This window comes from Haliotis rufescens, unplaced genomic scaffold, assembly GCF_023055435.1.
Source record: "Haliotis rufescens isolate VD_foot unplaced genomic scaffold, xgHalRufe1.0.p SCAF_1, whole genome shotgun sequence".
In the NCBI taxonomy this organism is placed as follows: domain Eukaryota; kingdom Metazoa; phylum Mollusca; class Gastropoda; order Lepetellida; family Haliotidae; genus Haliotis; species Haliotis rufescens.
The window spans coordinates 39,994,279-40,066,367 of record NW_025963779.1 but is presented as its reverse complement, the minus strand read 5'-3'; the positions used below and the strand labels follow the sequence as shown (position 1 = coordinate 40,066,367).

Genomic DNA, 72,089 nt, shown 5'->3' with positions numbered 1-72,089 from the left:
CTCTGCCTCGCACAGTGTCATTAATTCTTGATTCAAATGATTTGAAAAAAGAACCAAGCTACGTTTCTTATTTTTTTCTTTCTTATATTTTTCTTATTCCATTTCCATCATATTTTACATTTCAATATCATACATAGAGTGTGCGTGGATTTATTGTGATATTATTGGCATGTTTGTAACATGGACAGATCAGATATCATAGTTATACAGAGTTTCTAAATGATACATATAGAGAAGACCAGAAGGCATGGAAACTTGCATAATTACAATTTGAATATGCAATACATTGTGTAATTTCAGAATATCGAAGTGTTTCTTTTTGAATTAGTAAAAATATTGGTTTTACTTTTTTTCTATTAAATGTGTACAGCATAGATTTTGTTACTATAATTACTGCTTTGAGTGAATTGTTATTCTCTTTATATCCAAACGGTATGTGTTCATTACTAAAATAAACACTGCATTCTGTATAGTTTCCAAGCCAATCTGAAGGTTTCATCCATATACCAGCAGCATAGTGACAATTGCATAGTACATGAGTAATTGTTTCAGATGAACGAACTGGCGACACCACATAGCCAATTTTGAATAAATTACAATTAGTATTTAGAGTATAATGTATAACTTTAAACTGAAACCATCTTAATTCAGAACTCTGTGTACATCTTTTTGCCATAAGGTTAAAGTTTGTCCACTCTGTATCTGTATACTGTTTTTCAAGAAAATCTTCCCATTTGCTGTAACACTTATGTTTTATAAATTTAGGGTTTATTAGGGCTTCATAAAATACCTTGCTTCCCTTTTTATTGTTTACTTTTGATACATTACATAAAAGAAAAAGAAAAGAAAGCTGTCAACGTGGAATTACCATGAACCCGTCTCTTAATCCAGCTTAAATTTTGTGCAGCGATAACCATTTCCACCACTGGGACACTGACGCCGCCATATTTTCGGACGTAATGACATAAGTTTCCTTTTAAATTTGTCAGGTTTAGATCTCCAGATGAAGTGAAAACATTTTGACTGAAACTTTTCTATTACAATTTTGGGTGAGCTTGATATACTGCAAAACAGGTGATTAAGTTTGGGTAACAAGAATGATTTTAGTACAACATTTCTCAGGGTTCTCTTTTCCCACATTTCCATTTCCGTTTCTATCTTATCAAACTTATTTATATAGTTTAAATTAACCATATTTTCCAAATCAACATCAAAATATTTGCCTAATAACTTAAACTGACTTTGTGACCAGTCAAAATTCCAGTCCTCACATAACTTAGATCTTGATTTTTTTTTACCCTATCCATATCAACTTGGTTTTTTCAGCATTCACTTTCGATCCCGAAAACCGGGCAAACATTTTTAACGTACTCATTGTGGTATAGAGGCTTTTATCAGATCCATTTAATCTTAATGTAGTATGATCAGCAAATTGTGCAAGCAGAGATTTGATATTACCCATCTGTATACCTTTTATTTTGTTATTATTTCTTATCATTATTGCTAAGATTTCGGCACAAAGAATAAAGATATTTGGTGATATGGGATCCCCCTGGCAACAACCCCTTGAAACCTTAAATAAAGGACTAGCATATCTATTGACCCAAACACTTGAATTCAATATTTTCGAAAAGGACTTTTACCCAATGTTGAATACTTGGTCCAAAATTAAAAAAAGGTTGTCCATTATGCATAATTTTTCTTTCCACAGAATCAAATGCATTTTCAAATACAATTAATATAAAAAAAACTGGTATTTGGTAAGAGTCCAATAAGGATTATCAGGTTTAGACAAACAGTCTACATCATTAGAACCAAGTTTGAAAAGATGTTTTAAAGGAAAGATTGTTGTAGAATCTTCATGCTTTTTTTATATTCTTTTGTAATGAAGATAGTTTGAGAGCATTAATAAAACATTCAATATCTATCATCCTTAGACCTCCATCTTCATAATTTCTACTAATAGTTGATCTCTTAATTTTGTCGTTTTTGTTATTCCAAAGGAATCTAAAAATTATAGTGTTTAGGTCGGTAATAAATGCTTTAGGTGGATTTGGTAAAGCAGAGAAGATGTGTACCAGAGTTGATATAGAGTTTTGATAACCGTAATTTTTCCAATAAGAGTTAAGGTTCTTCTACGCCAATTAGCTAGTAGTCTATTAATATGTTCTAATCTTTTTCTAGTATTGATTACCCAAAGGTCGTTCAATGGAACATTTAAAGTTATCCCTAAAATTTCAAAATCTCCCTTATACCAGTCAAGTTTAAAGTCATGTGTTAAAACTAGATTACTTTCGGACAATGATCCTATCCAAATTGCTTTTGTTTTTTCTACATTTATTTTAAGTCCTGACATTTGATAGAATTTGTTGAGAGTATCCATTGATGTATCAAGGCTTTTTCCATATCCATCTAAAAATAATTGAGCATCGTCCGCATACTGACCTAGATTGGGAGATTGGGGGACCGTTCTTTAACAATTTTCTGTCTTTGTTTGGTTTTTGGAAGACAGGTGATCACTCCCCTGTTCATTGTACATGATAAAGAGTTGTCATCAAAGGTTTCCGTTATAAATCTAAATATCCATTCTCCTAAATCATTCCAGAAAAATTTGAAAAACTCAATAGGATGACCGTCTATTCCTGGACTTTTATTATTTTTCATAGATAAGACCTTTTTTCTAGGTCGTGGTATTCTTTTGCATTAAGTGTTGGTGTGTTGATTTCTTCTAACAGGTTATTATTAACACTATTATTATTGTAGGTCTGTTTATATAGTTTGGAATAAAAATCCTTTAATTCATCTGAGATTGTTTTACCATCTGTAATAATTTCACCCTTTTCTGTTTTAATGCTATTAATTAGTTTAGTGGTATAATGTCTATTTTCAAGGTTTATCTCCTTCTTCATACCAGGTTATTCTTTTCCTAATTAGGGATCCTTTTACCTCCACTTCATGGTATTTTTCTAACTGTTTTTTCATTGTTGATAAATCGGAAAATATTTTTTCATCTACATTTTGGAAATCATTTCTTATTTTATCTTCCAAAACCCTAATATTTCTTTCAGGTCTTTTAGTTTCTTTTTCTTATCTTTCTTTAAAAAGGAAGAGAAAGAGATAGTTTTACCCCTTAGCTTCATTAAGAAAGTTTCCAGAAAAAGACAAGTTGCAATGTTGAATTTTCAATATGAGAATCAATTTCCTCTTCGGTATATTTGCTAACAGCATACTCATGTAATGTTTCTTTTAGAGTCTCATTGACTATCTTACTATACTCTTCTTTTCGCAATAGTGAGGTGTTAAATTTCCAATATCCTGGTAAGAGTCAGTATATTCCAAGCTACGTTTCTTGATCTCAACTTTTCATCTGGGACAGTGCCATGTACATAATACATGATAATGATTTTTTTTAGATTTGCAGTCTACCTACCAAATACTAAAGTTGCACGTACGTCACTTGCCCGTGCAACACAACGCCGGCAGAATTACTCCAACGAAGCACAAAGGAAGGGGCAATAACTCTGTAGCAATAAAACATGGCAATGAGGAAGTGGCGATGCCTGCAAATATAACGCACATACCTACATACAGGTAGCTCTGTAACTCTGTACACAGAATCAAGAAAGGACGTCAACTCTGTACATATACTATCGATGGAGGGGTGCGAATATCACGACAACAGCCTCAACTCAGCCCATTGGGGAGAGTCTTGCACCCCCATTTGGGACAGAGTGGTCATCCATTCTCCCCTGATCACAATGTTATCAATCATCGTTATCGTTGCACTTCCCATGAATGCCTGTGTGTTCCATGTGTACCATGTCAAGCTGCACCGAGGAGTCACTGGCCTGTTTGTCAAGTTCATGGCAATCTATAACATTACTCTCTGCACCACTATGTGTTCAATGATCATACTGTTTAAACTTATTCCCCAGTCCCTTAACCTTCTGTTGACATGCAGGGCCATTGCCTTCGGCATCCATTATAGCCTAGTTACAGGGGGGATAACTCTGATTGTAATTGCAGTTCAGCGACAGCGAAGTATCTGTGCTATTGGGTGTAAACAGGTCACCATTGCCCATGCAAAGATACTTTGTGCTGTCATACCTTTGCTTGGAGGGTTGCTGTCAATACCGATTACAGTTGGAGTGAACCACGCTAATGTTAATGTGTCTTTTCGTTCGCACCATATAAACATCCTGACAGCAACATGCCAATTACCGAAAATCAAAGAATCAGTTTTTCATCTTGTGGTGATTGTATTTATATTCGCGGAAATTATTTCAATATCCGTGTCTGTAACGGTATTATACTGGCAAATCTGGAGACGGATTAAATGTCAATTAGCGCTTGCTGGAGCAGATGCCCCGGCAGCACGTACAAAAGTGCTAGTGACTTCCAAAACGTCCACGAAGGTCTTCCTAGTACAATCTGTAGTCTACTGCATTATCCATGTGCCAGCTTCTCTCTTCCTCGTCGTCTCCGCACAGGTCGCTGACGACTACAGAAACCAGTCCTGGGAGTTCGAGATCAGAGCTCTCGTCGACATCGTTGCATACATGGAGCTGATCAACTGCGTGGCCTACCCCGTTGTCTATGGTATCTGGTGCGATGCATTCAGGGAGGGATGTTACACACTATTTCGATGTTGTCGATCTATAAAAAAGAGGCCTGTTCCCAAAGGAACTTTTGGAGTTTCCGACCTGACCGATACCGTGTGACTTCAGGGACCAGAGTCTTGGGATTTTTTGTATCCTGATGTGTTGTGGAGTTTGCGACCTGACCGATGCCGTGTGACTTCAGTGACCAGAGTCTTGGGATGTTTTGTATCCTGATGTGTTGTGGAGTTTCCGACCTGACCGATGCCGTGTGACTTCAGTGACCAGAGTCTTGGGATGTTTTGTATCTTGATGTGTTGTGGAGTTTGCGACCTGACCGATGCCGTGTGACTTCAGTGACCAGAGTCTTGGGATGTGTATCTTGCTGTGTTGTGGAGTTTCCGACCTGACCGATGCCGTGTGACTTCAGTGACCAGAGTCTTGGGATGTTTTGTATCCTGATGTGTTGTGGAGTTTGCGACCTGACCGATGCCGTGTGACTTCAGTGACCAGAGTCTTGGGATGTGTATCTTGCTGTGTTGTGGAGTTTGCGACCTGACCGATGCCGTGTGACTTCAGTGAACAGAGTCTCTGGATGTTTTGTGTCCTGCATATATATCGAGTACGGATCAGAGCAACGATGAAGGCCGACGGGGTAAAAAGACACAAAACAATTATAAGCAGGTCACCATATCTTCGTCGAATGTTGGGTAATGGGAACCTATTCCGTCACGGACGTACATGCATACGAGGGTAGATTTATAAGTTTTGTGCCTCACATAGAAGGAATTGCGTAACAGTGAAACCGTTTTTGTGCAATTAATTTCCATCTTTGTTACTATACTGTTGGAATATTGTTCGGCTTTGTGGGACACATATGCTAACCTGAAATGTATAGCAAAATGAAATACTTTCTAAATATCGATGGAGAATGTGGGATCTAAGTCCCACAGAGTATGAATACATCTCGCTACACCAATGTGGTCTAAATGCGCATATAAAGCATACAAAGGGAAAATGCTGCGTCAATTGGATGACATTAGATATATCACATGTGCGTCTAACATGAGAACATTTGTTCATCATGGTTATAGATATATACTGACGGTAAAAAGTATTTGTGCTTCAAATAAGATGGTGCAAATGTTGTTATTGAAGCTTACAACACAATATTTGGTCATTCGTTTGATCAATGTTTTATCACAACGGATCATCGACATGCCCTGAAAGAGGGGTGGTGTAACGACTTAATTAACAATGTCAGTATCTGGTGTGACCTCCATTTGCGTTAAGACAGGCGAGATAGCTCCGTCGCATTGAAGACACCAGATGATTAAAAACAGCCCCGGGGATGCTGTTCCAAATATCAACCAAAGATTGCGTACGGTTCTCTCAACTAAGGAACTGTTCGAGCTGTTAATATGTCAGTTTGGTATCGATTCCGTCGATGCACCAACCGAATATGGTTGTCTTGTTGACGTGACGTCAAACGTGGACGCTCGACCTGTAGCCCTGGTGTAGATAACGCCTCCAAAGAGATGATAGTGTGTTTCGATGAACTTCATGATGAACGTCATGTTGTGCAAAAAAGCCTCTTTATGGGCATCTGATAGCTGAATAATCATTATGTGCTGTTCACATTGGGAAACGACGCATCCAAATTGCTTGTTCATGTTATACACAGAGGCGACGGAAAAGCCTCTTGGTTAAATCGTTGGCTTGTAACACCGAATTCCGAGGTTGGATTCCCCACATGGGTACAACGTATGAACCCATTTGTGATGTCCCTGGCCATATTTGTTGGAATATTGTGAACAGAGGTGTAAAATCAAACTCACTTGCTAATAAAAGTCAAATCGACAGGATCTAAGAACTTGCCTTGGGTGTGGTAATCTGGTAACTAAGACCAGCGAGTCACTGACATTACTTTATTGTTTGTTCTGAATAAAGAGGATAAGAATATTGTTTTAACCTGTCCGGAAATAACCAATACCTGACCAATCCTTACCAATAATTGACTAATATTTTCCACTACCTGACCAATACCTTGACCAATACCTGTCCAATACTTACCAATATCTGACCAATAGTTACCAATGCCTGACCAATACTAACCAATACCTGACCAACACTTACAAATACCTGACCAATACTTACCAATACCTGATCAATACTTACCAATACCTGACCAATACTTACCAATACCTGGCCAACACTTACCAAGATCTGACCAATACTTACCAATACATGACCAATATTTAGCAATACCTGACCAACACATACCAATACCTGAGCAACACATACCAATACCTGACCAATACTTACCAATACCTGACCAATACTTACCAATACCTCACCAACACTTACCAAAACCTGATCAATATTTACCAATACCTGACCAATACTTACCAATACCTGACCAACACTTACCAATACCTTACCAATACTTACCAATACCCGACCAATACTAACCAATACCTGACCAACATTTACCAATACCTGACCAACACTTACCAATATCTGACCAATACTTACCAATACCTGACCAATACTTACCAATACCTGACCAACACTTACCAATACCTTACCAATACTAGCCAATACCCGACCAATACTAACCAATACCTGACCAACATTTACCAATACCTGACAAACACTTACCAATACCTTACCAATACTTACCAATACCCGACCAATACTAACCAATACCTGACCAACGTTTACCAATACCTGACCAACACTTACAAATACCTTACCAATACTATCCAATACTTGACCAATACTTACCAATACCTGACCAATAGTTACCAATACCTGACCAACACTTACAAATACCTGTCCAATACTAACCAATACCTGACCAACAATTACCAATACCTGACCAACGCTTACCAATACCTGACCAATACTTACCAAAACCTGCCCAAAAGTTACCAATACCTGACCAATACTAACCAATACCTGACCAATACTTACCAATACCTTACCAATACTATACAATACATGACCAACACATACAAATACCTGACCAATACTTACCAATACCTGACCAATACTTACCAATACCTGACCAACATTTACCTATACCTGATCAATACGTACCAATACCTGACCAACACATACCAATACCTGACCAACACTTACCAATACCTGTCCAATACTTACCAATACCTGACCAACACTTACCAATACCTTTCCAATACTTACCAATACCTGACCAATATACTGACCAATACCTGACCAACATTTACCAATACCTGACCAACACTTACCAATACTTTACCAATACTATCCAATACCTTACCAATACTTACCAGTACCTGACCAATAGTTACCAATACCTGACCAATACTAACCAATACCTGACCAACACTTACAAATACCTTACCAATACTAACCAATACCTGACCAACACTTACCAATACCTGTCCAATACTTACCAATACCTGGCCAACACTTACCAATACCTGTCCAATACTTACCAATACCTGACCAATATACTGACCAATACCTGACCAACATTTACCAATACCTGACCGACACTTACCAATACCTTACCAATACTATCCAATACCTGACCAATACTTACCAGTACCTGACCAATAGTTACCAATACCTGACCAATACTAACCAATACCTGACCAACACTTACAAATACCTTACCAATACTAACCAATACCTGACCAACAATTACCAATACCTGACCAACGCTTACCAATACCTGACCAATACTTACCAATACCTGACCAAAAGTTACCAATACCTGACCAATACTAACCAATACCTGACCAATACTTACCAATACCTTACCAATACTAACCAATACATGACCAACACATACAAATACCTGACCAATACTTACCAATACCTGACAAATACTTACCAATACCTGACCAACATTTACCTATACCTGATCAATACGTACCAATACCTGACCAACACATACCAATAGATGACCAACACTTACCAATACCTGTCCAATACTTACCAATATCTGACCAATAGTTACCAATGCCTGACCAATACTAACCAATACCTGACCAACACTTACAAATACCTGTCCAATACTAACCAATACCTGACCAACAATTACCAATACCTGACCAACGCTTACCAATACCTGACCAATACTTACCAATACCTGACCAAAAGTTACCAATACCTGACCAATACTAACCAATACCTGACCAATACTTACCAATACCTGACCAACACTTACCAATACCTGTCCAATACTTACCAATATCTAACCAATAGTTACCAATGCCTGACCAATACTAACCAATACCTGACCAACACTTACAAATACCTTACCAATACTAACCAATACTTGACCAACAATTACCAATACCTGACCAACGCTTACCAATACCTGACCAATACTTACCAATACCTGACCAAAAGTTCCCAACCAATACCTGACCAATACTTACCAATACCTTACCAATACTAACCAATACATGACCAACACATACAAATACCTGACCAATACTTACCAATACCTGACCAATACTTACCAATACCTGACCAACATTTACCTATACCTGATCAATACGTACCAATACCTGACCAACACATACCAATACCTGACCAACACTTACCAATACATGTCCAATACTTACCAATACCTGACCAACAATTACCAATATCTGACCAACAATTACCAATACCTGTCCAATACTTACCAATACCTGACCAACAATTACCAATATCTGACCAATACTTAGCAATACCTGACCAATACTTACTAAAACCTGACCAATACGAAACTATACCTGTCCAATTACGAAACAGAACCTGCCTTATACCAATTGGTAAGCATGTGGTTAAAACTGACCAATACATTTTTATCCTTTTTACAGCAAAAGATTATATATTTAGTTATTCATATATCACGCCTACATGTGAAGAAGTGGTGTACTGAATTATATATCTTATACAAGTAACATAAATGTAATGTACAATTTATAAGTTGTTAACCGATCTCGAGGTGTGCATCACACCATGACCCACGAGGGATCGGATGACATCGATTTCATTTCACCGAATTAATTCATTCAGACAAGGAATATATGTCCGAAAGTTCACTGAGTAAAACGCTTTGATTCAGACAATGTTACAGGTAGAGGACGTCGTGTTAAATGAAATGAGTTACTTCTCTTTACCCAATGCATTCGCAAAAATATTGGTTCATAACAGCTCAACGATACTTATACGAGATAAGCAAGTTCCCAAAGGTGTGTTCCAATTGAGTCCTCAGTTGGGTACATGAGCGGGCTACATGTAAATAATATTGCCCGCTCCTTAGCCAATCAGAAGCTTGTATCTTAGTGTAAGGTGTTTTTATATCCTCTTATTAATTGCTCGTGAAGAGATCACCCGTGTAATAAACATACAGCTGTATTACACATTGTGTAATACCAAAACGCGTGCTTATGTACTCTCGGAACACGTTTCTAGAACAAATATTGAACCTCTCAACATCCCTTGGCTTATTGAACGACATTGCGTGTGGAGATGATAGATCACTGGGAGGAGCTTATGCACACTCGATGACCCCAGCAACCATGTTCCTAGGCTGACGTCACATGGCATTGTTTCGCCGATGGATCTTGCAACAAAATTCCACAAATTACGTCATCGGGTATTGTGACGTGATTGTAAACTTTGAGGTGCAAGGCCCCGTTCCACAAGGCGATCGTTTTGTAGCGCAATGACAGTCGTTAGTCCAAGTTAAAGTATGTGAGTTGCGATAGCCTTAGCGCTACGATAATTATGTGGGACCGACGCCTGAGTTCTAAAGGTGGACCATTGTATGATATTAAATTCATACGTTTCAACTTTTGACGTGTTTGAAGTATTTTTCTGTTAAACTCAATTGGATTATGCCATGAATCGTGTAGGTGTCAGCCTATTCACACTCAACAGTATATTTCTAAAAAAACATTATAAATAGCAAGTAATAAGTAAAATACTAAACTCGCTCCCGTGTAAAACCAATTTTATGAAACTCGTGAATAGTTGTGGTATCGGACTCGCTTTCGCTCGTCAGATACCAGAATTATTCACTCGTTTCATAAAATTGGTTTTACACGGGAGCTCGTTTAGTATTCTATACGTATCTTACCTTGCATTAAGATCTCATTTCTGAATGGTTTCTTAATGGTCAAGTGCTATTACTGTATATCATGTTAATAATGTTCATGTTTGAAAGATGTTCTGTACATAGTTGGTTAAATGTAGGCATTGTTGAGTGAATGAGTGAGTAATTTTTCCTTAACACCGCATCAGCAATCTTGCAGCTATTCGGGGCGAGTGGCATGGTTAAAGAAGACTTAATACTTGGGACAGTGAATGTTGTATAGATTACTTCACAAGAGATAATGCATAGTATCCCACACAATAAACCTAAGAGAGTTAACTTAGCATCTATGTTATCTTGTTTAACATGGACCTAATCCGGCATCAGGTAATATTTAAGTTTCTCTATTCGCGATTGTCGAATAATACCTGTTGTGTTTGAAACGATATTGTAATTCAGTTTTCGGGACAATGGCTGCGAGCAGGATTTTACAATACAATCAATGTGTGAGCAGTGTCGGCCGCGCTATTCAGAGTTGTTTCCCTTTTCCCTTAAACTGTAGCTGCAAAAGTTGAGGTGCTGTATTAGAGGTGCTGTGTTGAGGTGATGTATTAAGGTGAGGTGAGGTGAAATGGGGTTTAACGTCGCGTCCAAGATTATTGCACTTATATAGCGACGTGCATGCACGTGTATGTGTGTGTTAGTGTGGCTGCTTGTACTAGTCCGGACCGATGCCGATTTATAGTGCTAGCTCACTGAGATACTATGCCGCAGTTTAACATGAATACCCCACTCAGACACAGTATACTGACTCAGAGCCGACCAGTCCTTGTTTCAGCCCCTTAATGCCGAGCCACAGACAGGGTAACAACAAGTACCATCTTTTATCGTCTTTTGGTATGACGCGGCTGGGGATCGAACCCCTGACTTTCCGCTCTCCGGGCGGACGCTCTACCATTAGACCACGGAGGCGGTCCTGTATTAAGGTGCTGTATTAAGGTGCTGTATTGAGGTGCTGTATTTAGGTGCTGTACTGAGGTACTGTATTGAGGTGCTCTATTGAGGTGCTGTATTGAGGTGCTGTGTTGATGTGCTGTATTTAGGTGCTGTATTGGAGGTGCTGTATTGGGGTGCTGTATTTAGGTGCTGTGTTGGGGTGCTGTATTTAGGTGCTGTATTAGAGGTGCTGTATTGAGGTGCTGTATTGAGGTGCTGTATTTAGGTGCTGTGTTGGGGTGCTGTATTGAGGTGCTGTATTGAGGTGCTGTATTAGAGGTGCTGTGTTGAAGTGATGTATTAGAGGTGCTGTATTGGGGTGCTGTATTAGAGGTGCTGCGTTGTGGTGCTGTATTAGAGGTGCTGTGTTGAGGTGTTGTATTAGAGGTGCTGTATTGAGGTGCTGTATTAGAGGTGCTGTGTTGAAGTGATGTATTAGAGGTGCTGTATTGGGGTGCTGTATTAGAGGTGCTGTGTTGAGGTGCTGTATTGAGGTGCTGTATTGAGGTGATGTAGTTGAGGTGCTGTGTTGAAGTGTTGTATTAGAGGTGCTGTATTGGGGTGCTGTATTAGAGGTGCTGTGTTGTGGTGCTGTATTAGAGGTGGTGTATTAGAGGTGTTGTATTGAGGTGTTGTATTTAGGTGCTGTGTTGGGGTGCTGTATTGAGGTGCTGTATTGAGGTGCTGTATTAGAGGTGCTGTTTTGAGGTGCTGTATTAGAGGTGCTGTATTGGGGTGCTGTATTTAGGTGCTGTGTTGGGGTGCTGTATTGAGGTGCTGTATTAGAGGTGCTGTATTGAGGTGCTGTATTGAGGTGCTGTATTTAGGTGCTGTGTTGGGGTGCTGTATTGAGGTGCTGTATTGAGGTGCTGTATTAGAGGTGCTGTTTTGAGGTGCTGTATTAGAGGTGCTGTATTGGGGTGCTGTATTAGAGGTGCTGCGTTGTGGTGCTGTATGAGAGGTGATGTGTTGAGGTGCTGTATTAGAGGTGCTGTATTGAGGTGCTGTATTAGAGGTTCCGTGTTGAAGTGTTGTATTAGAGGTGCTGTATTGAGGTGCTGTATTAGAGGTGCTGTGTTGAGGTGCTGTATTAGAGGTGCTGTATTGAGGTGCTGTATTAGAGGTTCCGTGTTGAATTGTTGTATTAGAGGTGCTGTATTGGGGTGCTGTATTAGAGGTGCTGTGTTGAGGTGCTGTATTAGAGGTGCTGTGTTGAGGTGCTGTATTAGAGGTGCTCTATTGAGGTGATGTAGTTGAGGTGCTGTGTTGTGGTGCTGTATTGAGGTGCTGTATTAGAGGTGCTGTATTGAGGTGCTGTATTGAGGTGCTGTATTTAGGTGCTGTGTTGGGGTGCTGTATTGAGGTGCTGTATTGAGGTGCTGTATTAGAGGTGCTGTTTTGAGGTGCTGTATTAGAGGTGCTGTATTGGGGTGCTGTATTAGAGGTGCTGCGTTGTGGTGCTGTATGAGAGGTGATGTGTTGAGGTGCTGTATTAGAGGTGCTGTATTGAGGTGCTGTATTAGAGGTGCTGTGTTTAAGTGTTGTATTAGAGGTGCTGTATTGGGGTGCTGTATTAGAGGTGCTGTGTTGTGGTGCTGTATTAGAGGTGGTGTATTAGGGTGCTGTATTAGAGGTGTTGTATTGAGGTGCTGTATTTAGGTGCTGTGTTGTGGTGCTGTATTGAGGTGCTGTATTAGAGGTGCTGTGTTGGGGTGCTGTATTGAGGTGCTGTATTGAGGTGCTGTATTTAGGTGCTGTGTTGGGGTGCTGTATTGAGGTGCTGTATTTAGGTGCTGTATTGAGGTGCTGTCTTAGAAGCTCTGTGTTGAGGTGCTGTATTGAGGTGCTGTAATGAGATGCTGTATTAGAGGTCCTGTATTGGGGTGCTGTATTAGAGGTGCTGCGTTGAGGTGCTGTGTTGAGGTGCTGTGTTGAGGTGCTGTGTTGAGGTGCTGTGTTGAGGTGCTGTATTAGAGGTGCTGTATTTAGGTGCTGCGTTGAGGTGCTGTATTGAGGTGTTCTGTTAAGGTGCTGTGTTGAGGTGTTGTGTTAAGGTGCTGTATTGAGGTGCTGTATTAGAGGTGCTGTATTGAGGTGCTGTATTAGAGGTGTTGTGTTGAGGTGCTGTATTAGAGGTGCTGTATTGAGGTGCTGTATTTAGGTGCTTTATTGAGGTGCTGTCTTAAGGTGCTGTATTTAGGTGCTGTATTTAGGTGTTGTGTTGTGGTGCTGTATTGAGGTGCTGTATTAGAGGTGCTGTGTTGGGGTGCTGTATTGAGGTGCTGTGTTGAGGTGCTGTGTTGAGGTGCTGTGTTGAGGTGCTGTGTTGAGGTGCTGTATTAGAGGTGCTGTATTTAGGTGCTGCGTTGAGGTGCTGTATTGAGGTGTTCTGTTAAGGTGCTGTGTTGAGGTGTTGTGTTAAGGTGCTGTATTGAGGTGCTGTATTAGAGGTGTTGTGTTGAGGTGCTGTGTTGAGGTGCTGTATTAGAGGTGCTGTATTGAGGTGCTGTATTAGAGGTGTTGTGTTGAGGTGCTGTATTAGAGGTGCTGTATTGAGGTGCTGTATTTAGATGCTTTATTGAGGTGCTGTCTTAAGGTGCTGTATTTAGGTGCTGTATTTAGGTGTTGTGTTGTGGTGCTGTATTGAGGTGCTGTATTAGAGGTGCTGTGTTGGGGTGCTGTATTGAGGTGCTGTATTGAGGTGCTGTATTGAGGTGCTGTGTTGGGGTGCTGTATTGAGGTGCTGTATTTAGGTGCTGTATTGAGGTGCTGTCTTAAGGTGCTGTATTTAGGTGCTGTATTTAGGTGCTGTGTTGGGGTGCTGTATTGAGGTGCTGTATTAGAGGTTCCGTGTTGAGGTGTTGTATTAGAAGCTCTGTGTTGAGGTGCTGTATTGAGGTGCTGTAATGCGATGCTGTATTAGAGGTGTTGTGTTAAGGTGCTGTGTTGAGGTGTTGTGTTAAGGTGCTGTATTGAGGTGCTGTATTAGAGGTGCTGTGTTGAGGTGCTGTATTAGAGGTGCTGTATTGAGGTGCTGTATTAGAGGTGATGTGTTGAAGTGTTGTATTAGAGGTGCTGTATTGGGGTGCTGTATTAGAGGTGCTGTGTTGTGGTGCTGTATTAGAGGTGGTGTATTAGGGTGCTGTATTAGAGGTGTTGTATTGAGGTGCTGTATTTAGGTGCTGTGTTGTGGTGCTGTATTGAGGTGCTGTATTAGAGGTGCTGTATTGAGGTGCTGTATTAGAGGTGCTGTATTGGGGTGCTGTATTTAGGTGCTGTGTTGGGGTGCTGTATTGAGGTGTTGTATTAGAGGTGCTGTATTGAGGTGCTGTATTGAGGTGCTGTATTGAGGTGCTGTGTTGGTGTGCTGTATTGAGGTGCTGTATTGAGGTGCTGTATTAGAGGTGCTGTTTTGAGGTGCTGTATTAGAGGTGCTGTATTGGGATGCTGTATTAGAGGTGCTGCGTTGTGGTGCTGTATGAGAGGTGATGTGTTGAGGTGCTGTATTAGAGGTGCTGTATTGAGGTGCTGTATTAGAGGTTCCGTGTTGAAGTGTTGTATTAGAGGTGCTGTATTGGGGTGCTGTATTAGAGGTGCTGTGTTGAGGTGCTGTATTAGAGGTGCTGTATTGAGCCGCTGTATTAGAGGTGCTGTGTTGAAGTGTTGTATTAGAGGTGCTGTATTGGGGTGCTGTATTAGAGGTGCTGTGTTGTGGTGCTGTATTAGAGGTGGTGTATTAGGGTGCTGTATTAGAGGTGTTGTATTGAGGTGCTGTATTGGGGTGCTGTATTAGAGGTGCTGTGTTGAGGTGCTGTATTAGAGGTGCTGTGTTGAAGTGTTGTATTAGATGTGGTGTATTGGGGTGCTGTATTAGAGGTGCTGTTTTGAGGTGCTGTATTAGAGGTGCTGTATTGGGGTGCTGTATTAGAGGTGCTGTGATGTGGTGCTGTATTAGAGGTGCTGTATTGGGGTGCTGTATTTAGGTGCTGTATTAGAGGTGCTGTGTTGGGGTGCTGTATTGAGGTGCTGTATTGAGGTGCTGTATTGAGGTGCTGTGTTGGGGTGCTGTATTGAGGTGCTGTATTTAGGTGCTGTATTGAGGTGCTGTCTTAAGGTGCTGTATTTAGGTGCTGTATTTAGGTGCTGTGTTGGGGTGCTGTATTGAGGGGCAGATTAGAGGTTCCGTGTTGAGGTGCTGTATTAGAAGCTCTGTGTTGAGGTGCTGTATTGAGGTGCTGTAATGAGATGCTGTATTAGAGGTCCTGTATTGGGGTGCTGTATTAGAGGTGCTGTGTTGAGGTGCTGTATTGGGGTGCTGTATTAGAGGTGCTGTGTTGTGGTGCTGTATTAGAGGTGGTGTATTAGGGTGCTGTATTAGAGGTGTTGTATTGAGGTGCTGTATTGGGGTGCTGTATTAGAGGTGCTGTGTTGAGGTGCTGTATTAGAGGTGCTGTGTTGAAGTGTTGTATTAGATGTGGTGTATTGGGGTGCTGTATTAGAGGTGCTGTTTTGAGGTGCTGTATTAGAGGTGCTGTATTGGGGTGCTGTATTAGAGGTGCTGTGATGTGGTGCTGTATTAGAGGTGGTGTATTGGGGTGCTGTATTTAGGTGCTGTATTAGAGGTGCTGTGTTGGGGTGCTGTATTGAGGTGCTGTATTGAGGTGCTGTATTGAGGTGCTGTGTTGGGGTGCTGTATTGAGGTGCTGTATTTAGGTGCTGTATTGAGGTGCTGTCTTAGAAGCTCTGTGTTGAGGTGCTGTATTGAGGTGCTGTAATGAGATGCTGTATTAGAGGTCCTGTATTGGGGTGCTGTATTAGAGGTGCTGTGTTGAGGTGCTGTGTTGAGGTGCTGTGTTGAGGTGCTGTGTTGAGGTGCTGTATTAGAGGTGCTGTATTTAGGTGCTGCGTTGAGGTGCTGTATTGAGGTGTTCTGTTAAGGTGCTGTGTTGAGGTGTTGTGTTAAGGTGCTGTATTGAGGTGCTGTATTAGAGGTGCTGTATTGAGGTGCTGTATTAGAGGTGTTGTGTTGAGGTGCTGTATTAGAGGTGCTGTATTGAGGTGCTGTATTTAGGTGCTTTATTGAGGTGCTGTCTTAAGGTGCTGTATTTAGGTGCTGTATTTAGGTGTTGTGTTGTGGTGCTGTATTGAGGTGCTGTATTAGAGGTGCTGTGTTGGGGTGCTGTATTGAGGTGCTGTGTTGAGGTGCTGTGTTGAGGTGCTGTGTTGAGGTGCTGTGTTGAGGTGCTGTATTAGAGGTGCTGTATTTAGGTGCTGCGTTGAGGTGCTGTATTGAGGTGTTCTGTTAAGGTGCTGTGTTGAGGTGTTGTGTTAAGGTGCTGTATTGAGGTGCTGTATTAGAGGTGTTGTGTTGAGGTGCTGTGTTGAGGTGCTGTATTAGAGGTGCTGTATTGAGGTGCTGTATTAGAGGTGTTGTGTTGAGGTGCTGTATTAGAGGTGCTGTATTGAGGTGCTGTATTTAGATGCTTTATTGAGGTGCTGTCTTAAGGTGCTGTATTTAGGTGCTGTATTTAGGTGTTGTGTTGTGGTGCTGTATTGAGGTGCTGTATTAGAGGTGCTGTGTTGGGGTGCTGTATTGAGGTGCTGTATTGAGGTGCTGTATTGAGGTGCTGTGTTGGGGTGCTGTATTGAGGTGCTGTATTTAGGTGCTGTATTGAGGTGCTGTCTTAAGGTGCTGTATTTAGGTGCTGTATTTAGGTGCTGTGTTGGGGTGCTGTATTGAGGTGCTGTATTAGAGGTTCCGTGTTGAGGTGTTGTATTAGAAGCTCTGTGTTGAGGTGCTGTATTGAGGTGCTGTAATGCGATGCTGTATTAGAGGTGTTGTGTTAAGGTGCTGTGTTGAGGTGTTGTGTTAAGGTGCTGTATTGAGGTGCTGTATTAGAGGTGCTGTGTTGAGGTGCTGTATTAGAGGTGCTGTATTGAGGTGCTGTATTAGAGGTGATGTGTTGAAGTGTTGTATTAGAGGTGCTGTATTGGGGTGCTGTATTAGAGGTGCTGTGTTGTGGTGCTGTATTAGAGGTGGTGTATTAGGGTGCTGTATTAGAGGTGTTGTATTGAGGTGCTGTATTTAGGTGCTGTGTTGTGGTGCTGTATTGAGGTGCTGTATTAGAGGTGCTGTATTGAGGTGCTGTATTAGAGGTGCTGTATTGGGGTGCTGTATTTAGGTGCTGTGTTGGGGTGCTGTATTGAGGTGTTGTATTAGAGGTGCTGTATTGAGGTGCTGTATTGAGGTGCTGTATTGAGGTGCTGTGTTGGTGTGCTGTATTGAGGTGCTGTATTGAGGTGCTGTATTAGAGGTGCTGTTTTGAGGTGCTGTATTAGAGGTGCTGTATTGGGATGCTGTATTAGAGGTGCTGCGTTGTGGTGCTGTATGAGAGGTGATGTGTTGAGGTGCTGTATTAGAGGTGCTGTATTGAGGTGCTGTATTAGAGGTTCCGTGTTGAAGTGTTGTATTAGAGGTGCTGTATTGGGGTGCTGTATTAGAGGTGCTGTGTTGAGGTGCTGTATTAGAGGTGCTGTATTGAGCCGCTGTATTAGAGGTGCTGTGTTGAAGTGTTGTATTAGAGGTGCTGTATTGGGGTGCTGTATTAGAGGTGCTGTGTTGTGGTGCTGTATTAGAGGTGGTGTATTAGGGTGCTGTATTAGAGGTGTTGTATTGAGGTGCTGTATTGGGGTGCTGTATTAGAGGTGCTGTGTTGAGGTGCTGTATTAGAGGTGCTGTGTTGAAGTGTTGTATTAGATGTGGTGTATTGGGGTGCTGTATTAGAGGTGCTGTTTTGAGGTGCTGTATTAGAGGTGCTGTATTGGGGTGCTGTATTAGAGGTGCTGTGATGTGGTGCTGTATTAGAGGTGCTGTATTGGGGTGCTGTATTTAGGTGCTGTATTAGAGGTGCTGTGTTGGGGTGCTGTATTGAGGTGCTGTATTGAGGTGCTGTATTGAGGTGCTGTGTTGGGGTGCTGTATTGAGGTGCTGTATTTAGGTGCTGTATTGAGGTGCTGTCTTAAGGTGCTGTATTTAGGTGCTGTATTTAGGTGCTGTGTTGGGGTGCTGTATTGAGGGGCAGATTAGAGGTTCCGTGTTGAGGTGCTGTATTAGAAGCTCTGTGTTGAGGTGCTGTATTGAGGTGCTGTAATGAGATGCTGTATTAGAGGTCCTGTATTGGGGTGCTGTATTAGAGGTGCTGTGTTGAGGTGCTGTATTGGGGTGCTGTATTAGAGGTGCTGTGTTGTGGTGCTGTATTAGAGGTGGTGTATTAGGGTGCTGTATTAGAGGTGTTGTATTGAGGTGCTGTATTGGGGTGCTGTATTAGAGGTGCTGTGTTGAGGTGCTGTATGAGAGGTGCTGTGTTGAAGTGTTGTATTAGATGTGGTGTATTGGGGTGCTGTATTAGAGGTGCTGTTTTGAGGTGCTGTATTAGAGGTGCTGTATTGGGGTGCTGTATTAGAGGTGCTGTGATGTGGTGCTGTATTAGAGGTGGTGTATTGGGGTGCTGTATTTAGGTGCTGTATTAGAGGTGCTGTGTTGGGGTGCTGTATTGAGGTGCTGTATTGAGGTGCTGTATTGAGGTGCTGTGTTGGGGTGCTGTATTGAGGTGCTGTATTTAGGTGCTGTATTGAGGTGCTGTCTTAAGGTGCTGTATTTAGGTGCTGTATTTAGGTGCTGTGTTGGGGTGCTGTATTGAGGGGCAGATTAGAGGTTCCGTGTTGAGGTGCTGTATTAGAAGCTCTGTGTTGAGGTGCTGTATTGAGGTGCTGTAATGAGATGCTGTATTAGAGGTCCTGTATTGGGGTGCTGTATTAGAGGTGCTGTGTTGAGGTGCTGTGTTGAGGTGCTGTGTTGAGGTGCTGTATTAGAGGTGCTGTATTTAGGTGCTGCGTTGAGGTGCTGTATTGAGGTGTTGTGTTAAGGTGCTGTGTTGAGGTGTTGTGTTAAGGTGCTGTATTGAGGTGCTGTATTAGAGGTGTTGTGTTGAGGTGCTGTGTTGAGGTGCTGTATTAGAGGTGCTGTATTGAGGTGCTGTATTAGAGGTGTTGTGTTGAGGTGCTGTATTAGAGGTGCTGTATTGAGGTGCTGTATTGGGGGGCTGTATTAGAGGTGCTGCGTTGTGGTGCTGTATTAGAGATGCTGTGTTGAGGTGCTGTATTAGAGGTGCTGTGTTGTGGTGCTGTATTAGAGGTGCTGTGTTGAGGTGCTGTATTAGAGGTGCTGTGTTGAAGTGTTGTATTAGATGTGGTGTATTGGGGTGCTGTATTAGAGATGCTGTTTTGAGGTGCTGTTTTAGAGGTGCTGTATTGGGGTGCTGTATTAGAGGTGCTGTGTTGAGGTGCTGTATTAGAGGTGCTGTGTTGAAGTGTTGTATTAGATGTGGTGTATTGGGGTGCTGTATTAGAGGTGCTGTATTGGGGTGCTGTATTAGAGGTGCTGTGTTGAGGTGCTGTATTAGAGGTGCTGTGTTGAAGTGTTGTATTAGATGTGGTGTATTGGGGTGCTGTATTAGAGGTGCTGTTTTGAGGTGCTGTATTAGAGGTGCTGTATTGGGGTGCTGTATTAGAGGTGCTGTGTTGTGGTGCTGTATTAGAGGTGGTGTATTGGGGTGCTGTATTAGAGGTGCTGTATTAGAGGTGTTGTGTTGAGGTGCTGTGTTGAGGTGCTGTATTAGAGGTGCTGTATTGAGGTGCTGTATTAGAGGTGTTGTGTTGAGGTGCTGTATTAGAGGTGCTGTATTGAGGTGCTGTATTGGGGTGCTGTATTAGAGGTGCTGCGTTGTGGTGCTGTATTAGAGGTGCTGTGTTGAGGTGCTGTATTAGAGGTGCTGTGTTGTGGTGCTGTATTAGAGGTGCTGTGTTGAGGTGCTGTATTAGAGGTGCTGTGTTGAAGTGTTGTATTAGATGTGGTGTATTGGGGTGCTGTATTAGAGATGCTGTTTTGAGGTGCTGTTTTAGAGGTGCTGTATTGGGGTGCTGTATTAGAGGTGCTGTGTTGAGGTGCTGTATTAGAGGTGCTGTGTTGAAGTGTTGTATTAGATGTGGTGTATTGGGGTGCTGTATTAGAGGTGCTGTATTGGGGTGCTGTATTAGAGGTGCTGTGTTGAGGTGCTGTATTAGAGGTGCTGTGTTGAAGTGTTGTATTAGATGTGGTGTATTGGGGTGCTGTATTAGAGGTGCTGTTTTGAGGTGCTGTATTAGAGGTGCTGTATTGGGGTGCTGTATTAGAGGTGCTGTGTTGTGGTGCTGTATTAGAGGTGGTGTATTAGAGGTGCTGTATTAGAGGTGCTGTATTAGAGGTGCGGTGTTGAGGTGCTGTATTAGAGGTGTTGTATTGAGGTGCTGTATTAGAGGTGCTGTGTTGGGGTGCTGTATTAGAGGTGGTGTATTTAGGTGCTGTATTAGAAGTACTGTATTGAGGTGCTGTATTAGAGGTGCTGTGTTGAGGTGCTGTATTTAGGTGCTGTTTTGAGGTGCTGTGTTGAGGTGCTGTGTTGAGGTGATGTATTGAGGTACTGTATTGATGTGATTGACAAATCTACATACCAAACGAATTTCAGTTCACTATATTTCTATAAACCATTTTCAAAATGTTTGTGGCCACCCACAAATACACCTGAACTAAAAATATAATGCGTCGTTCCTTAACTACAAATTTATTATATCTACACTCTGTACAATATCGACTTGGATCTAACACATACCGCGCCGCCCGCAGAGATAGAGAGGCTGTGCCAGATCCCAGGTGGTGCCCCCTAGAGCGCCAGGTACGTCCTGTGCCGCCAGGTGCTTGCTTCAGACACGGGAAGGAGTCTGTTCTGGCTAAATATTTGTATCAGGTTGAAAAGACAAGTCATGCATTACTGCTTTATCTTTATTAGCGCCTTTACATTGAAAAAATCGACTTCTCATGTACTTTTGTTACTGCAAATGGACGAACGAGAGTATATGAATGTTTTCATGTTACTTTAAGCAATATCCTAGCAACCTAATGGCGGACGCCAGTCCCCTTTAACACCCCATCCGAGTACTTTTTTACCCTATTAGTTTCTTGGAATATGTCCTTAAAACTTAACGATATCGTATAAAGACATATGGATTAAATAGCTCCTTCGAAACTAGCATGTTTTCTTTCCTTTACTTATAAGCAGATGTAATTCAAAATTAAGGTATCGTTTGTGGTTTGAACAAAATCAGTTAATGCACTATGGTGTGACTGGATTTCTGGTTCATCACTTGATTGTCTGGTTTCTTTACAGGCGCATGGCAGTACTGTTGTGCGATGTCAGGCAACACAAACTGTGTGAGTGGTCCATTCATGTACCTTTTACCGCTTATTTGCCATTTACGCCCAATGGAATCGGTTTCGCCGGATAATCGAGACTGGTGTTGACGTTTTACGTTGACGAACATCAGTTCGTGTGTTGGTATATACTTGGCAAATGATGTAGTAGACATTTATTTAGGGTCTGTCGTGAGTGAGTTGCGTTTTACACCTTTTAACAATATCCCAGCAGTATAGTGACGGGATACCCTAGAAATGAACTTCACACATTGTACCCCGGTGGGGAATCAAACCAGGGCATTCGGCATGACGAGTGGACGCTTTAACCACTAGGCTACCCAACAAACCAGACAATGTCTACAGTTTAATAGAGTTAGTGAGTGATATGTGTATCAGTGTTAATAGTAGTGTGACAAAGTCTGTAGTTACATCGAGTTGGTGGGTGGTTTGTGCCTCAATGTTTCAGAAGTGAAAGTGTCTGTAGCCAGTTATATCTAGTTAGTTGGTGGTTTGTGCCTCAATGTTAACAGAAGTGAAAGGGTATGTAGCTATATGAAGTTAGTTGGTGGTGTATGGCTCAATGTTAATAGCAGTGAAAGTGTCTCTAGTTACATCGAGTTAGTAGGTGGTTTGTGCCTCAATGTTAACAGAAGTGAAAGTGTCTGAAGCTTGTTATATCGAGTAAGTGGTGGTTTGTGCCGCAATGTTAATAGAAGTGAAAGTGTCCCTAGCTAGTTGCATCGAGTTAGTGGGTGGTGTGTGCTTCAATATTAATAGCAGTGAAAGTGTCCCGAGCTAATTGCATCGAGTTAGTGGCTGGTGTGTGCCTCAATGTTAATAGCAGTGAAAGTCTCTGAAGTTATATCGAGTTCGTGGGTGGTGTGTGCCTCAATGTTTACAGCAGTGAAAGTGTCTGTAGACATGTCAAGTTAGTGGGTGGTGTGTGCCTGAATGTTAACAGAAGTGAAAGTGTATGTAGATATATGAAGTTAGTGGGTGGTGTGTGCCTCAATGTTAATAGCAGTGAAAGTGTCTGTAGTATATGAAGCTATTGGATCGTGTGTGCCTCAATGTTAATGGCAGTGAACGTGTATGTAGCTAGTAACATCGAGTTAGTGGGTTGTATGTGCCTTATTGCTAATAGTAGTGACAGTGTCTGTAGCTATATCAAGTAAGTGGGTGGTGTGTGCCTCAATGTTAATAGCAGTGAAAGTGTCTGTAGTATATGAAGCTATTGGATCGTGTGTGCCTCAATGTTAATGGCAGTGAACGTGTATGTAGCTAGTTATATCGAGTTAGTGGGTGGTGTGAGCCTCAATGTTAATAGCAGTGAAATTGTCTGTAGCTCTATCGAGTCAGTGGGTGGTGTGTGCCTCAATGTTAATAGCAGTAAATGTCTCTGTAGCTATATCGAGTTAGTGGGTGGTGTGTGGCTCAATGTTGATAGCAATGCAAGTGTCTGTAGCTAGTTACATCCAGTTAGTGGGTGGTGTGTGCCTCAATGTTAATATCAGTGCAAGTGTCTGTAGCTAGTAACATCGAGTTAGTGGGTTGTATGTGCCTTATTGCTAATAGTAGTGAAAGTGTCTGTAACTATATCAAGTTAGTGGGTGTCGTGTGCCTCAATGTTAAAAGCAACGAAAGTGTCTGTAGCTAGTTACATCGAGTTTGTGGGCGATGTGCGCCTCAGTGTTAACAGAAAGGAAAGTGTCTGTAGTTATATCGAGTTAGTGGGTGGTGTGTGCCTTATTGTTAATAGCAGTGACAGTGTCTGTAGCTACATCAAGCTAGTGGGTGGTGTGTGCCTCAATGTTAATAGCAGTGAAAGTGTATGAAGTTATATCAAGGTAGTGGGTGGTGTGTGCACCAATATTAACAGCAGTGAAAGTGTCTGTTGGTATATCACGTTAGTGGGTGGTGGGTGCCTCAATACTAATAGAAGTGAAAGTGTCTGAAGTTTTATCGAGTTCGTGGGTGGTTTGTACCTCAATGTTAATAGCAGTGAAAGTGTCTGTAGCTATATCTAGTTAGTGGGTGGTGTGTGCCTCAATGTTAATAGCAGTGAAAGTGTCTGTAGTTACATGGAGTTAGTGGTAAGTGTGTGCCTCAATGTTAATGGGGTGAAAGTGTCTGTAGCTATATCAAGTTAGTGGGTGGTGTGTGCCTCAATACTAATAGAAGTGAAAGTGTCTGAAGTTATATCGAGTTCGTGGGTGGTTTGTACCTCAATGTTAATATCAGTGCAAGTGTCTGTAGCTAGTAACATCGAGTTAGTTGGTTGTATGTGCCTTATTGTTAATAGCAGTGACAGTGTCTGTAGCTACATCAAGCTAGTGGGTGGTGTGTGCCTCAATGTTAATAGCAGTGAAAGTGTATGAAGTTACATCAAGGTAGTGGGTGGTGTGTGCACCAATATTAACAGCAGTGAAAGTGTCTGTTGGTATATCACGTTAGTGGGTGGTGTGTGCCTCAATACTAATAGAAGTGAAAGTGTCTGAAGTTATATCGAGTTCGTGGGTGGTTTGTACCTCAATGTTAATAGCAGTGAAAGTGTCTGTAGCTATATCTAGTTAGTGGGTGGTGTGTGCCTAAATGTTAATGGCAGCGAAAGTGTCTGTAGTTACATGGAGTTAGTGGTAAGTGTGTGCCTCAATGTTAATAGAAGTGAAAGTGTCTGTAGCTATATCAAGTTAGTGGGTGGTGTGTGCCTCAATGTTAACAGAAGTGAAAGTGTATGTAGCTATATGAAGTGAGTGGGTGGTGTATGCCTCAATGTTAATAGCAGTGAAAGCGTCTATAGTTACATCGAGTTAGTGGGTGGTGTATGCCTCAATCTTAATAGCAGTGAAAGTGTCTATAGTTATATCGAGTTAGTGGGTGGTGTGTGCCTCAATGTTAATAGCAGTGACAGTGTCTTTAGCTATATCAAGTTAGAGGGTGGTGTGTGCTTCAATGTTAAAAGCAGTGAAAGTTTCTGTAGCTATATCGAGTTAGTGGGTAGTGTGTGCCTCAATGTTAATAGAAGTGAAAGTGTCTTTAGCTATATCAAGTTAGTGGGTGGTGTGTGCCTCAATGTTAATAGCACTGCAGGTGTCTGTACTTACATGGAGTTACTGGATAGTGTGTGCCTCAATTTTTATAGAAGTGAAAGTGTCTGAAGTTATATCGAGTTCGTTGGTGGTTTGTACCTCAATGGTAATAGCAGTGAAAGTGTCTGTAGTTATATCGAGTTCGTGGGTGGTGTGTGCCTCAATGTTAATAGCAATGGAAGTGTCTGTAGCTATATCGAGTTAGTGGGTGGTGTGTGCCTCAATGTTAAAAGCAGTGAAAGTGTCTGTAGTTATATCGAGTTTGTTGGTGGTGTGTGCCTCAATGTTAACAGCAATGAAAGTGTCTGTAACAATATCGAGTTAGTTGGTGGTGTGTACCTCAATGTTTATAGCAGTGAAAGTGTCTCTAGCTAGATACGTCGAGTTAGTGGGTGGTGTGTGTCTCAATGTTAAAAGCAGTGAAAGTGTCTGTTGTTATATCGAGTTCGTGGGTGGTGTGTGCCTCAATGTTAACAGCAATGAAAGTGCCTGAAGTTATATCGAGTTCGGGGGTGGTTTGTGCCTCAATGTTAATAGCAGTGAAAGTGTCTGTAGCTATATCGAGTTAGTTGGTGGTGTGTGCCTCAATGTTTATAGCAGTGAAAGTGTCTCTAGCTAGATACATCGAGTTAGTGGGTAGTGTGTGTCTTAATGCTAATAGCAGTGAAATTGTCTGTAGTTACATGGAGTTAATGGGTGGTGCGTTCCTCAGTGTTAACAGAGGTAAACGTGTCTGAAGTTATATCGAGTTAGTGGGTGGTATGTTCTTCAATGTTAATAGCAATGAAAGTGTTTGTAGATACATCGAGTAACTTGGTAGTATATTCCTCAGCGTTGGTAGCAATGACTTTCTTTCATAGTATATACGTAGGTGCTTGTAGTAGTGACACTGTCTTAGATATTGTAGGCATATGCTTTAGCCTAAACAGTTTGGTGTTGCTTGTAGTTATCTCTCGGTTCGTGTCTGGTATATGCCACAGCATAATAATTTGTTAAAATGTAGTCAGTATGTCAGTATGTCAGTTGGGTACAAGAGTATCGTACAAAAGTGTGTATCACAACGAGATGTGTACACTTTACTAAGCCAGGACGGTTGTTCCGCACCTCAGGCATCCATGCCAAAATCTCGGCATTGGCCGATCCCATCTCAATCCCTTCTGGTGCTTTTTCAACACCTTCACTTAACGTTTAACACTGCACATAATGGTTTTGTTGAAGGATGTGGTTGCTCTTGGTCTTTTGGCATTGGGGTTTCTATGTTTTCGTGGGTACAAGGGGAAAACGAGTGTGCAATGTTGGTTTTTTTAATCAATACCCCACGTCCAGCAGCATAGTTGGTGACAAAATGGAGAACTGAGTTGCCAGAGTTCTCAGACGTCCATGGTTGGAGGTTATGTATTCGTATCATGGTAAAAGTAAATAAGTTAAAAGTCAGAACTCATAATATATGCTATTAAATAGGCTAGAGGAGTACCAAGATAAAAATTAATGAAAAACAAGACACTTACCCAGAACAATAGTATTGCTTCATTTGTGACCACCTATAATCTCAGAAATTGCACATCTAATGCCAGTTGTGCGCGTTAACTTTCCAGGACCAGAGCAACACAAAGAGATGAAGGATTGTTGAAATAAGTTCAATAACTTCACAGTGCAAGACAGACAAAGAATCTTAAAAGATTGTTGTGTTTTGTCAAATTATAATTCTGTTCAATTAGAACAGACTGTATGAAGTGTGAAAGACAACTTTATAAAGGCTGTTATAAGACAGCAATTGTAGGGATGCGTTTTTATTTCACATGTAATTCGCTTTATCTCTTGAAAGTTCTATTTTGCATGACGCAGTTCTTGTGATATCCAAATATTACCTGTGAAAAAAGGAACAAAATGAAGTCAAGTTTTACATTTCAGCGTGCGAAGAACAGATTGACTTCACGATGTCATTAGATCTTTCGCCAAACATTGCGCAGGGTGAATTTGATAGTGCGAAGTGTGTTTTAACTCAGATCATCACAGGGCTAGATGTCGGACCAAGTTCAATCCAAGTTGGTCTCATGACTTTCCACAAGTCGGGAACCATCCAGTTCCATCTGGACGAGTATACTGACACTGCCCAGGTGATCAGTAAGATCCAGGCCGTAATTTAGATCCAATGAGATGAGCTTACTGGCACAGACACTATGATCCGCATCGGACTGAGGGACAGTAGATGTCTGATACTGATCAGCGCCTCAAGAGACAGACCATGCAACTGCCAGGAATGTCGTCCTGCTGATCACGGACGGAAAGGCAAACGGGACATCATTCCTAATAACACAGACCAACAAGTTTACAGACCCATCACAAGCCGAGGTTTATGTAATATGGATGGGCAACAACCCCTATATCGCTTTGCTGTCGTCCATACCGTCCTAGTAGAACCTTCTCTGACTATATCATAAATTTACTGCAAGGCCACTTGCTTGCATAAGGCAGCAGTGTTTGCATCGAATATGGGCCAATGACTGAAAACATGAACAACGATGCACGCCATCTGCTCACGATAGGATGACACGTATTTAGCCCTATTGCAGAGCCTGAACCCATTTTAGTCAACTCTTCCGACAGGCATTGATTACGGAGGACCAGTTTGTTTTTTAATGGCTAGATTTAAAAAAACACTTTTTAAAATATTTACTATGCAATCCTAGAGGGACATTGCTGCGTTGCCGCAATGTCGCGCTTTGGTTAATTTCGACACTTTTTGCTTGTTTTTGTACCACGCGTAATTCCTGTTAAGGAATCTACTATCCATCTATCTACTACGGCACATGCACCTGCAGCGATGGGTTGAAGAGGATGCTTGTGATATATAGATGATTGATTCGGTGAGTAAGTGTTGTTTATGTAGCAGTCACCAATATTTCACCTATATCAAGGCGGCCTTGAAATAATCGAGCCTGGACCAGGCACAACAGTGACTAAAACATGAACAACGATCAACACCATCTGGCCAAGATGACACGCAATTAACAATACAGCAGAACCTGAACACCCAATTCATTTTAGTTGACTCTCTCCACAGGCAATGGTTACGAAGGAATAGTACTTCACAGGAATGCTCAGCTAGCCACACGTGGTTTACAAATGGTTAGATCGATACAAAAACAGATTGTTCTATCATTGTTTTCTTTCCAGGAATATTAAACTATTCACATATGTTTTCTTAAATGGATTGATTAATAAGAAAGACGAGTAGTTTCATAATTGTTGAATGATCAAGTCTCGGCCAGGCAAACCAGCAAATGAAAACGTGAGATACGATTCACACCATCTGGGCACGATGACATGCAGTTAGTCAAGGCACATATAGCCTGGTGGACAAGGCACAATATAGGCACACATAACCAGGTGGACAAGGATATTTGCGAATGTTAATCCAGGCACATATAGCCTGGTGGCCATGGATATTGAGAAATGTCATTAGAGGCATTTGTAGCCTGGTGGACAAGGATAATGAGGAATTCCAATACAGGCACATGTAGCCTGGTGGACAAGGATATTGAGAAATGTCAATATAGGCACATATAACCTGGTGGACAAGGGTAATTGGGAATGTTAATGCAGGCACATATAGCCCGGTGGACAAGGATAATGAGGAATTCCAATGCAGGCACATATAGCCTGGTGGACAAGGATATTGGGGAATATCAATGCAGGCACATATAGCCTGGTGGACAAGGATATTGGGGAATATCAATGCAGGCACATATAGCCTGGTGGACAAGGATATTGAGGAATATCAATGCAGGCACATATAGCCTGGTGGACAAGGATATTTGGGAATGTTAATGCAGGCACATATAGCCCGATGGACAAGGATATTTGGGAATGTTAATGCAGGCATACATAGCCTGGTGGACGTGGATATTAAGGAATGTCAGTAGAGGCATATATAGCCCGGTGCACATAGATATTGTGGAATGTTACTATAGGCACATATAGCCTGGTGGCCAAGGATATAGAGCAATGTCAATATAGGCACATATAGCCCGGTGGACAAGGATATTGAGAAATGTCAATAGAAGCACATTTTACCTGGTGGACAAGGGTATTTGGGAATGTTAATGTAGGCACATATAGCCTGGTGGCCAAGGATATTGAGGAATGTCAATATAGGCACTTATAGCTTGGTGGACAAGGATATTTGGGAATGTTAATGCAGGCACATATAGCCTGGTGGACATGGATATTGAGCAATGTCAATATAGGCACATATAACCTGGTGGACAAGGGTAATTGGGAATGTTAATGTAGGCACATATAGCCTGGTGGCCAAGGATATTGAGGAATGTCAATATAGGCACTTATAGCTTGGTGGACAAGGGTAATTGGGAATGTTAATGCAGGCACATATAGCCTGGTTGACATGGATATTGAGGAATGTCAATAGAGGCACATATAGCCCAGTGGACAAGGATATTAAGAAATGTCAATATAGGCATTTATAGCTTGGTGGACAAGGACATTTGGGAATATCAATATAGGCACATATAGCATGGCGGACAAGGATAATGAGGAATATCAATGCAGGCACATATAGCCTGTTGGTCAAGGATATTTGGGAATGTCAATGCAGGCATATATAGCCCGGTGGACAAGGATATTGAGGAATGTCAATGCGGGCACATATAGCCCGGTGGACATGGATATTGAGGAATGTCAATGCAGACACATGCAGCCTTGTGGTCAATGATATTGAGGAGTGTCAATATAGGCACATATAACCTGGTGGACAAGGATATTTGCGAATGTTAATACAGGCACATATAGCCTGGTTGACATGGATATTTGGGAATGTCAATATAGGCACATATAGCCTGGTGGACAAGGATATTGAGCAATGTCAATATAGGTGCATATAGCCCGGTGAACATGGATATTGAGGACTGTCAATATAGGCACTTATAGCTTAAAGGACAAGGATATTTGGGAATGTTAATGCAGGCACATTCAGCCTTGTGGACAAGGATATTGAGGAATGCAATAGAGGCAAATATAGCTTGGTGGACAAGGATAATCAGGAATACCAATGCAGGAACATATAGCCTGTTGGTCAAGGATATTGGGAAATGTCAATGCAGGCATATATAGCCCGCTGGACAAGGATATCGAGGAATGTCAATGCAGGCACATATAGCCTGGTGGACAAAGATATTGAGGAATGTCAATATAGGCACATATAGCCTGGTGGACAAGGATATTGAGGAATGTCAATGCAGGCACATATAGCCCAGTGGACGAGGGTATTTGGGAATGTTAATGCAGGCACATATAGACTGGTGGACAAGGATATTGAGGAATGTTAATATAGGCACATATAGCCTGGTGGACAAGGATACTGGGGAATGTCAAAATAGGCACATATAGCCTGGCGGACAAGGATATTGAGGAATGTCAATATAGGCACATATTGCCTTGTTGACAAGGATATTTGGGAATGTTAATGCAGGCCCATATAGCCTGGAGAAAAGAGGTAGGAGGGAATGTCAATTTAGGCACAGGGTTATGAAGATCCAGGTCACCCAAACGTGCATATGAAATTCTGCAGAAACATATCATGTACACACGAATCCGTTGATCATAATCTATGCTTTTTTCTTTCTCCCTCCCTGACTCAATTCGGGAAGTTTTGTTTGTTTGTAACGCCGCATTTAGCAATATTCCAGCTATATGACGGCGATCTGTAAACAATCGAGTCTGGACCAGACAATCCAGTGATTGATATCATAAGCATCGATCCACGCAATTGGAATACGATGACATGCATCGCCTCTTACGACAAGTTCTTTAGGACATCAACACTAGTGGTTATATGTTCAGAACATCAACACTCGTGGTTATATGTTGACTGAAATGAAATAATTTACTTTTAAGTAATTTACATGCTCACTTTATTAGTGACCGTGGACACTTTACACGTTACTATGTGACATGATATTGTGACAGTGTTGTTAGACGTACGTAATGTGATGTTAATACCAAGCTGCTAAAGACGTATTGCTTTATATGAAGATGACTTATTGACAATAATCACCATATTCGAGAGAGTCATAACTAAACTATCCAGATGACTTTATGGATACTAACATTTCAGTTGTACAATTGTTGAAATGGTTAAACAACAAAATCTAAATTTTAGTAAAACCCAGTAGAAACCGTACGTTCAATGTAACCCCAAACTGTAAACATATCCTAAAACAATTAATCTATGCCTACCCAGGGTCATCCTTGTGGCTTATCTATCCTCTCTATTTTACTTTATACAAAGTACCAATATCACGCTTCCAAACAAACTACCACTACCCATTACAATCATCGAAGTATTAACATTCATCCAAAACAAATACATAATCTCGTCCATGCCCCAACACAGAAATTATAGATAATGGTATTAAGATGATATGCACTAATTGCCAAAGGCTTAATACTAAGACAAAGCTAGACGTTTTCTAAAAAATTAAAAGGAAGAAGACAAATATACTGAGTCAAATTAAAAACTTCACATTTTTAAACGTAATCCCATATATGATATACAACGGACAAATGTATCAGAGAAGGTAATTTTAATCATTAATGTCCAAAGAAGGATTTTAATTAACGGTGGTAACCATAATTTGTTCCAAGCACCTACGGTATTCGGTAATAACATCAACAGTTTAAATCATAAGTCCCAAGCACGAGAATCTGATGGCACACAAGTTCAGTAGCGTGTATGAACACCATGTGCGTTGACAACTGCCACACAACGCCTCCGCATGGACCTTGTGATGCTTGTGAACACATGCTTGTGAACACATGCGAAGACGACGCCATTGTTGCTGCAAAATGGTGCCAAGATCTTGCAAATTCTGTGGTTGGTTCTGGAGAGTGCGCAGACTTCTGCCAAGAGCATCCCAGACGTGTTATAGTTTGCCACTATAATGCTGTGCACATGATTTTGATCGATTCACCTGCCCAAAAACGGGTGTTATCTGAAGACAATACGTGGCCATTACTGTTTAAATACACAATAAGAGCCCACAATGATAACTGGTCAAAATGTTAAAATTTCAGGATTGTGAAGTTTTTAATTTGGTTCAGTATATATTCTGTTTAAAAGGCATTAATTTTATCCCGAAACTAGAATCAAAGGTAAATATTAGCTCATATAAATGCAATGCTGTGTAAAAGAAATAAATGATATTGACTCTGAAAACTGCTATGTTTTAAGATTACTGACACAATACGGCCCAAGGCATGGTGACCATCTTTCTTCGTAAATATCATGAATATTGTTTAAACACTAGAATCGGACTGCTTTACTATATGTGGTGACTGGAACTTGAAAAAGACATAATTACTAACTCATAAGAAATTCAAAATCTAGAGACACAGTGTTAGAGTTTATGGAGGAATATAATTATTCCATGGTGATAATTAAACTTAACTTCAAAGAGATGGAGACAACCAAATCCAATAAAGCAATCCAGGTTTAGCTTCATTTTAGTATTCTAAAAGTCTCTCGAAAATGCTGGTATTGATACAGAATAAAGATCTCATCAATCGATATATTGTTGTTGTTGTTTTTCTATCTCTTTGAGATATAGATATGCTAAATGCACTGAAAAAAATGAAACATGGCAATAGTCCGGGTTCATCGAGGATTTACAGTAAAATTATACAAGTTCTTCAGGCTAGATTAAAACAAGTTCTTATAAGATGATTAAAACTAGGTTATTTGAAAGGATAATTATTAATAATAGTCCAGGCAAAGTAAGGTTTCACATGGAACAAATTTCAACATAATTTATTTCATTACAATGTATTTCCAAAGAACAGCATACTAAAAGTCTCAAGCAAACCCAGTTTTTTTAAATATGTCTTATTTGCATAATCCAATATGGCAACCAATTATCAATATATACTGGTGGAAACGAATAAGAGAAACATGAAAAATATAGGGAAATAATGTTTATTGTCCGTACATTTGATGTAGCGCATACATACAAATTCAACACATGCCAGAATCAAATGTTGATATGTGTTTGTGTGTATTGTTTCCAACGCATATTTGGTAGACAAGGCTGGGAGCTCATGACAGCATATTAGTTTACCTTGTCTAAAACTAAGTGTTCCCTTATTCATTTCCATCAGTATACCTGTCATATTTCAGATGAGGTTCAATCTTTGATGAAAAAGCATGTGTTGTATTGCAAAATAGCTGTACTATGTTTCTCAAAAGATATTCACAACTACTGAACGATTTCGACAATTGACAAATCAATTGTTTGATAGGCATTACTTAGAAGTTGACCGATGACAAGGTAGACACAATTTTATGGATAACAACTCCTTTAATACTGTGAAGAGCGACGTTTCGGTATAGGTCCTTATACCGTTGTCAAGCACGACTGAATGAGGGACATAGTACAGAATATATATAGTAGGTGGAGGATTAACAGTAACAACAATTGCATACATGAGTGGGATAACATTGGTAGGTGTTGGTAACAAAGGGATACTGCTGTCACAACACGAATGACAGAGAACACATAGGTGGAAGCCAATAGTCCCAAACCATCCCTGTTTTGATCAACTAATCCCATCCTCCAAACTGTGGACACAATACCTTCATTTTTGTTCTCATTCGAGGCAAAACTTGTAATGTTGTTGTAGTTCATGTCTTTTCATAATACAATAGTTATTATATTTAGTTCTTATCATTATATTGGTCCCGTTCTATTCTATGTATATATTTTCACACAAACTTATGAAATCAAAATATCCCCCTCCCCTACCTGATGTAAGGTAAGACTATTCTGCCCCACCAGTACACAATACACAGGAAGGTCAATTGTTCATCTGAAAAAAAAACAAGCAAAGGAAAAGCTTTGATAATAGGGAATTGCATAATTATTGTTATTGATGCATCACCCTTGGACATGTCTTCCACACGTGTAAGATTAACATTATGGAAGCTTTACTAATGTTTCAACCCTGATCAAACAAATTTTGAACAAGAGTCAATATGGCAATATGTCAAAATTCAAAAGTGTCAAGCATGTCTAAGAAAATGAATTTGGAAATTCATCCACATGTCTACCGTAAAACCTTTTCAAAGATTTACTGGGGCCTTTAAATTTGATTATTGGGACATTCAAGTTAGCTCTTGTCATATAGTGTTGTGGACAGCTTTTTTTAATTCTGAATGTTAATGTAAGACCGGTTTGCCTATCCAAGCTGTTTTCTGAATGAAGAAACAGATCAGCAATGACCATGGGGATGCTTACTTCTTGCCTCATGTTCTATCCTCACATTTCACGTACATGTTATCTGTGAGGAAGAGCAGCATTTCTCAGTAAACTTCAGATGACATGCAATGCACTTTCATTTTTGAAAAAGTGTCCTGATTCTTTGAAAATTGAGATGTAACTCTGGATAAATGCCCCAAGGATCATGAAAAAACGTTTTTTCCGTAAGTCTGTAATTTGGGATAGTGAGGTACAATGTTGAAAATAAAATGTTTTAAACTCATTCAAATGCAAACATTCAATTATATTCTTTGAGATTTTGAAGAATCTATAACATATTAATTCCACTTGTCACAAATACTTTCTGTAAACATTTAACAAGTCCTTCCTTGATTGCTTTAAGGATTGTGGTTTATGTGTAGACAGGGATATGGTGGTACATTTGCTAGAGCTAGAAATATATCTATCTTCGGGCGTATTTTTATGGAGCTTTGGAATCCAGTAGGAAAGAGGGATTTACGTATCTCTAGGTTTCAGAGTCAAGGCAAAAGTTGATGGTACATATGCGTGGTTTGGCCAAAAGACAGGTTCATTTTTTCGACAGAATCCATAATTATTGAAAAGTTGTGATCACGAAAGTGGTTCACAATATTTTGGGCCATATTTGAATACTGACGAAGCTTGTAATTGTCAACAATAGAGAATAAAAGAAGCAAAAACATCACAGAATCACACGACATTTGAGTCTGATGGTGTACGATTAAACAATATACGTAGTGCACTGGTACTACTCGTTATGCTTCGAATAGCAACTTGGAACATACGAGGCATTATGCACGGTACACATCAGTTATGTACCAAACTAGACAAAACAGATCTATTCTTTGTGACTGAACATTGGTTAAGTGAACAAAATGCCTCCCTTATGAACACTATACATGATGGTTTTGATGTTTACTATAAATGCAGCTGTACCAGTACTTCTCAGCGTGGGTCAGGTGGTATAGCAACCTTCATACGTAAAGGCGATTGGTGTGGGGTATCCGTTATCAATACATCACAAAGCCAAAATGTAATCGGAGTAAGTCTACAAATATGTAGTAACACATTATATGTGATAGGAACTAGATTACCTTCCACTAACATCTTAGACAGTGTATACTTCGAACAGCTGTACTATGTGATGGAATTGTATGACATATACTCTCACAACATGGTCTTACTAATGCAGATATACGACAATCTGCTGTCCAAAGAATGAGATCTCGTTGTCTTCAAAGGGTACTAATTGAACGAACCCTATATTCAGTTGTACCATTAGACGATATTACTAAGTATACGTTCTCAAACAAATGTAAAGATGTGAGGACAATGATAGACTATATGTTTGTGAGTGTTGATTATCTGAATAACGTTATTGGTTTTACCATTGATACTGATATACCAAACACTGTCTCAGACCATCTGCCTATCCTTCTATGTATAACAAATGACTGTCCTAAAAAACATATGGTGGATACAAGTTCAATTGGAAGAAAGCGTGTGATACTGATCTTATGCTGTATCGTTATGAAACTGAAAATTACTTTCGTAAAGACATATGCAATTTGTCCCAATTCCCATCCCATAATGAATATTATATGAAACGTATAATAAGTACATTACAGAAGCCCTCCATGCATCTACTGCAGTTAGTATCCCACCAACGAAGTTTAAACCCTACCTCAAACCCTACAGGAAAAAAGACAATCTGAAGTTATTACATGATGAAATGCGGAGTAAAGGACGACATTGGCAAGAGAATGGCAGATCACATGCTAAGAACGATGAGAACTTTGTAAAATATAAAGAAGCAAAGCGTAGTTTTAGAAGACAGTACCGTAGATCCAAACAATCGCTCATAGATAGCAGACTGAAAGAACTCTATGAGGCAGCTGAAATAGATGTACATGAATATTTTTAAACTGCAAAACTATATCGCAAAACTAAGGGCCAAGTACACAAACTTCTTTTTAAATGTAATCAAAGTAGTAACGCGGAAGGTATTTGTGGAATCTTTGGTAAATCCTTTAGAGACTAGTCAAACCCAACCATGGAAAGTCATTTTGAGTGCTCTTTTACTGATGAAGTAATATGCTCAGTCACAAATATTGAAAACATCGAAACATCTGATGCTGATACCGATGTAACTGCTAACCATCCATTGAAGAGACCATTCACCATTGCAGAGGTAGTAAGTACAGTTAAAGGACTGAAAAACAATGAATCTCCAGGACCTGATGGGCTCACAAACGAACATATTAAGTATGCGGGAATATCTTTATTAAAGCATATTATGGTATTATTCAATGCTATTATTAAACATGAATGTATACGCAAAATGTATCATATTGGCGAAATCTTACCAGTACATAGGGGACAGGGAAAAAGTAAAAGTGATCCATCTAACTACAGGGGCAAACCACTAACTTCACTCCTAAGTAAGCTTTTCGAAATAATGCTTCTCAACAGAATCGAAAAATGGACAAGCGATGATGTAACCTTTCCTCACCCCCTACAGTTTGGGTTTAGGAAAAATGCTGATGCTGAAACGGCGGCTCTCACTCTCCTAGAAAGTATTGCATACTTTAACGAAAGAAACTCACCAGTTTATTGTACCTTTCTTGATAACGAGAAAGCCTTCGATCGTGTTTGGCTTGACGGTCTCTTCTACAAATTACATTAATTTGGTATCAATGGTAGCAGTATGAAGAGTCTTTGCAGCAACAAGTAGTGGAATTTACATCCTGAGCTGCCAATTCATGTTTTGCAACATGTCCTTATTATTGAACATCATGGATTAAATGGTGTATTTATAAGAAAATAAAACTTCTTGAAAATTCTTTAAATTTGAAATATTGCTTGACATTTGGGAAAACTAATATTTATGCGAGAAAGTTATTTAAGTTTAAAAAGGCATCAATTATCTTGTTTGCAAATTTCAATTTCAAGAACATGCGGTCTTTTTCTGATTTAGTTGAATCTGTTTCTGGTTTGGTCAAATGTACTATACACACTTGTCGATACTGCAGGCTCTTACTGCTGGGGGAAGTTCCTTGTTGCTCTCGCAGTGTGGGCACGGGCGTTATCATGCTGAAACTCGTGGTTGTGACGATGGGCCAAATGAGGTATTGTGGTAGACACAAGTGTTGACATACAGTTTTGTTGTACAATGTTTTATCTATTTGAGGTCCTTTAAGTCCTTTAATATTATTTTAAGTTGTCAGTAAAGTAGGTTGGACTTGTGGACTTCTGGATTAGTTTACTTATAATGTAGAGGGTGGTTGGGTTGGTCCATGTTTTTGTCACTGTTTCTTCTCTTGTTCTAACCAAAGCCTTGTTTTCATTGGTTTGCTCAAACTGTGCACTTTTCATCCATCTTGCACAAGACACTACACCATTTCAGAAGTCAGTCAACAATTTGGACTTGGACGCATCTTGGAAAAATAATTCGATTGTTAAGGTTAGTAATTTATAAAATTCCAAGCTAATATCTATGTATGTATTTGTATAATAATATAACTTATGTTATCTAAGTTATGTAGAATGTTATTTCAGTATCATTAACATGCTTATCTCTGGTATGGTGATTGTGTCACCATATTGCTAAGTTAATAATTAAATAAGGCTAAGTAAACACTTTAAATGCTTCTCATCCTTCTTCTTTCTGTGTGTGAATGTTTTAAGTGAATGCGTTGATTTGTATAATTGTGTAAATACTGTATTTGTATGCAATGTCAATCATTGTATGATAGTGTGTAGTTAGTTACATTTCCCACAATTCTTCAATTGTATTCTATATCTTATATTTATTCATAGTTGATTCTGTGAATAGGAGTGTGCTGATAGCTGCATAGCTACCACGCAAGGCGGCTGCCTTGAGAGGACAAACACCGGTTACAGTATGGCGTGTGGTCTCCAGACTTGATCAGTGTACCGAGCTACTGTGACACCATTGCCTCTCCCTTGACCAATGTTCTGGAAGACCATAAGGCCGACCCTCTGTGCAAGACCAATTCCATCCCACACCATGATGCTCGGACCACCCCACGAGTCTCTCTCAACAACACAAGCATCCGAATACCGTTCTCCACGGCGTCGCCAGACTCTCTCTCTCCCTCCCTCTCTCTCTCTCTCTCTCTCTCTCTCTCTCTCTCTCTCTCTCTCTCTCTCTCTGTGGCTCTCGTCTGAGAAAAGGACTCTTCTCCACTGCTGGTGGCGCCAATGCTGGTGCTTTGTTGCCCACTGAAGACGGTCCCGGCGATGACGTGGTGTCAGAATGGGTCTTCGGTGTGGCCTGTGACAGTGGAGGTGTCTGTTCGTTAATCGTCGACGCACAGTGTCCGCACTAATGTGTCGCTGGTGTGTCCCCATGGTCTGTCGAGCAGTTTCCGCAGCACTAACAAAGTGATCTTGAAGATGCTGTCGCACAATCTGACGATCCTGTCGTCGGGTGATGACACTTGGTCTTCCACTACGTGGTCGGTCATCTGTAGTGTTGGTGGTCTGGTACCGTTGCTGGAGCCTGTTTATGGTCCTTACGTGGACTTGAAATGCATTGGCTACTTGACGGGTGGTTTGTCCAGCTTGCAATCGTCCAAGGGTTTGATGTCGCTGATTTCTTGTCAATCTTGTCATGATTTAGCAATTCAATAACGAATGAATGCCATCCGATCTGGGTGGATTTTTTTAGGGCAAGAAATGGGGGAACGCATGTGCATTTCAATTTGCACGGAACTCACGTGCATCGGGTTTCCGTGGCTGTTGCCTTGATGCGTTTGGGCGATCGGTTTTATTGTCATCTGCTTTGGGTTTTTTTTATCATCAAATTTCATTTTTCCGGACAAGGTAATGTTAAATTTTAGAAACTTGGACAAAAATTCCCCAGATATTTAAATGACAACTTTTCATGCAAGGTTACATGGGGTGGCGTTTCTTTTGGTGTTTAGTATATTATATAAATTCATATACATTCATGAGAAATAATATCTGTCAAAGTTTGACATATGAAAAAAAGAACACATTAAACTGTCATCGGTTACATGTGCTGAACACCTGGAGCCTTAGAACGGATGGGGAGTTCACGATGTGTATCCAGTGCTATGTCTAGTTCATCTGCTGCTGTGTAGAAAAAGATCATAATGTTTAACACAGAATAATTCAGACAATAGACACGGAATATCGTTCGCACGCTTTTTGGTACTTACTTGATTCATCTTGAGGGAAAGAAGAACAATGTAATTATTCGGCTTCAGAGATAAAATATGTGTCGCACTGAATCGATTTTCGTACTCATTAAATTCAGCAAATTGGCGTTTTGAATGGTTATTCACACTAGCATAGTGGACATATCAACTTTGCAGATTTTCATACTTTAGGGCATACTTCATCACAAATTCTTAACCAAAATTAAATTTGAAAATCGGAAATAGCCTATAAAAAGATAATTAAAAACGACACGCGAATTCGTGAGGTTTCCCCTTACTGGAGGTTAAAACGGGTTCCCGATGCATGACGCACTGCGCATTTTCAATGATCGTGTCTGCGCCCAGTCTGCCTGGTGGTTTATTACGGTTTCCCTACTTGACCATCACCTATTGTTATGGGTACAAATTCACCCGAGCGTGGTGATGGAAAGACAACAGTGGATAAAGGGGGGGGGGGGACTCCCATAAGACAAGTAATTGGTGAACATTTCACAAAATATAACGACACGACTAATTTGTGAACTCTATTCACATACTCTGTACTGAGTGAAAACGTTTAATTTATATATCAATGAGTGAGTGAACATATTAATCATTAAGTACGATTACAAACAAGAAACAATATTCCACTGTGGTAAATACGCAAGTTTAATTACAGTTAATTCCCATTTCTAATTGGGATCAGCACTTGTTTTTGGCCGGATAAAAGTTCACGATTATGACCAGACGTCAAACTTCCATTCATTGGACACCATCCATCATTAACACCAAAGATGACAGGAAACTTCTCTGAGTAGTGGGACGGCGCTACAAATCACCTCGAAGTGGGGCATCCAAATGCGAAGTGTGTCATCCAAATATGTAAGAATTCATTGAGATACTGGAGGTTGAGCAGGATAATACAGCGATCACAATCCAGGTAATTGGATACTACCGAGGGAGGAAGTATCTAAACTGAACTTTATTTACACCCAAAGCTACAAAACATAGCATACTGAGGTTAACAGAGAACATACTTATGTACAATGGTGATCTATACTTATTTTACTGTTATAGTGCAAACCATTTCAATACTTTAATTTTAATAGCTCAAACCATTTCAATACTTTTATTTAAAACTTCATTTACCTTCAATACCTAATTGGTTCAATATGTTTCCAAGTGCACCGAAATTCTATGCCCTTTGTCTGTTTAATATATTCAGCAAAGCTTCGGCTATCCCTTCAAATCAAAAGCCCCCTCCGGACAGGATCCTTAATCTCCAGCGCTATCCTTAAATGTCAATTAACACCTCCTTACGTCGCCGGGTCCCACGTCCAGACATGCACGTGGGCCAATGACCTACAAATCCTGACTGACATGGTTAGACGGGCCCTGATCATCGACTCCTGTAAGTGACAGAGCTGGTCTCCGCATCGGGGAACATTGGCCACTCAGTCCCGGTGTGTGTTCTGTCACGTGATTACCATTACGTGTACTATTTCGACCTATTTCAACCTGCAACAATAAACATGGCTGCTGTCGTCTTAAACTTCACCCTAGAGTTTTGTCGTCTGTCATCACATTGTGCTACCATATGAGGGCCGAAATGTACGCTCTTGGACACTACCAAACTACCACGGTTATTATAATAAGTAATAACCTCATCAAGTAAAGTCGCCGACTAACCTCAGCAATGACTCTCGGTATATGTGTAGAGTGCTACCTAACTACCATGGTTAACTATACATCAAACTAACTCTCTTAGACGTCTCTATTCTTTGAATAGTGAAAAATATATAGAGGATATTTCATATGTCTCGTGAAATATCATGTTTCTCTCATCGAGTGACGGGGAAAGGAGAAAGGAGAAAGGAGAGGGGTAGGCCAGGAGTGAAAATATCTCCCTTCCCCTGACACGAGATGAGAGAAACATGATATTTCACGAGACACATGGAATATGCTATTCATTATATGCATTTTGTGTAGTCTACCGGAAAGTTTTGTTTTTCATTCCAAAAGTGAAGCCTTGAAACGTAAATTCTCCTAACCTAACACGCAGGGAGTTCCGATTTTTCAAAATCTTTTAAAATATAAACAAAAGTGAAAATAAATATATGAGGTCACTAATCCTTTTTATCATTCATTTGGATATGATTATAAAAAGTCTACTTCAGCCAAAAACATTCTTGAATGCTAAGAAAAAGCAGTTGGAAGTGTAAGAATACACGCTGGTCATGTAAATGATGGCGCTTTGCGAAACATTCTCGGTTGACGAGTTAAATGAGAAATTTACAGTTTACAACGAAACATTTTCAAGAGAATAACAAACAACAAGACGCGACATTAATTCCATAAATGACCATCTGTCATTATTTTGCATTGTCAATATGGAACAAACGTAAAAAGGAAGTCAAAAGTTTGTGTACGGGCCAGACACTTACGATAAAGAGAGACAATTTGTATCTTGTATGACAATAGTTCTGTCTAATTGTTATGTTCACTGCTGTTGTTAGTTTGTTGTTAAACGCCACACTCAGCAATATTCCAGCTATATGACGGCGGTCTGTAAATAATCGAGTCTTGACCAGATAATCCAGTGACTGTCATCACGAGCATCCGACAAACGCAATTTTGAAACGTACAGTGATGTCAAAAATATCTGTGTCATTGTTTTTTTACATCTGCATGAGCTGCGTCCCCATCTGTTGTGGCGTGCCGCAGTGCTCGCCTACTGGTCGACTCGTACTGCTTAGAGCCTCACACAATAGGGAAAGGATCATAGATGTTAAGATGGGGATTATCACTTATCTATGTATCTACACCTGTCTGATAACAGGTACCCTCTGCACACAAAGTAAGTTTAACTACTTTAAAGCGCTTTACATAAATATGATTACAACATTTCAGGTGCGAATGTCATTAACAATATTCGCTTTAAGTCTACATATATTCTTTCCAAAATAATGTCTATATATACTACCGACAAAAATAAGGGACTGATGAAACGCCAGTGATAGTATAATGGCGATAAATGTCTGTCAAATTAGTTTTGGGCGTTTAGATCAATATCTGGTGTGTCCACCATTTTGGGCGATACATGCACGACACCTTGATGGCATACTGTTGATTTACTTGCGTGCGGTTGCCTTGCTATTGCCCGGCATTCCGCCTAAAGAACTATCCAAGCTGAGCCACGCTGGCGGGTGCTGGTCTCTAGCGTACACTCTCCACCCGAGAACATCCCACAGATGCTTTATTGGGGACAAGTCAGGGGACTAAGCGGGACAATCTGACGTACGTATGCCTTCTCGGAGATACTCGGTAACAACCTGAGCACGAAGTCTGGCATTGTCATCTTGCAGTTCAAAATACATGCAATACATATCTTCAATAATTGTCAAATGTCCATTCAACATATCCAAATCAGTTCGCCTGTCACGTTTGATACCGCCCCACACCATGACAGTACCACCCCTATACCGATCATGGTCAGGAATTGTTGCCATGACATACCGCTCGCCTCTACCTCGCCGACTGGTGTTGCCCAGGCTTTCCCCAGTCTTTGCCGTCTTTGGTAAGCGTTCACACCTTCACAGGACGCCTTGCTTTCAGGCGGGGTCCATATAAACGGTTTTCAAGGTAGATGTTGAAATTCGCCTTCCTGCTATTGTACGGAATTCTCTATTGATAAGATGAGCAGATTTGAATCTATTGCGTAGTGACAATTAATGAGACGATTTTGTCTAGATGTTGTTTTTAAGCCTACCACGCTCAGGTCTCATTGCAACACGGCCCGTTTGACGGTACTTGCCCAACAGTTGAAAAAGTGCACTTTTTAATTTGCCAAACATTCGGGTAACTTGGGACATTGACGCCGCCATTTTGTCTATTGATTGAGATACGGAGGCAGTTTACGCCCGTGGTTACCTCAGTTGCTTTAGTGATTATGTGTTCCCCTAGAGGTGCACACCCTTTGGTTTATGTGTGCACCTGCATCATGTGCTCTTCATGCATAATGTGCAATTTTATTTTGATTAGATATATTGTAAATGTACACCTCAACGATAGCTGCTTTCCAATCAATAGTTCCCATATTTCTGTTGGTAGTATACATGTTTTAATGTTCACTGTTTCAATTAATGTTTTGATGAAATCGAAATTTTGTTGTCACGTTAATTCTTTGTGTTAAACTGATTCCGTTATGAATGTATGAATAACATTTATTGACATAGATCAGATACCTTCTATATATAAACGTGTTCTATGTGTGTGACAGATCAGGTAGTGTACCTTCTATATATAAACGTGTTCTGTGTGTGTGACAGATCAGGTAGTGTACCTTCTATATATCAACGTGTTCCATGTGTTTCACAGAGCACGTAGTGTACCTTCTATATATCCACGTGTTCCATGTGTTTCACAGATCACGTAGTGTAGCTTCTATAATATCAACGTGTTCCATGTGTTTCACAGATCAGGTAGTGTACCTTCTATATATCAACGTGTTCTATGTGTTTGATAGATGAGTTAGTGTGCCTTCTATATATCAACGTGTTGCATGTGTTTGATAGATGAGGTAGTGTACCTTCTATATATTAACGTGTTCCATGTGTTTGATAGATGGGTTAGCGTGCCTTCTATATCTCAACGTGTTGCGTGTGTTCGATAGATGAGGTAGTGTGTCTTCTATATATCACGTGTTGCATGTGTTCGATTCGTGAGTTAGTGTACCTTCTATATATCAACGTGATGCACGTGTTTGATATATCAGGTAGTGTACCTTCTATATATCAACGTGTTCCATGGGTTTCATAGATGAGGTAGTGTGCCTTCTATATATCAACGTGTTGCATGTGTTTGATAGATGAGGTAGTGTGCCTTCTATATATCAACGTGTTGCATATGTTTGGTAGATGAGTTAGCGTGCCTTCTATATATCAACGTGTTGCGTGTGTTCGATAGATGAGTTAGTGTACCTTCTATATATCAACGTGTTGCACGTGTTTGATAGATGAGGTAGTGTGCCTTCTGTACATCAACGTGTTGCATGTTTCTGAAAGATCAGGTAGTGTGCCTTCTATATATATCAACGTGTTGCATGTGTTTGATAGATGAGTTAGTGTACCTTCTATATATCAGACGTGTTACATGTGTTTGACAGATCAGGTAGTGTGTCTTCTATATATCAGACGTGTTACATGTGTTTGACAGATCAGGTAGTGTGCCTTCTATATATCAACGTGTTGCATGTGTTCGATAGATAAGGTAGTGTGCCTTCTATATATCAACGTGTTCCATGGGTTTGATAGATGAGTTAGTGTGCCTTCTATATATCAACGTGTTGCATGTGTTTGATAGATCAGGTCGTGTGTCTTCTATATATCAACGTGTTACATGTGTTTGACAGATCAGGTAGTGTGCCTTCTATATATCAACGTGTTGCATGTGTTTGATAGGTCAGGTAATGTACCTTCTTTATATCACATGTTGAGTGTGTTCGATAGATGAGGTAGTGTGCCTTCTATATATCAACGTGTTGCATGTGTTTGATAGATGAGGTAGTGTCCCTTCTATATATCAACGTGTTGCATGTGTTTCACAGATACGGTGGTGTACCTTTTATATATTAACGTGTTGCGTGTGTTTCATAGATCAGGTAGTGTGCCTTCTATATATCAACTTGTTGCGTGTGTTCGATAGATGGGGTAGTGTGCCTTCAATATATCAAAGTGTTGCATGTGTTTGATAGATCAAGTATTGTGCCTTCTATATATCAACTTACTGCGTATGTTCGATAGATCAGGTAGTGTGCCTTCTATATATCAACGTGTTGCATGTGTTTGATAGATCAGGTAGTGTGCTTTCTATATATCAACTTGTTGCGTGTGTTTAATAGAACAGGTAGTGTGTTTTCTATATATCAACGTGTTGCATGTGTTTGATAGATGAAGTAGTGTGCTTTCTATATATCAACGTGACGCATGTGTTTCATACATGAGGTAGAGTGTCTTCTATATATCAACGTGTTGCATCTGTTCGATTCGTGAGGTAGTGTGCCTTCTATATATCAACGTGTTTCATGTGTTTGACAGATGAGGTAGTGTGCTTTCTATATATCAACGTGTTGCATGTGTTTGATAGATGAGGTAGTGTCCCTCCTATATATCAACGTGCTGCATGTGTTTGATACATGAGGTAGAGTGTCTGTCTATATATCACGTGTTCCATGTGTTCGATTCGTGAGGTAGTGTGCCTTCTATATATCAACGTGTTGCATGTGTTTCATAGATCAGGTAGTGTGTCTTCTATATATCAACGTGTTCTATGTGTTTGATAGATGAGGTAGAGCACCTCCTATATATAAACGTGTTGCATGTGTTTGATAGATCAGGTAGTGCACCTTCTATATATCAACTTGTTGCATGTGTCTGATAGATGAGGTAGTGTGCCATCTATATATCAACGTGTTGCATGTGTTTGACAGATCAGTTAGTGTACCTTCCGTATAACAATGTGTTGCGTGTGTTTGATAGATAAGGCAGTATGCCTCCTATATATCAACGTGTTGCATGTATTTGACAGATCACATAGTGTTCCTTTCATATATCAACGTGTTGCATGTGTTCGACAGATACGTTAGTGTGTCTTCTATATATCAACGTGTTCTATGTGTTTCAAAGATCAGGTAGTGTTGTATGTGTTTCGTAGATCAGGTAGTGTGCATTCTATATATCAACGTGTTGCATGTGTTTGATAGATAAGGTAGTGTGCCTTATATATATCAACGTGTTGCATGTGTTTGAAAGATCAGGTAGTGTGCCTTCTATATATCAATGTGTTGCATGTGTTTGATAGATAAGGTAGTGTGCCATCTATATATATCAACGTGTTGCATGTGTTTGATAGATGAGGTAGTGTGCCTTCTATATACCAACGTGTTGCATGTGTTTGATAGATCAGGTAGTGTGCCTTCTATATATCAACTTGTTGCGTGTGTTTGATAGATGAGGTAGTGTGCCTTCTATATATCAACGTGTTCCATGTGTTCGATAGATCAGGTACTGTGCCTTCTATGTAGCAACGTGTTCTATATGTGTGAGAGATACGGTAGTGTACCTTTTCTATATCAGCGTGTTGCGTGTGTTTGATAGATCAGGTAGTGTGCCTTCTATATATCAACTTGTTGCGTGTGTTTGATAGATGAGGTAGTGTGCCTTCTATATATCAACGTGTCCCATGTGTTGGATAGATCAGGTAGTGTGCCTTCAATATATCAACGTGTTGGATGTGTTTCATAGATGAGGTAGAGCACCTCCTATATATAAACGTGTTGCATGTGTTTGATAGATCAGGTAGTGCACCTTCTATATATCAACTTGTTGCATGTGTTTGATAGATGAGGTAGTGTGCCATCTATATATCAACGTGTTGCATGTGTTTGACAGATCAGTTAGTGTGCCTTCTATATATCAACGTGTTGCATGTGTTTGATAGATCAGGTTGTGTGCCTTCTATATATCAACGTGTTCCATGTGTTTCATAGATCAGGTAGTGTGCCTTCTATATATCAACGTGTTCTATGTGTTTCATAGATGAGGTAGAGCACCTCCTATATATAAACGTGTTGCATGTGTTTGATAGATCAGGTAGTGCACCTTCTATATATCAACTTGTTGCATGTGTTTGATAAATGAGGTAGTGTGCCATCTATATATCAACGTGTTGCATGTTTTTGACAGATCAGTTAGTGTGCCCTCTATATATCAACGTGTTGCATGTGTTTGATAGATCAGGTTGTGTGCCTTCTATATATCAACGTGTTGCATGTGTTTGATAGATGAGTTAGTGTGCTTTATATATATCAACGTGTTGCATGTGTTTGATAGATCAGGTAGTGTGACTTTTATATTTCAACGTGTTGCATGTGTTTGATAGATGAGTTAGTGTGCCTTCTATATATCAACGTGTTGCATGTGTTTGATAGATGAGGTAGTGTGCCTTCTATATATCAACGTGTTGCATGTGTTTGATAGATCAGGTAGTGTGCCTTCTATATATCAACGTGTTCCATGTGTTTGATAGATGAGGTAGTGCGCCATCTATATATCAACGTGTTGCATGTGTTTGATAGATGAGGTAGTCTCTTTTCTATATATCAACGTGTTGCATGTGTTTGATAGATGAGATAGTGTGCCTTCTATGTATCAATGTGTCCTGTGTGTTTGATACACGAGGTAGTGAGTCTTCTATATATCAACGTGTTGCTTGTGTTTGATAGATGAGGTAGTAGGCCTTTTATATATCAACGTGTTGCATGTTTTTGATAGATGAGGTAGTGTGCCTTTATATATATCAACGTGTTGCATTCGTTTGATAGATGAGGTAGTGTGCCTTCTATATATCACATATTTCATGTGCTTGATAGATGAGGTAGTGTTCCTTGTATATATCAACGTGTTTGATATGTTTGATAGATGAGATAGTGGGCCTTCTATATATCAACGTGTTGCATGTGTTCGATAGATGAGGTAGTGAGCCTTTTATATATCAACGTGTTGGATATGTTTGATAGATGAGATAGTGGGCTTCTATATATCAACGTGTCCTGTGTGTTTGATAGATGAGGTAGTGAGTCTTCTATATATCAACGTGTTGCATGTGTTTGATAGATCAAGTATTGTGCCTTCTATATATCAACGTGTTGCATGTGTTTGATAGATGAGGTAGTGTGCCTTCTATATATCAACGTGTTGCATGTGTTTGATAGATGTGGTAGTGTGCCTTCTATATATCAACGTGTCCTGTGCGTTTGATACATGAGGTAGTGAGTCTTCTATATATCACAGTGTTGCTTGTGTTTGATAGATGAGGTAGTAGGCCTTCTATATATCAACGTGTTGGATATGTTTGATAGATGAGATAGTTGGCCTTTATATATCAATGTGTCCTGTGTGTTTGATAGATGAGGTAGTGAGTCTTCTATATATCAACGTGTTGCATGTGTTTGACAGATGAGGTTGTGTGCCTTCTATATGTCACGTGTTGCATGTGTTTGATAGATGAGGTAGTGTGCCTTCTATATATCAACGTGTTGCATGTGTTTGATAGATGAGGTATTCTCTTTTCTATATATCAACGTGTTGCATGTGTTTGATAGATGAGATAGTGTGCCTTCTTTATATCAACGTGTCCTGTGTGTTTGATAGATGAGGTAGTGAGTCTTCTATATATCAATGTGTTCTATGTGTTTGATAGATGAGGTAGTGGGCCTTCTATATATCAACGTGTTGCATGTGTATGATAGATGAGGTAGTGTGCCTTCTATATATCAACGTGTTGCATGTGTTGGATAGATGAGGTAGTGTGCCTTCTATATATCAACGTGACGCATGTGTTTGATAAATGAGGTAGTGGGCCTTCTATATATCAACGTGTTGGATATGTTTGATAGATGAGGTAGTGTGCCTTCTATATATCAAATATGGCATGTGTTTGATAGATGAGGTAGTGTGCCTTCTATCTATCTAATATTGCATGTGTTTGATAGATGAGGTAGTGTGCCTTGTATATATCAACGAGTTGGATGTGTTTGATAGTTCAGGTAGTGTGCCTTGTATATATCAACGTGTTGCATGTGTTTGACAGATGAGGTTGTGTGCCTTCTATATGTCACGTGTTGCATGTGTTTGATAGATGAGGTAGTGTGCCTTCTATATATCAACGTGTTGTATGTGTTTGATAGAGGAGGTCATGTGCCTTCTATATATCAACTTATTGCATGTGTAAGTCAAGTAAGTCAATGTTAACTTTTTCATTTTACCGAAACTGTTGAATACTCGACTTGTGACCCTAACATCGGAATTTGCATAACATGTGCGTTTGATACATGAGGTAGTGAGTCTTCTATATATCACAGTGTTGCTTGTGTTTGATAGATGAGGTAGTAGGCCTTCTATATATCAACGTGTTGGATATGTTTGATAGATGAGATAGTTGGCCTTTATATATCAATGTGTCCTGTGTGTTTGATAGATGAGGTAGTGAGTCTTCTATATATCAACGTGTTGCATGTGTTTGACAGATGAGGTTGTGTGCCTTCTATATGTCACGTGTTGCATGTGTTTGATAGATGAGGTAGTGTGCCTTCTATATATCAACGTGTTGCATGTGTTTGATAGATGAGGTATTCTCTTTTCTATATATCAACGTGTTGCATGTGTTTGATAGATGAGATAGTGTGCCTTCTTTATATCAACGTGTCCTGTGTGTTTGATAGATGAGGTAGTGAGTCTTCTATATATCAACGTGTTGCATGTGTTTGACAGATGAGGTTGTGTGCCTTCTATATGTCACGTGTTGCATGTGTTTGATAGATGAGGTAGTGTGCCTTCTATATATCAACGTGTTGCATGTGTTTGATAGATGAGGTATTCTCTTTTCTATATATCAACGTGTTGCATGTGTTTGATAGATGAGATAGTGTGCCTTCTTTATATCAACGTGTCCTGTGTGTTTGATAGATGAGGTAGTGAGTCTTCTATATATCAATGTGTTCTATGTGTTTGATAGATGAGGTAGTGGGCCTTATATATATCAACGTGTTGCATGTGTATGATAGATGAGGTAGTGTGCCTTCTATATATCAACGTGTTGCATGTGTTGGATAGATGAGGTAGTGTGCCTTCTATATATCAAATATTGCATGTGTTTGATAAATGAGGTAGTGGGCCTTCTATATATCAACGTGTTGGATATGTTTGATTGATGAGGTAGTGTGCCTTCTATATATCAAATATGGCATGTGTTTGATAGATGAGGTAGTGTGCCTTCTATCTATCTAATATTGCATGTGTTTGATAGATGAGGTAGTGTGCCTTGTATATATCAACGAGTTGGATGTGTTTGATAGTTCAGGTAGTGTGCCTTGTATATATCAACGTGTTGCATGTGTTTGACAGATGAGGTTGTGTGCCTTCTATATATCACGTGTTGCATGTGTTTGATAGATGAGGTAGTGTGCCTTCTATATATCAACGTGTTGTATGTGTTTGATAGAGGAGGTCGTGTGCCTTCTATATATCAACTTATTGCATGTGTAAGTCAAGTAAGTCAATGTTAACTTTTTCATTTTACCGAAACTGTTGAATACTCGACTTATGACCCTAACATCGGAATTTGCATAACATGAGAATACGATCCTATATTTGGACATAACTTTAAAATGTATTTCTCTGGTTCGTGTTCTAATTTTTATGTAGACTAATGATTGAGAAATGATATCGGCATGCCACTCCTGACTCTCTTTGTCTTAATATCTTGGTTTAAAACATATATTGTCGCAATCCCGTGCGATCAAACATATACTGAAAACATACTGAACATACAGTAAAGTAGCAGCAAACGAAAATTGTGGCTTCTGTTTTCATTATGTGATTTCAACATATCATAACGTGATTTTGGGTGTCGATAACAATCCATATACAACAGTCTGCACCAATACATTATTCACCGATAATAATAAATAGAACACATACATAGGTTCTACCTACTTCACCAAGCACAGCTTTGGAAGAAACCTTTTATTTACACATAAATATAGTTTAAAGAAATAACTCTGATAAAACAAATAAGATTTGCACGACAAGTATAACTTATATTTCCGAACGATATAACAATATGGAAGGTGTTATACTGTCAAACATTGTAGATTTTACTTTTAGAGAAACGTTTTGATGTTCCTTAAAAATGTAAAGAATGGTACATAAGACCTTCTTGGTTGTGATGCTAAAGTCATCTGCAAATAAGAGTCCATCCCTGACAAACATATCTCAGTCCATAATTCTTCAATTCATCAACTAACTCACTTATTAAAAATATAAAAGTAAAACATGATTCAACATGTAACCTTAGCGTACTCAACATGATGTCGTGAATATTTCGAACTTCCTTTTCTAAATATAAAACGTCAACACCAGAGAATAATTATTAGTATCGATTATCTGCCAAAATAGACTTCATTGAGTGTGAAAAAAGCACAATAACCCTGAAAATTATATAAATGGATCACTGAAAATCAGTGGTAAGCATGTCCTGCCCTACCAGCAGCATCCGTTAATCGAGTCTTGACCAGACAATCCAGTGATACGATAGAACATCTACTGAAACGTGTTCTTTTTGCAACACAGTCGGGGTCAGTTTAAATGTCTCTGCCTTAACACAACCTGACATCTTGTCAGATATATCTTTCAAAATTTTGAACTAGTTACCATGTACACCTTTCATTAGACAGTAGCTCAGTTCTGTCAAATGCCTTACGGACTTCTATGAAAGCTGTATAGAATAACTTTTAATTTTCTCAAATACCTTTGACATAAAGAAGCACAAATACATTAGCAATTGTAGAATAGTCATTTATAAACATGCTTGGCAGTCATGTAATACGTGACTTAGCAGTAGACAAATTGGTATTCTGGATTCTAGGATAGATGTGAATATTTTACTCATTACACATAGTTTACCTATGTGTCATATAATCATTAACACTTTCGCCTAACCCATCACTACCACCACAACAAGTAGGGTTTAGCTCACAATAAAAATAGATAGAAGCTACTTATCAGAAGAGATGTGAATCTTTTCATTACTGTTCTGCAGAAAGGATTTATTTTAAAACTTCTTACGAACAACAACTGCAACTGCAGTCAACCACAGCTGAATATATTTAATCATAGTAATGTTATTTTAGAATGGCGACTGTATTCACGTTATTGAATGGGTTATAACAGGTTATACAATGGGTTTTGACATACTCCTCACGAAAGGAATGCTTTTAACATGCCTTTAACATACATATGCATATACTCACTAATTATTAGTCAGAGTAACATTAACTGCTGACGTAACCATGTTGTTAGTGACTATTTAAACATAAGATAAACATACATAATAAAATATTATTTGAGTGACAAGACATAAAAAGAGCTTTTCTTAAAGTAGAAGTAAGAATAATGTAGATACAGATGCGTAGAGCAAATTGTGCGTTCCAAGTTTATTACAGACACTGAGTGGTTTGGATAGCTCTGCCCTGCTCTCAAATTGGCAAAATGTTGATGAGGTAGAAACGCAGTTTCCTCTGATTAGTTGAACTGTATTTCTATTGTTTAGTATGTATGGCTACTTTAAACACTTGGATATGCTCAAATGCGGTTTATTTGTTTCCCGACCAGTGGATCCGTTTGTATTCCAGTTATCTTTGGGAGGATACAACCCAAACTGCCTACGGGCGCTAGAGGATTTTTTACATCCACCTTACATATCGGGTACCCGTTCCCTGCTAGGTGAACAGAGGCAGTAGTATAGGTAATAGGGGTTCTGCCGCAACTCCACTGGAGGCAGATTTATATACCTATACTGCTACTACAGGGGGAATTTTTTATGTAAAAATGATCATGCGATTCAACGATTCAACTAAATTGTAATAAAAATATTCTCTATTATTTTTACTAATACGTAAACCATTATTTCTAACGAAGTGATATTCAAAATTTTTACTAAGTTCTTCGTTCATTTTACTAGGAGACCAAACTATATATTCTTCTTGGTAATTGGAAAGAAACAATTTATGACCGTATTTGGTTGGTTTGATATCATTGATATAATATATACCTTGTGGTAATTCTCTCCATTTGATAATTTTGTCCCTAAGCATAAACGATTCGATAACTTTTTCGAGTTCTTCCTTTGTTGGTTTGTAATTCTCCATTATTATATATTTATGTAAGCATTCTTCTAAATGTGATCTAATGATAGTAAGCAATATATTTTTAACCCCCAACCAGTTCTTTGGTATGGACACGGAATAATTGACGCGCTTGTTGCCTCCCCTGTTCTATGAACTTTCTATTCTCGTCTTCGCTAATACCACTGGTCTTACGAGAATTTGATCGAATCTCCTGCTTCATTACATTGTATTTGGTGAGTTTTCACAACACTAAACAAAACTCCTCCTCGGATATCTTACAATCAGCCATTGCTGTCGAAAAATGATCCTCAATGCTGTTTAACTTTGCTTCGGCGAGTATCCGAATATTATCGTGTTTTAATGCTTTCTTTTGCAACCTACGAGAGATGAATTTTATCGCTATTCCTGCCAGTCCTGAGACTCCGGCGGCTATTTCCATGCCAAGTACGATAGGCGCGGCGATTATAGTTGATAATAAACCAACACCGGGTACACCGAGTCCCATGCCAGCCGTTACAAGCGCGGTGTCAACTCCGTCGAGAGCATTCACGGCTCTGCGATACTTTTTATACATTCCAAGTCTAAACTCCCTCTCCTTTTCTATTCGATGTTTTATGTCGCTTATTTGATGTATTCTAAATCCATCAACAGTATCCATCTTTTCAGATGCCTCATTGAGCGCCGGATATAAACTCATAGTGTATATTACGGTCATATAATAGTCTTTAATTGGTCCTGCTTAAATGTTTTGAGAGTATACATCAACCTTATCAAATGAATATTATACGGCATGAATATCTTAGTTGTAATTTGTACCCCCTCAAGGGTTGCAACGGGTGATGCTCCAATATGAATAATACTGCAACGTTGACGCTCGTGTTTCGAACAAAACTTCAATAATAAGCGTAGAAATCTTAGGTATTGCACTCAAGATCTGTTTAATATCATTGAATTCAGTAACCAAATTTAAACTAACATTTTTTTACTGCCGGACGACTATATAACATATGACCTTGGTTTTCTGGCTGGGGGGTGACTAACACACTTTTTCGTTTTGAAGGGATATAAGCCGCGAGTACGATCCCACTATTTATTATCTTAGTTATATTATGTGTCTTACCCGTCATCACATACGGTGGGGTAATGACGATATTCAGTAGCCACTCGATGTTTGCTTCAACCATAGTCCATTTATTATCACAGTTGAGAATAAGATTGTACGAAGTGTTTTTATGGAGTCTACTAACATCGACTTCGCTTAAATCTCCTAGATTACCTGTGAATGTAACTTCTTTCCACTTGAATACATTATCTTGTAAGTGTAAAGCGTATAACTTGCCATTGGTACTGGGTTTACCGAATCCTTCTGTGTCTCCGAGATCGGAAAGCACAATTGTATTACATTGTCTCAGTGTTCCAGGGCCTGATGAATCAACCATTATTTATAATATGGAGTGTTACACTTAAGTATCCTATATGTACAGGTTGGTGTTTTACATCTAATACAGAAAATTTGAGGTCTGAAATTATACCACGCTTTAATTTTTTATATTGTAATGATGAGAAAGAGTCCATTCTACCGCTGTTGTATTTTTCATCTTTGACAGGAATAGATCTGAGTAGAGTTGAAGGACTTTCGAGTTGAATATTATCCGTCGTGCTTATTTGATCAAGATGGATGCACAACTCTTTATAGGAACTAAATCGGGTAATTTATCTCCATGCCGTGTTTTGTTGGGTGGTATTAATATAAATACTTTTTCTTCTCCTAATAAAAATCCAAGTGTTTTTGTTAAGTGCAGGACAATACCTACTTCCTTTTCTCCAGTGTTCAAAATCAGCATCCCATTCAACTCAATTTGTGTGAGACTAACTCCCAAAGGTTTAAAAATTTCATCGTTGAGTGAGCATACACTGTAATACCCATCAGGTATCATGTGTTCTTTTCTATTTATAAGAACTCATAATTATCTCTCGCAATACTTATATTGGTCCACTGCGGGTAATACGTTACATCGCATAGGGCGACTTCAAGTTGACCATCCGAGTTATCGATAGTATGAAGCAGTTTAATAGACTGACGATTTGTTATTCCCGGGAGTGTAACAAACATATTAAATATACAAAGATACTATATCATAACTTATATATGAAATCGACTTATATTACTAATCAGTCGATTTTAGTAAGTGCCTCTGGTGCTAATTCTTTTGTTGAATTCCCTGATATCTTTGAAAATTACAGGTTCACGGCAACTAGAGATAAAATGGTGCACGATTGGTTTCACAATCCGATGATATTTTGGCAGAATCAGTTAAACTTTGCCATATGGTGTGCAACAACAGGATGTGGTGTATCTCTTTATGTCCAAGGATTTGAACTGAATAAGTCTGTTTTATCATTTCACGTGTACTATCAGATTAGAAAAGAAAAGAAAGAAATTAGTGCTCAATTACCGCAGGATCGAGCATGGAATGCATCAAATAATCCGTACAATAGGTGGGCATTCGAACGTATTTGTCAGGAATTTAATATTTCTATGAGTAAAGATTGGCGTCTGAGTGGAGTTTACCATGGTCTAGGTATTCCGTACGCTGGTGCACACTCTGTTAAAGAAGTCAGCGATGATTTACTGAAAAGAGGTCAGCTTCTTCCGAGCTTTGCTCTCTCGAGTAACGAGTGGAGAGATGATCATATGAACTTTCAGGGTGGTGTTGCTTTCACCGTCCAAAAGGTTGAGCAACCACCTGGAAATGCTTGGAATGAATTTCTATATGATAAAACAGAAAAAAAAATTACAAACCCAGGATTTGTAAGATTTAATGAATCAATAAGAACTTATGTATGGGCAATTCTTGGTGCACAATCGCAAACACGAACGTCCATTATTGGTTCTGGGACGGCGCTCGATGGACAAAAACAGTTTGTCGCAAACGTGGAGGATGCTATTAATTCACCAGTTGACATACCATCTTCTATAAAGCGTTATCAAGATGTATTACAGTACGCTCAATCCAAAGTGGACTACGTTTATGCGCCGGGACTATACATCCATCTGAGTAATATGGAACTTAAGATCGGTCAAGTGATAGGTTATAATAATAAAATCGTTATTGCTACCGATCAACAAAAACCAGGTATAAATTCAGATATGAACACCAAATTAACACCGAATTAATAACGCAAACAAACACAGGCGAAACGGGAATAGTCAAGCCACAAATATCTACTAACACATCTACTAACGCACAACCACAAGTGCCACCACATATTGCGGCTAAAAATCAACAACATATCGATGAAAAAACAGAGCTTGTAGTAGGTGGAGTCGCGGCTTGTTTACTCATGATTTGCTTAAATAGTTCTTAGCAAAATTGATTTGGTTAAATAGTTCTTAGCGAACTGATTTGGTTAAATAGTTCTTAGCGGATACGTACAACAGCCCTGCAATTGCTACGATCAGTGCCCACAAGTTTTGACTAAGCCAAGTGGTGGTCTTAGCTAATAAATTCAAGAGCCAGGAAACAATACTCCCTATTATACCGGGAAGTGCAGACGCGGCTTTCCCAGCGAGCTTTCCCAGTGCTGAACCTAATGCTTTTAAATGCTTTTTTATCCACTCTTTTATACCATCCGACCTAGGGGGTGTGCCTCCTCCTCGCGAGAGTCAAAGTCGATATAATAAATCCCAATGCGTTTAAAATACTGGCAACGGTTATCCCCTGTTCTCTGAATAATGTTTTAATTTTATCGGCCAGTGTAGTGTCATCGTTGAGTACTTCATCGATAGTTTCTCGAATTCGACTGATTTGTGAACGAAGTGCCTTTCTATTACTGGAAGCCGCTTCGAGGCGGGCCGATCTTTCGTCTTCTAACGTGACGTCTACTGAATTCATCACCCGCCTGTTCAAGTTTTCTTTTCTCATAAGCTATATGCTTGTCGATTTCGAATAGCTTGGCTATATTATTGATGACTTCTCCCCGCATTGTTCGCATTTCCTTGTCAAGACCTCATAATTCTCTAATACTGAACTCTGAATATGGTGATACACTGACCATGGAATTATTGTAGTAGGTACCTAAGATTTTTCCCAGTCCATCCGAGGCCTGCTTCGAGCTTTCTTCCAAATTATCTATGGTACCGAGTTCATCACGCACAGTCCGAAGAACCTAAGTAGTCTTCGCGGAAAGTTTTTCTCGTCATGAGTAGTCTACAAAACCTATTTCATTACGAACAATGCTGATTCCGTGTTTACTGTCTATCGTAGACAAAGCTAGGAGCTTACGAGAATTCATAAGATCAATATCAGGTTTGCTACTCTGAAACTCAAACTTTGAATAGTCACGAACAATAGGACTTACATCTTTAAAGGTTTCGTAATAATCATTAACAGTTAAATGCAAAAGTTCATCGTTAAGATTCATGCCACCAAAGCTGGTTTCATCAGTACTCTCTTTGATTGTACTAGGGTTATCAAAATCATCTAGATTAAAATCATCCATTTTTATATTAAACATAAGGTTACATAATTTCAATATAACAATGTCTTCGCAATACGGACGCAAGTTAAACCCACAACGTAGACTTCGAGATCCATTAGGAGTCAAAGTCTGTAACTATAACTAATAACCCGAGTACCATTGATCAGAATCAAACGCTTCTGGTTCGCTTTCCTAATCTCGGCGCACACGATGTGTTAGTTCCGGGAACTGTCCGACTAACATTTACCATTAATTTGACTTCTATCGACGTTAACAGGGAGCCTGTTCAGAACATAGGTTGTGCTATCGTTAAGAAAATCACGATTAAAATTAGCGGTAATGAGGTTTTGAGTATCGATGATAGCAATGTATACTATTGTTACATGGATCTCTGCAGAACGGATAAAGAGCGGGAAAACTTACAGTATCAAGGTATTTGAAATCGGAACACATTGAGACTGCGTGTGGGTGCTGAAAATGGTGATAGTACCGTCGTAAAAGATCTCGCTGTTGCCAACGCATTAGGTAACCGATTCTATATTCCGATCAAGCATCCCTAGGCGATAGGTTAGAATACAAACTCACTTTTAAAGACTACGGCAGAGTAATCAGAGCTGTTGAAGATGTAGCCAGCTATTCCATTGACAATACCTCGCTGGAGTATGATATGATAACAGATCCCGAATTAGCCAGACAAATTCGTAACCAGTATACAGGAAGTTTAGCCATTTTGTTAGATCACGTGCTTCAACATCGAAAGATCACAAGGAATTAAAAAGACACGACGTGGAATATCAATCTAAACATCCCCACGAGATCGTTGAAGGGTATTTTAATGTTGTTCGAGGACCCCTCCGATGCATTTAAAAGAAATACCAAGAAATTCTACAATCCCAAAATTACAAAAGTAGAATTGACTATCAAGGGCGTTCCTAATCAACTATATAGTCAAGGAATGCTAGCGTATCAACAATGGGATGAGATTAAAAAACTCACTTCTATAAAACGAAGCCCAGAGGTTAACGCGGTCGTGAAAGATCTGTCTCTCAGGGATGTATCGATGGGTGAATACCTCACCACGAAGTACGCGCTATGGCTCGACATGCAAACAACGGACGATGACCAACTACACGGCAGTGGGAGGAGAATAGAAAATGCCAGCGAGGGTGTCACTATACAGATAACGAAGCTCCAGGAATCAGCTGGTACATTAAACATATATTTGATTATGGATGCGCAACTTAATATACAGAATGGACGATTTGTGCAAGCAATCTATTAATAATCTTTTACCTAAAGAACCACACTGCGCTATCATCTGCGGGCAAACAGGTTGTGGAAAAACAGCTTTTATTCTAGATATTTTAGAAAGTCATTATTGGGACGTTTTCGATCATATTATTATTCTGTGCCAGACTATAAGCATTTATAAAACATACCTATCGAGAGATTGGGTAATGAATGACGATGGGGTACATAGAGTCGATCTGGGCGATCGTTTACAAGACTGTTTACGAGTATGTCACGAAAAATACAAAGGAGAATAAACCCTTTTCGTAATAGACCATTGTAGCGCGATTAAAGAACTCACCAAAAAGAAAGATATGCTTTCATATTTAGCATTCTCCGGACGGCATACTCAGCATAGCGTTTTGGATACTTACTCCAAAATAGAACTCTGTCCTGAAAGATCTTAGAGAGCAGACCAAATGGGTAGCCCTGTTTCATTGCAAAGACCGAGATTCATTCGAGGAATGTACACGCGAAAATGATGTTTTTTATACCAAGCCCGAACGAGATAAAGTCAGAAAACTGTTAGCTTCAACGAAGCTTTGTAAACTTGTATTAAAAACCGATCAACCAGCTGCTTATGCAATTGCTTAGAAAGTTATAGCAAAATTATAGCAAAAATATGGCAAAATCATAGCAAATATAGCAAAGTTATAGCAAATATAGCAAAATTATAGCAAATATGGCAAAATTATAGCAAAAATACGATAAATTGAAATTAGCGGTAATTATGAAATAATGTGGCTTGAAATCATCATTCTTTCGCAGTTTATTATTATAGGCTGTATTGGATATGCCATATCATATTATGTAAGACTTAAATATCTCCTTAGGTATTACATTATGGAACGTGACGAACTCATCAAACAAATGCTTAAAGATGAGCCAGAACCTATGACGGATAAATCTTTAGATAAACATAGAGAAAGACTCACCGCTTTGGCAGCTGGTGGAAAATGTTCCAAATATTTTGGGTAAAAAATTATACCATCGAAAAAATTGATAACATGACTGACGAAGAAATTAAAAAACTGTACACGCGTTACGAGTCTAGACTGGGAGCTACCATGACTAAAACGATAGGGTCGGCTATATTACAACTATACACAGTCGTAGCTAGTACGTTTCTTCCTATCCCGGCAGAACATCGCATGTATTTATGCGAATCTCTCGAGAAAGACCCATTCATCGAACACACTAAAAGCTCAGGGAGCTGTGAGTTTTATCATAGATACGGAATGTTCTTAGCTCCACTCACCACAGCTTTAATAACGGCTAGGTATTGTCAATTTAAACATACGTGCCCACTTAATAATAATGGAGACTCAAGTGACACCACAACAGATTGCGGAAACACAATCACAACAGATTGTGAACGAGGAAATAATAACCCCGATTGCACAACGTGTGAATGAGGAAGCCAGAGTGACGATGAAGAACCCAAAAAAATCGCGGCTGAAAGAAAGGGCGAGCTGGCGCGGAAAGCGAAACTTATGCATAATTCATATATTGATCCGATTAAAAACTGGGCATTAGTAGGAGTTGTTGCTATAGCGTCTGTATGGTTGTTTTATAAGACCGGAGAAGAGAAAACGGACCAGACGGAGAATAGAGAGATTAGATTTTATTCATGAAGAACTGCGTAGACAGGGACATTCAATTCAAACGTTTAAGGATGTCGAATCTGCCATGCAGGAATACTTCCTCGTTTATGGAAAGAAACTTGACCCTATGCCAAAACCAACAATAAGTCAGTTTTATACACCGTCAGAGGCTCAGAAAAACTGCGAGGTCGTATTCATAATATTTGGGTTGACTGGTGTGATGATTTTAGGTTACACAATAGCTATGCATAAACCATGACCTAGTTAAGGCGGGCGAGCGAGTCACTCTGACTGCTAATCAATAAATAGCCATGTCTCACCAGTGGAGATGTGATTTACCTTTTAGACAAATGATACGATATGTGTATAACCATGAATCTGTGCAAATATACACTCATGGGGAAATCGATTCAATTTTAGAAGCCATCCGTTGGTATTTACTGTGGTACCCACGTTTATAACATCAGAAACGTTTTTAAAAATTACGTTTGTTCTGTTTGTGGGATTGGAGTCAAATGTAGTTACAGTTTATGTAAGAGTCACGGTGCTGATAAGGTCAGGAAGCAGATTATTTATGCTAGGAAGAGAGATTACATCAATGAGAGGAATAGGTTGGGGAGAATACGTATTTATATATGAAAAATAACCATTTAGACAAATGAATCATTTTGTATATACCATTAAACCACAATGGTTTTTGTGAGAGAGTTGAAGGCTTTAGCAAAACTACGTGGTCTACATGGATATTCTCGAATGAGAAAAGCTGAATTGATCGATTTACTCGGTTTGGAATACAACAAACCCCAGAGTGTTAGAGAAGTCAAAGCTCAAGCAAAAAACAGTGGGCTGAGAGGTTATTTACGAATGAGAAAAGCTGAATTGATCGCTTTAGTAGATAATAATGATGTTGATGATGTTGATAACAAATCAGTTGACGATGTTGAGAAAAAACAACAAGAATTAAAATTTGTACCCACATCCGCCGGAGTTGGTAAATATCTACGAGGTTGGAAGATGGATATTTATTCCAACATGGATGTTAATGATGTAAAGCCCATCATATCGAGCAAAATTAACAAGAAGTTAGATGATTTACATAGTATAAAATACCAGCTGACGATTAAAATGTCATTGAGTAAAAGTAGCATAGACAATAATGAATATACCGAACCATATTTCCGTAGCAATAACAAAGAAGTTATAACCGAATCCGATACTATAAACGCATCATTAGACACATCAATTCAGAGGATACAGGAAACTTTAGAACGCTGGACTAATAGAGGTTCGGGTTGGGGTGTGGATAAAATCGATAGTTTGTATTTAGATATAGCAAATTATACGCCCTTCAAAGGTGGATCTTATATAGATTTACCCCCGTATTATAAGAAGAAAAAAGCCATAATTAATGTAAAAACTAAATCCGATGACTGTTTAAGAATGATAATAAGATCTGCATTGTTCCCCGTAGATTCTAAAATTGCAAATAGACCTTCTAACTATCCCCAAAACGATGGACTCAACTTTGATGGTATAGACGAACCTACACCAATATCACAAATTGATAAGGTGGAAAAGCAAAATAATTTAGCTATAAATGTTTTCGGACATTCTAAAGGAATTGTAGTACACAGGATAAGCTCCGCTCCAGAACATATTCCCAGAATCAATTAATTTCTAATCGAAAAAGATGGAAAATATCATTATACATGGATAAAGAGTTTAAACAGGCTATTATACAATCAAACTAAATATAAGGGAAAGAAATATTTCTGCGAAAGATGCCTGCATGGGTACAGCAGACAAGATCTATTGGAAGCGCATAAAGAAGACTGCAGAGGTGTTGGACATTATTGTAATCAAATGCCAGTACCATACGTAATTTACGCTGACTTCGAAGCGCTTATAAAACCTATAGAAAATAATCAAGATAGTAGTTTTACGTACAAAACTCAAGAACATATTCCTTGTGGGTTTGGATATATAGTTGTAAGGTATGATGGGAAAACAAACCCGCCCGTAATTTACAGTGGTCCCGATGCAGCGGGAAAATTCCTAGAATATCTACAAAATGAAGAGACTCATGTGTATGACGAGGGATAATTGGAGGGCCTATAAGAGGTCAACGAGTTGTCATGTTTGTAACAAACCCCTGAATGGGGATTCCGTAAGAGATCATTGCCACGTCACGGGTAATTATCGGGTAGCCGCGCATAACGAGTGTAACTTGAAACTAAAAATGAATTCTCAAACAATACCCATCCCCGTAGTGTTTCAAAACCTTAGGGGATACGATTCACATCTCATCATGCAAGCTATCTCAAAGACCGACGGTGGCTTAACGTGCATTCCTAATAATATGGAAAAATACATATCATTCTCGTTGACTAAAACTATACATTATACGGACAGGGATGGGAAAGCCAGAATAAAGCAAAGTAATGGGCTTAGATTCATAGACTCTGTACAGTTTCTGTTATCTTCCCTGGACAATTTAGCTAATGCGAACAATCCCGATGACTTTGCGATAACAAATCAATATACCGATAGGTTAACTTCTCATTTGTTGCTGAGAAAAGGTGTATATCCTTACGAATATATGGATGATTGGTCTAGATTCGACGAAACTAAATTACCACCCCTTGAATCATATTATAGTAACTTAACAGAATCTAAAATAACAGATGCCGATTATGAACACGCTCTGACAGTGTGGGATAAATTAGGTTGTAAGAATTTAGGCGATTATCACGATCTGTACTCAAAAACCGATGTACTGTTACTTGCCGATATATTCGAGATATTTAGAAAGACATGTTTAAAACAATACGGCTTGGACCCGGCATGGTACTATCCGAGTAAACCCGACACGCATATATGATATCTCGACGCCAACAATTTGTACGGATGGGCTATCAGTCAACCTTTACCCACGGGTGGTTTTGAGTGGGTCGATGATATCAAAGTGGATGATATCCCCTCAGATTCCGATAAAGGGTACATACTAGAAGTTGACTTGGAATATCAAAATTCGTTACATAAAGATCATAACAGTTATCCGCTTGCTCCCGAAAGGTTAATGGTTAATAAAGATTGGATGTCGGAATATCAACACTCCTTGATGGGTAATACTACGTTAGCTAACGTAGAAAAACTCGTACCAAATTTGATGGATAAGATAAAATATATAGTTCACTACAGAAATCTCCAGTTATATCTATCGTTAGGTATGAAACTAAAGAAAATACACAGAGTTCTAAAGTTTGATCAAAGCCTTTGGATGGAGCCCTATATAAGGCTGAACACAGATTTAAGAAAGATAGCCACCAGCAATTTTGAAAAGAATCTATATAAACTCATGAATAACTCAGTATTTGGTAAAACTATAGAGAATCTAAGGAAGCGTGTTGATGTTAAATTAGTCAGATCTAATGATGAAGAAAGACTCAGGAAACTTATAGCCAGTCCGGCTTTTAACAGAAGCAAGATATTCGATAACGACTTAGCCGCGCTGCATATGCAGAAGAGTTATATAAAATTCAACAGACCGGTGTAAGTTGGTATGAGTATTCTGGACTTGTCAAAACACTTAATGTATGACTTTTATTACAACGAACTTAAAAAGCAATACGGCGATAGATGTGAGGTGTTATATACCGACACAGATTCTTTGTTGATTGAAATACAAACCGAGGATGTATATAAAGATATGGCAGACAAAATAGATATGTACGACACGAGCGATTACCCAAAAGATAATCCACTGCACAGCGTAGTAAATAAAAAGGTGTTGGGTAAGATAGGTAGGATGAAGGATGAATGTGCTGGGACCCCTATAGCGGAGTATGTAGGATTAAGACCTAAGATGTATTCTATAAAGAAGTCCGATAATGGAGAGATAAGAAAAGCTAAGGGTGTTAAGAAGTATGTGGTAAAAAAGCATATCAAACACGAACAGTATAAAGAAGCATTATTCAACGGTAGAACGTTCAAACACGAGATGAACTCTTTAAGAAGTTACAATCATAGGATATATGGATTAAGAATGAACAAGACATCATTATCCCCCTTAGATACAAAGAATTGGATTGATAATAATGGTGTAACTACCTATGCTTATGGTTATTTAGGGCGGTAATACTGTATCGTTGGGAACTATGAGCAACTCTTCTCGTACAAATGCCCTGCCTGGTCCATCTTTAAGATAATAAAGAATAGGCTCTCCTTCTTTCATAACCAATCGACTAATGTTATATGTCTTAAGAGACCAAATCGGATCGGTTGCGTGACGTAGGCCTCCTTCGAGTTCACCGGGCTGGTATAAATATCTTACGCTTACTCTATCCGGAAGTTTTTGTTCTTTGCCTCTCCTCGGTGCTGAAGACTCGGAAGTCACGGATTTCATTTGAATAGCATCGGATGGTTTCTTCCCAATTAATCTCGTTACTTCATTATTCAGCGCTGATACAACAGCTGATAATCGTGTCACCCATTCGGTTGATCTCAATCTCTCGGATTTCATTTCGATCCCATACTGATAGCCAAACAAACGTTCTGCTAATGTCCTGTTAAATCTCAGCTACTTCTGTCGAATCTTTCGAGGTTAATGGCTCACCCTCTTTGTATCGACTAGCCACATCCACTACGGTTAAAGCGTATTTATACGTTTTGCGTCTTACCTTATCGTGGGGAAGAAACAAGAGGTCAGCCTGATGAACTTCATTCGTTTTAAAAATATCAAACTTCTTCCTCGGTATATAACGCGGTGCGGGTAAATATATTTGCCCCATCGCTTGTTTCTTTAACCAATCCTTGGCCACATCTTTAGATACCTTAGCCGCGGTGGCTAATTTTTTTATTGCTCCTACACCTTTCCAATATCCTCGTGGGCTATAGGAAATTTTATTCATTATTAATTAATATTGATGGTTTTTTTAATACGAATCATGACTATCGTTGAATCACATCATCATTTTTACATAAAAAATTCCCTCTGTAGTGGTGGTATAGGTATATAAATCTGGCTCCAGTGGAGTTGCGGCAGAACCCCTATTACCTATACTACTGAGGCACATTTGAACTAAGTCACTTGCCAAGGATGGCACCGCACGTTTTGACATGGGTGTTTCTGGTGTATGTACATATATGTGCCATCTACCATCGGACGGCCCCGTGAAAGATCCGGGTTATAATGGGTCTTCAGCAACCCATGCCTTTCGTAACAACATGCTTGTCGATCGGGATCGGGCTCGCTGACTTGGTTGAAGCATGTCATCTTATCCCAATTGCATGGATCGATGCTCATGATGTCAGTGTCATGGATTGTCTGGTCCAGACTCGATTATTTACTGCCGTCACACAGCTGGTATATTGCCGAGTGCAACAAACAAAAAATACACTTACACAAAATACAACATTCTAACACGGGATTACCTATTTGTATAATACAGTGTGCCATATTGCTTTAGCATTATAATATAACTTGTCTATCTACTATAATACATATTTTAAGAATATCCAGTATCTTAATACTCCACAATGTGTGAAGCCCATTTCTGGTGTCCCCCGCCGTGATATTGCTGGAATGCTGCTAAAAGCGGCGTAAAACCATACTCACTCACTCACCCAATACTCCAATGTAGCAGTCGATATATATGCTGTCAACCTCATTCTGCTACAACTATTCTCTTTGGCCTTCTTTATCAAACTCCAAGAAAAAAATTGCAAAATATGTTTTTTTGATGTGACCCCATAAATATGCACTATAAGGTAAGATGGGCTATATATTGCTGTCAAATAGAGGCAATGGCCGTTTATGGTCGTATATCTTTGAATTTTAACATAAATCCTGTTAATCCTGTTAAAGACTGATGGTTTACAAGCCAGCGAAAAGATAGTACCAGAAGAAAACATACTTCCTCTATACTACTCCTATTAATAAACCATCACCTGCAAACATTATCACATCAATTGCAAACAAACCCGTGAAGATCCAGGTTAGAATAGGTCTTCAGCAACCCATGCTTGCCATAACAGGCAAGGCTGGCTGATTTATTTTATGCGTGTCATCTTATCCCAATTGCGTAGATCGATGCGCACGATGTAAATCACTGGAATGTCTGGTCCAGACTCTAATATTTACAAACAACTGTCATATCGCTGGAATATTGCACACACACACACACAAAACACACACACACACACACACAATACACACACACACAACACACACAACACAACACACACAAAATTTCAAACAACAGCAGGAACATGTGACAATGGCAACGCTGTGAACCATTTTCAATAATAGAAAACAGCAAATCGACTAAATATGTTTAGCAGAATTACGTTTGATATTTTTCTCAAATATTTATAAAAAATTAGGGTCAATAAAGCATATGATAAGAAAATATCTATGTGAAAATTGGGTACAAGACATTTAGGCAAGAAGTAGAGATCCCCATTAGCATCAATTGTAGCTGATCTGTATCATCATGCATATGAGTCAGAATTTCTGCTCGGATTGGCAGTCAAAACAAGGGAATTTGGCAAAGAATTATACGATAAGATTTAGGTACATGGATTATCTGATATATGGTTTTGTATGTGTTTGCGACGGGGTTGTGGGTTCGGGGCGTTACTGGCGGGACAGGATACGCCTACCTTTTATGTGATACAGTACAATGTACGTTTAGAATTAGATTTCTTATGATTATAGAATGGGTTTTTGCTAGAATTTGATATACCAGCCAGTGCAGCTTCCATACACCAATGTTATACATGTTTTGGATACGTCAGGTTGTGTAGCGTCCACACACCAATGAGTGAGTGAGTTTCACGCCGCTTTTAGTAATATTCAAGCAATATCACGGTGGGGGACACCAGAAATGGGCTTCAAACATTGTACCCATGTCGGGAATCGAACCCGGGTCTTCGCCGTAACGAGCGAACGCTTTAACCACTACCCGACCGCCCCCACACACCAACGTGATGCATATTTTAGACAAAACGGGAAGTGCTGCTCCCATACACTAACGTAATGCATATACCAGATAGTGTAGTTCCCATACATTACCGTGATGCAAATTCTTATAGATGAGGTAGTGCAGCTCCCATACACCAACGTGATGCATGTTGAAGCTACCGTTATAGGGCAGGACATGCTTGACCCTTTTCGCGAACACCTGGTGTCATCACTGATTTTCAGTGGTCCATTCATTTTCATAGATATTTTGTCCTTTACGCTAAACGGAATAATCTAGATAACCAAGACTGGTAATTCTTATGTTTGGGACAGATCATATAGGTTAATCACCATATATTCAGGTAATTCAGGTCTATACTGAGAAAAGAAATGTATACAGGCGTGTTAGAAATATTCAAGAGAATGCTGTTTAACCTGACAATCAGGGTACGATAGCACACTATTGTGTAGATGACGAATGAGAGTCGATCGTCCCCAGCTACCCAGCGCACTTTCAGACCCCCGAAGTTAAAGCGTATTCCTCTCTTGTGACAGACACGGAGCTCTGTTGGCTTAATATTAACATGCACATTTACATTTTCAACAGATTGTGGCAAAATCGACCTGCTATTCGTTTTTGACACATCCTGCTTTCATCGCAATGAATTCAAGGAATTGAAAGCAATGGCAATGCAAATTGTGAACAACATCGAAATCGGAGACGACAAAGTCCGGGTTGGGGCAATGACATTTGCCAGACGAATCAGCGTTAACTTCCATCTCAATAGATATTCGTCGTGGCAGAGTGTGTCCAATGCAATACGATGGATCAGACCACAGTTCGGGCCCGACTACCTCCACAAGGCCATCAGAAAAGTTAACAGAAACATGCTTCGAGCCTCATCCGGAGACCGCCCTGATGCTCGGAATATAATTATATTTGTCACAAATGCACTTACGCGATCAAGAAGTAGTTTGATCATAAATGATGTTGACTCGTTGAAGGGAAACGGCGAGACTGAAATATATGTTCTGTGCTTTGGCCCCAAAGCCAACTACCAAATACTTCGCTACATTGCCTCAGACCCTGATAGCCAGTATATGCTCTGCGACCCTTCAGCCTCCTTCCTTCAGTTCGTCACCCAATTCAAGGAACTTCTTTGTAAGTATGGATTTTTGACTAACACGAGCACTGTGTGTTTTGGTTACTTCCAACGATTTCATTGAGTGATTCACATATGCTGCACTTTGATAAAAAAAATAATTTCATGTTATTGCTATTCTGTTTATATTCTTGGTTTGTTTGTATGTTTTATTGTTTGTTGTCGTGTGTAGTTGTTGGGTGAACACAAAACATATTCTCGTAACCCGATGGTTGTGCTCTATCTGTTGCAGGTCCCACTGGCTGTGGTAGCTGCAGTGAGTGCCAGAATGGTGGGGTGTGTGTTGCTGGCGAGTGTCAGTGTGCGAATGGCTTTCGTGGCGATTGCTGTGACAGTAAGTATTGCGATACATTCACCATCCGGGCCACTAACGCATATTGAAACCCTCCTTGGCTTTATTTCGAAAAAGGTTTCAAAACCTGTTCTATCTTACTTGGAGTGATCAAGAACATACCTGAAAGATATTGACAATATTAACAAGGTTAGTTTATTATTTCCGTATATAAATAATTATAATTTTACTTATAGTGTGTTAAAAAAAGACTAAGTTCTTAACTTTCATTCCCTGCAGGAGAACCACCTTAAATTATGCTGAATATAGATAGGTAATGCGCCACTAGTTTAACACAACTGAGTAGTAATAGGTGTCAACATTTTCAGGTCAACACCCACACCAACTAAAACTTGAGGAGCTGGCTACCAACCCAGTTTGATAAAGAATTTGCCCCCACGGGTGGCATGTGCTAATACGCACGTTTGGAACTTTCTGTAAAATTTCACTTCTAGTGACGATCCTATTATCTCATACCCCAGCTCTAAGATCTATTCCAAATGTTTAAATATTGATAATATGCCATAAAATAACACGAACACTGTAAAAGATGGAATAAAACTTGTTTTAAGGAAAACAGTATCTCTTTAAGAAGACCAATAGATGGTGTTGAAAATGTACAAATGTCTGTACGAGAGTTGATTGATAAGTTCTGAGACACACATAGTAGGAACGAAGTTTGTCCTCTTTCCAGAGGTGACTGACTTGTCGCAGAGAAACCATTTTCTCAATTAATACAATTTTGTTTTGGATATACGTCTATGACATCATGTGTTGTCCACATAAAAGATTCCCTATCATGCAATTCCTTCTTTGTGATGTTCCAAACTTATAAATCCTCCCTCGTATATGTATGTGGTACTATACAGCCATTACAAACACAAGGGTATACCCTATTAAACCGTACGTGCGGAGCTCGGGCTCTGTGTGACAGTGATATACAGTGTGATATTGAACCTACAACCTAACGACTGGACAGTACATCTGTTATACTGTAAATCTTGAACTTAACGCGAGCGTGAATTAAATGCGAAACATGCGAGTCGTTTTTCGCATTAACGAAACTTCGCATTTATGTCTCCAAAACAAATAGCAACAATAAGACGGCCTCACTGCTTACCCTGGATGGGGAAATAACAACTTGAATATATACACAAACACGGTTTATTGAGCAGCAGCTGTAACAAGTATATAACAATGTCATTCAAAGAAAAGGAATTACACAATAGGCACCGGTGAGTTATCACTGCTGGGGTCAAGAGTTCTACCCACTCGTGTCAAATTAAGCATAAAGTCAAGACTGGAAAGTACATATGTAACATATTATATATACGTAATGTTGCAGCTGTGATATACAGTACGATAACGAACCTATAACATACAGATTGGAAAGTGCATTTGTCATATACGTAATGTTGCAGCTGTGATATACAGTACGATAACGAACCTATAACATACAGATTGGAAAGTGCATCTGTCATATACGTTATGTTTCAGCTGTGATATACAGTACAATAATGAACCTATAATATACAGATTGGGAAGTGCATCTGTCATATACGTAATGTTGCAGCTGTGATATACAGTACAATAATGAACCTATAATATACAGATTGGGAAGTGCATCTGTCATATACGTTATGTTGCAGCTGTGATATACAGTACGATAACGAACCTATAACATACAGATTGGAAAGTGCATCTGTCATATACGTTATGTTGCAGCTGTGATAAACATTACGATAATATACCTATAACATACAGAATGGAAAGTGCATCTGTAAAATTCGTAATGTTGCAGCTGTAATTATTTTAGACGTAATAGTGCACCTGCAAATACATTCATAATGCACGGCAGTAACACTTTTCATATATTTGGCGCTTTTGGGTTGATATCCCTAATTCCCCCTACTCTTGTGTTACAGCACCCCTGTGTGGAACGTGTCTTGAGTGTGTCAACAACGGAACGTGCATTAATAATGCATGTGCCTGTCCCTGGTTTGTAACCGGCGTCTGTTGTGAAACAGGTAGGATGCTTACATAGCAACGCGTCTTTCACTTCGATCTTTCATAACGGAGACGTCTAAACAGTGTGACATTGTCAGCAACAGTGCATTGCACATTGAAACTTATGAAACCCATGTCAAAAAAAAGTCCACCTGATACAACCGTATTGATTTGTGACCACAAGCCTGACGGCATGTGCACGACACACTTTCCTCACATAATCTTCGGCTTGCTGTTGAGTGACGCAATCTACAGTCCGTCAAATTGAACACTTGCTCTCTTGTCATAATGTGTTTTCTCGATGACTTGTGAAATAGTACCTTTGTGTGGTTAAACCTGATCCCATATGTCTACATCGACCTATCCTGCCACCTCAAGCTCATACCTCGTGTTTCAGATGAACGGTGCCCGGTGATGTAAACTCTTCCGATCTGGAAAAGCCAGCTGTGGTGTGATGTGGCACTTGCATAGATGCAAATAAATGCAAAATAGCCTACACTTGTTGTCAGTTTCAATTCTCACACTCCGTGAGATTCAACCTCCATGCAATGGGATCCTATCTTAAGAAGTGACTTAGAATAACCATAAACACAACCATTTAATGATTAGAGCATCGGAGGGCTAAGATCTGTTGTTGTTGTTGTTGTTATTGTTTTTGTGTGTTTTCTTTCTTGCTTAAAGTCGCATTGAGCAATATTTTAGCTATGTGACGGCGGTCAGTCAACATTCGATTCTGGACCAAACAATCTAGTGATTGATGGTACCTTAGTCTAACCTAATATGTATATGGGCATTGTGATAGGTAAAGATGACACGACAACCATGGGAGTTATTACAAAGTAACAAGCCTTTAGAAACACTGGCTTTTCTTAGAATTGGCACTGACACACAAAGCACAGACAAACATATTCATGGACATTTGTACGTTAGCTGAAATGTGTCATAAACCATCTG

General features: G+C 39.5%; 1 protein-coding gene across 1 annotated transcript; it reads left to right on the top strand.

Annotated features, from left to right (window-relative positions):
* Positions 1 to 42,302: 42,302 nt before the first annotated feature.
* LOC124135772 (collagen alpha-6(VI) chain-like) lies at positions 42,303 to 71,629 on the top strand. The gene is made up of 5 exons (XM_046501321.2): positions 42,303 to 42,407; positions 68,242 to 68,796; positions 69,030 to 69,131; positions 71,054 to 71,155; positions 71,533 to 71,629. Exons 1-5 carry the CDS (start codon positions 42,344 to 42,346, stop codon positions 71,553 to 71,555), a joined length of 846 nt encoding a protein of 281 aa, XP_046357277.1. The 5' UTR covers positions 42,303 to 42,343; the 3' UTR covers positions 71,556 to 71,629.
* Positions 71,630 to 72,089: the final 460 nt, after the last annotated feature.

Coding starts and splice junctions, on each gene's coding strand:
- LOC124135772 (XM_046501321.2), top strand. CDS start 42,344: ATGGGGATTATCACTTATCTATGTATCTACACCTGTCTGATAACAGGT. Junction 68,797..69,029: donor CCAATTCAAGGAACTTCTTT/GTAAGTATGGAT, acceptor TATCTGTTGCAG/GTCCCACTGGCTGTGGTAGC. Junction 69,132..71,053: donor TCGTGGCGATTGCTGTGACA/GTAAGTATTGCG, acceptor CTTGTGTTACAG/CACCCCTGTGTGGAACGTGT.